This window comes from Spinacia oleracea, chromosome 6 (assembly GCF_020520425.1).
Source record: "Spinacia oleracea cultivar Varoflay chromosome 6, BTI_SOV_V1, whole genome shotgun sequence".
NCBI classification, from domain to species: domain Eukaryota; kingdom Viridiplantae; phylum Streptophyta; class Magnoliopsida; order Caryophyllales; family Amaranthaceae; genus Spinacia; species Spinacia oleracea.
In genome coordinates, this window is record NC_079492.1 from 19,505,085 (window position 1) to 19,577,173 (window position 72,089).

General features: G+C 35.2%; 4 protein-coding genes, 1 long non-coding RNA gene and 1 other non-coding gene across 6 annotated transcripts; 4 read left to right on the forward strand and 2 right to left on the reverse strand.

Annotated features, from left to right (window-relative positions):
• Positions 1–26,018: 26,018 nt before the first annotated feature.
• On the forward strand, positions 26,019–28,099 carry LOC130464255 (uncharacterized). Its single transcript, XM_056833727.1, has 3 exons — positions 26,019–26,415; positions 26,540–26,600; positions 27,629–28,099. The coding sequence occupies exons 1-3, from the start codon at positions 26,216–26,218 to the stop codon at positions 27,767–27,769; spliced, it is 402 nt and encodes a 133-aa protein (XP_056689705.1). The 5' UTR covers positions 26,019–26,215; the 3' UTR covers positions 27,770–28,099.
• A 1,335-nt stretch (positions 28,100–29,434) lies between these two features.
• Positions 29,435–31,490, reverse strand: LOC110802578 (uncharacterized). Its single transcript, XR_002537236.2, has 3 exons — positions 31,359–31,490; positions 30,035–30,324; positions 29,435–29,808 (listed from the first exon to the last, which is right to left on the reverse strand). It is a non-coding gene; the product is annotated as an uncharacterized lncRNA (long non-coding RNA).
• A 366-nt stretch (positions 31,491–31,856) lies between these two features.
• On the forward strand, positions 31,857–34,467 carry LOC130463964 (elongation factor 2-like). Its single transcript, XM_056833288.1, has 2 exons — positions 31,857–32,040; positions 33,087–34,467. Exons 1-2 carry the CDS (start codon positions 31,959–31,961, stop codon positions 33,401–33,403), a joined length of 399 nt encoding a protein of 132 aa, XP_056689266.1. The 5' UTR covers positions 31,857–31,958; the 3' UTR covers positions 33,404–34,467.
• Positions 34,468–42,912: 8,445 nt separating this feature from the next.
• On the reverse strand, positions 42,913–48,885 carry LOC110802569 (uncharacterized). Its single transcript, XM_056830663.1, has 2 exons — positions 48,164–48,885; positions 42,913–45,579 (listed from the first exon to the last, which is right to left on the reverse strand). Exon 2 carries the CDS (start codon positions 44,824–44,826, stop codon positions 42,913–42,915), a length of 1,914 nt encoding a protein of 637 aa, XP_056686641.1. The 5' UTR covers positions 44,827–45,579; positions 48,164–48,885.
• On the forward strand, positions 44,955–45,063 carry LOC130464677 (small nucleolar RNA R71). The gene has a single exon (XR_008925039.1). It is a non-coding gene; the product is annotated as a small nucleolar RNA R71 (small nucleolar RNA).
• Positions 48,886–65,179: 16,294 nt separating the features above from the next.
• LOC110802575 (uncharacterized) lies at positions 65,180–71,283 on the forward strand. The gene is made up of 9 exons (XM_056831284.1): positions 65,180–66,750; positions 66,831–66,999; positions 67,096–67,223; positions 67,867–67,952; positions 68,505–68,611; positions 69,883–69,971; positions 70,104–70,206; positions 70,416–70,596; positions 70,778–71,283. The coding sequence occupies exon 1, from the start codon at positions 65,332–65,334 to the stop codon at positions 66,238–66,240; it is 909 nt and encodes a 302-aa protein (XP_056687262.1). The 5' UTR covers positions 65,180–65,331; the 3' UTR covers positions 66,241–66,750; positions 66,831–66,999; positions 67,096–67,223; positions 67,867–67,952; positions 68,505–68,611; positions 69,883–69,971; positions 70,104–70,206; positions 70,416–70,596; positions 70,778–71,283.
• Positions 71,284–72,089: the final 806 nt, after the last annotated feature.

Here is a 72,089-nt window from a genome sequence, read left to right on the forward strand (position 1 = left end):
AAATCGAATCAATAATTTGATTGGATTTTTGATCGATTTGTTGCGAATTCATCAGCTTTTCATAGAAAAATTGTTGCGATTTGTTGCAAAGGTAGGATTTTCGATTTTCGATTTTTATATTTCTTCAGGTTTTCATAGAAAAATTAGTTTTATCTTAGAATTCTAGATAAAAACTACTTGATTAATTTATTTAACTTTCTATGATGCTGGAATATAATTAGGTTTCCGAGAGCAACTATGCGGATTTCTTCAACAACCAGAGATTTGAAAGGTATAATTAAGGTAAACTTCTAAATTTTGGGATTAATTGAATTTTAGGTGTCTAATTTGTCCATAAATCACATGAAATTGTTTGCTTGCATTACGTTAGCACAAATATTGTTGTTGTTCTTTTTGTTATGCATTGCGTTGTTGTTTGCTGCTACACTTTGGATCTTGATGTGGGCCTAATAGTTGCCACCTTAAGGCCCAAAAAGGTCATGATAACTAGCCGAACGAATCCATAGCTCAAGCCCAAGAAGCAGGCCTGGACCTTAGTGTTCAGATAAAATAAGGGCGCGACCTTATTTAAGGAAGCCCATGATCTCTGGCCCAACTTGTTAAAAGGTCGTTTGACAGAAGGACACATGTCCCTAATCCTACGGAGCACACCTACGGATGAGGGATCATTTCCCAAGAAACCCTAGCCCTATATAAGGCTCGAATCCCAAGGTAAGAGGGCAATCAATTCATTCCCACCAACCAAAAACTATCTTTGCTCTGCCTTCTCTTTAAAAATTACTTCTCTCTCTAGCCTATACTTACTTAAGCATCGGAGGGAATATTCCTACGAGAATATTCTTATTTTGCAGGTTGCCAGAGGTTCGTGCCAGCTCACACTTGATACCTCCGAGGAACGCGTGACACGTCATCACCGTAAAAGATCCCACAACAGATCTCACTGTTATTTTTGATCTGATTGCCTATTCTTATTATTTGATCTTTGCTTTCTCTGCTTGTGATGTTTGTAACGCCCCAACTTTTCGGCACCTTAATTATCGGTAATAAACCGTACATAACTGATCATTAGCAGCGGAATTAGGCTTAATTAATCCTAGGACCTGTGGGTATGGGCCCACAAATAAAATAATCCTCAATAACATTCCACAAATAATACAATATTCCCAAGATAAAATATAATTCAATATTCTCATAATCAAAAACTCAATAACAGGATTTCCATAATAAATAATTTCTCGTCTCGATATCTCCAAAATAAATTACCAACTCCAATAATAACTCTCATTTGAGCAACTTGAGCTCCTTAATCGAACCTGTGCATCATCATAAAAATAGAAAACAGGAAAAACACAGAAAAATCCAAAAATGAGTGGAAAACTCAGTAATATTACTCCAGCCCGTCAAAACGGTTTTATTTTGAAAATCATTTGGCACATATCAATCATTAGCATTTATTGTTCGGAAATAACTAACTCATTCTCGTTATCTTGAAAAATCTGTCGGCAAGGAATCATTTCCTTTACAGCTCATTGGCAAGTACAGGTTTTGGCGGGACTTTTCTTACATCTTTTCAGGGGGGAACTGTTTCCCAAACTTTAACTTTAACATGGCCTCTACCTGTAACTTGCCCATTTACTAGTTCAATTCACTTTTCCAAGCCGACAAAAGCAACATCGTATTTAATTCTTTAAAATAACTTTATAATTACATCATAATTATTCCCGAACAATTAACATCATCAAATAGTAACGTATTATCATAATCGTACTCATAAAGATTTAACTCATACGTCATAGCATCATCACATAAATCATGTAATATTCACATAGTGATCATATAATCACACATGTTACATATACGGGCATATAAAACTTAAATGCTAGACATAAAAATTACAATAACATAATATAATACTTTTATATACGGGCATGTAAACATAATTGCTGGACATAATAGTTACATAACATATACGGGCATATAAGATAAAATGCTAGACATAATAATTACCTCAATATGAACCCATTCGGCTAAGTCCTTTAATACCATCATGATATAAATCCCAAAATGCATCCTACCTTAGCTTCATTAACTTCTCCATAACAAATCATAACAACTCAAATTAGTCATACACTACTCTCAAACTTAAAACTAAGTTAATAAAATATGGAGTACTTACTTTGTCAATAGAAATTAGGGCCTCAAATAGAAAAACTCACGGTCAACCATTACAATTTATGCTCGCAAATTTTTGGCTATACCCGGGTACAGCCAAACCTGGCTGTACCCCCATCCAAAATGATGTCGTTTGTGTTGTTTAAAATGAACATTAATATACTGGTACAAAAATGAACATTTACTATTTCGGAAATGAACATTTATTTATTTATTTGGAATGAACATTTACTATTTTGGAAATGAACATTTATTTATTTATTTGGAAATAAACTACAAAAATGAACATTTACTATTTCGAAAATGAACATTTTTTTATTTATTTGGAAATAAACAATATAGGCTCTTGTAAAAACATAAAAGACCAATGAAGTGAACAATTTCATTATGAACATTAACCATATATTTATTGTGAACAAACAAATAAACAAGAAAGAACAAATAATTCAACAAAAAAGAACAAACAATATAAAAAAGAACATAAAATTCCAGAAAAAAGAACAACCAATACAACAATGATGAACAACTTTATGATGAATTTTAAAGCCAACATGAAAGAACAAACAATACAACAAGAAAGAACAAATACTGGTACAAAAATGAACATTTACTATTACGGAAATGAACATTTATTTATTTATTTGGAATGAACATTTACTATTTTGGAAATGAACATTTATTTATTTATTTGGAAATAAATTACAAAAATGAACATTTACTATTTCGGAAATGAACATTTATTTATTTATTTGGAATAAACATTTACTATTTTGGAAATGAACATTTATTTATTTATTTGGAATGAACATTTACTATTTTGAAAATGAACATTTATTTATTTATTTGGAAATAAACAATATAGGCGCTTGTAAAAACATAAAAGACCAATGAAGTGAACAATTTCATTATGAATTTTAAAGCCAACATGAAAGAACAAACAATACAACAAGAAAGAACAAACAATAAAGCATATAATTATTATGAACAAACAAATAAACAAGAAAGAACAAATAATTCAACAAAAAATAACAAACAATATAAAAAAGAACATAAAATTCCAGAAAAAAGAACAAACAATACAACAATTATGAACAATTTTATGATGAATTTTAAAGCCAACATGAAAGAACAAACAATACAACAATAAGTTTGATGAATACAAGAAAGAACAAACAGTACAACAAGAAAGAACAAACAATACAAAAAGAAAAAATAAAAGATTAATGAAGAGTTTAATTATGAACATTAACCATATGATTATTATAAACAAACAAATAAACAAGAAAGAACAAACAATATAAAAAAGAACATAAAATTCCAGAAGAAAGAACAAAAAATACAACAATTATGAAAATTTGATGATGAATTTAAAAAACAACAAGAAAGAACAAACAGTACAACAAGAATGAACAAACAGTACAACAAGAAAGAACAAACAATACAATAAGAATGAACAAACAGTACAATAAAAAAGAACAAACAGTCGACAAGTATGAACAAACAATATGAGCGCGTCGTTTTTGGGGGGTACAGCCGGAGCTGGCTGTACCCGGGTACAGCAGTTAGCGATATATTTATGCTAGTGCTCTTCAAAAAGGCCCACTCATATTGGCCCACTCATATTTAGGAAATTAAAACTCATCTTTTGGTCAACAAACAGGAAAAAATAAAGGAGTAGCAGTATCATTTCAGCAAGGAGTACGGGAAAGCAGAGCAGCAGCTTCGACAATCTGGACAGCGAGCGGTGCGGTAGGGAAAGCCGAGAAGGGTGGCTGGCTAGGCGGCTAGAGGTGGCGGCAGAAGCAAGATGCCGGAATTTGGTAGTGGTGCGATGGCCGGAAAGGATGTGCCGCGGTGGTCGAACAGATAATTAGCTATATCAATGGATAAAAATATCTCGTATTTGAGTTTGGTTTTGGTGTTGCAAACAACCCAACAGAAGAAGCTATTTATAGGGATTAATGGGAGCTGAATGACCTAAGTGATGAGCTCAATTGAAACTTAATTGGATGACAAATGTAAAGAAGAAATATGATGACTAAAGCATTGAAAATCAGATTAGTGTCAATAAATTGATGAGTCATTTTGAGATTGTAAATGGTGATGACAAATGGAAAAAGAAACGTGAAGAAGAAGAAGGCAGACAAAATAAAAATGGTCTTTGGGTCTATTAGTTTGACTAGCGTCAAACATGGAATTTCCAAATTCAAGAATCGGAATCAGGTTTATCAAAAGAAAAGATTAGGCTCAAATAATTGATGTTATGTCACAATAAAAATAATAAGGATAATAAGATAATTGAAATAGCTCGGAAAAATTTAGGAGGTAATTACGTTAACAATCGTAATTACAGAAAAATAAAAGAGGCTTAAAAATACGGGGTGTTACAATGTTCCTGTGTTGTTGTTCTAGTCTCTGGTTCCTTGCTTGAACCTATTTTGCTAGGTTTAAGCAAATGTTGACCTTGGTTGACTTTGGTGTTTATTTTAGTGGTTTTTTTTGGTGGAATATGGACCTAACTATGAACAGTGGTTAGTACATATGTTGATAATTAAGATGGAGTGGTGACACAAAATGATTGAAGTATTAAAACTGCGGAAAAGTAAACAAAAAATCTCTGGTAAAACCAAATATCTCTAAAAGTAAACCTGATACATGTGGCTACAGTAAGTCTGTGGTGTTTGCTGCTGGTTTTTTCCTGGTTGCTTGAAGCAGTCTATTGCTTACTGATGCACCTCAGATAAAAAGGAAACTTTAGATACTACTACATTGATTGTTACAGCGTCAACGAACAACTCACTTATGCATAAAATCAACCAGGTTGCGAAGCTATAACTTAAAGGAACGTAATCCCTCTAAAAGTAAATAAAATCTCGCAAAATGTAAACTAAAATTTATGCTTGTGAAGTAGGATAGTAGTTGCTACTGGGCAGTTGGTACTGCTTATATAATTTGCTTCGTTTGTGTTTCACCCATAGATCAGCTTGTATATGCTCAAAAGTAGATAACCTTCAAAATAAAAGAAACTCAAAAATAAATCAAAATAAGTAAAAAGTAGATAAATAACTTTAAAAAGTAAATCATAATAAATCAAAAGTAAATCAAAATATTTTTAAAAGTTGATTTTATTTTCTTCTCAACAGAGGCAGAAGTTATTATACAATACTAGCTAGTGTTCATCCTGAGTTCTGTTCAATTTAGTATCTAGGGTATAATACAACGTAAGGAGAAAATTACATCCACATACATTGTTACTTTGAGTTATTTCAGGTCATTTAGTGAACTTCAGTTTTAGTTGGTGGTTTATTGGCATACCATCCGGGCTTAGTGACTTTTCAAATTCTTCTTGTATGTTAGCTGTCGCTTGGAGAATTAGCTAGCAAAACTTGTACTGAGGAAAGTGAAGGAAATAATGCCCTTGGTCCAAGTATGCATTTAATGTTAAGTCTAATAAATGCGGTTCAGTATTAATTAACAAGTTAATAATTCAGTGAGATCAAGTGAGCTGAATGCCTAGCTAGAGGCCGCTTCAGTTAAAGTGGAACTAATGATATTAATCCACAGCTTACTCTTGACTGAACCCGTAGGGTCACACAAATAGTACGTAAACGGATCAAGTATTTAATGGAATTAAATACTCCATCTATGGATATTCGGAATCGACGGATCTTGGTTTCAGTGGGAGCTGAGATCGTCAAAGGCAAGAAATGAATACTCCGGAAACGATGATATTGCCGGAAACGGAAATATGGATCGTATCGGAAATATAAATATTATCCAAGTCGTAAATGTTGCCGGAAACGGAAACATGGTACGTATCGGAAAATATTATCGGAAATGGAAATATTGCCGGAATCGGAAATATTACCGGAAACGGAAATATTGTCAGAATCGGAAATATTATCGGAATCGAAAAATAATTCCGGAAACGGAAATATTAAATATTTGTTCGAAACGGAAATTAATTCCGGAATCGAAAATATTAAATATTGTTCGTATCGGAAATGAATTCCGGAATCGGGAATTTAATCGGAAGCGCGTCGTACGAATTAGCATCGGACGAGACTTGCTAGACGAAGGCCCAACGCGAAGCCAGGCCTACGCCCAGGAAGCCCAAGCGCCCAAACACACGCTGCCAAGCCACGCCAGGCCCAGCGCAAGGCCAGGCCCAGCAAATGGCCTTGGCGCACGCGGAGCTGCGACATGGGCTGCGACGAGTGTGCTGGCGTTGTGTGTGGGCCGTAAGGCCTGCTTGCGGTGCTAGCGTATCACTCGAAGTGTGTTACTCGAATCCTAAGGCTACCGGGATTCGTTATATGATTAAATCTAATCCTAAAAGATTTAGTTTATTTAATTAGAGTCCTAGTAGGATTATAATTAAATAAATTAGTATCCTAATAGGATTCTAAGTCCTTTTCCATAACTCTATAAATAGGTGTCTAGGGTCACAATTTATGAGACACAATTTCAAGTATTAAAACAATAAAAAGCTAAGATTTTTAAGTAGAAAAATCAGCCATATTCTTGCCCTATTAGCCGAAAATATATAGTACCTTAAGGGCGATTCTAGTTGGTCAATCTTAAGGCGGATCCGGACGTGTTGTGGACTATCTACGGAGGGACGACACTTGGAGTCCTAAAGACTTGTTCTTGTTCGGTTCGGGCGCAGCTAGGGAGGGCACGCTACAAAGTGTATGCATCTGAATTATGCTAAACGATTATGTGTAAATAATATGTTTCCTGGCTTTATGGTTTTTCCGCATGGTTTATGTTTATTCATATGTATCATAACCTAACAGTGGTATCACGAGCCTCTTATTATTTTCATCATCTAAATTGCATGAACATGGTTAAATTTTACAAATTTGCAAGGAATTAAAGGGGTGATTAGTTTTCGTAATTAATTGCAAATTGCGTTTATTTAATTATATGTACGCAGTTTTTCGGCAGAATATTCGTTACTCAACCAAATCGAGTGATTTCTGTGTCAATTTCGCATGTAAAAGGCATTCTAAAATTTTGACAAAAATCCTGTTTTTCGGCCGAACCCAGAATTCCTGAATTCGAAGCCTAACTATGACTTTTCGGAGGTTTAAGTTTTTCGGACGCAAAAGTTTGTAAATTTAAGATGTTAAATTGAATATTTGCGATTCTTGTTGATAAATCTTGAGTTTTTGATTGACCTACAGTATATGTTTAACAATTATGAATGCCTAGACTTGTTAATTATACAACCTAATTTGTAATTATGATTAATTTGTTGAAATTCGAATAATTTAGAATTGATTTATTTTTCATAATTAATTAATAATTTAATTAGGTATCCATGATTAAAAACCACCATAAAAAATTGTTAATTTATGTTAAATTTTAAATTTTTATGACCTAGATTTGAATCCATGTTAATCGGAAATTAATTAATTAATAAATTTTCGATTTTTCGCCCTAAAATTATGAAATTAATATGATTTATTAATTTGTCGTTAATTTTAAATTAAAAATTTTAAATTTTATGAAAACGCTCATAAATGTTGCACGCACAAAGCAAAGGAAGCTACGTGTTACCCTTAAGGGGTGTTGTATAGTGCGGGCATGCGACGACGAGCAAGGGAGCTCGTCACCCATGCGGTACAAATGCAACGAGCAACAAGCAAGAGGCGCGCGCGCGAAGCAAGGGAGCTGGGCGTGTGCGACTCAATGGGCGATGGGCGGAGGGCGTGGCGTGTGACAGGCGAGCAGTCGCGTGTGGGCAGCAAGCGAGCTGCGCCACAGCGCGCGCTGCCTCGCCCAGCGAGCAAAGCAGAAGCGTCGTGCTATGCGGGCTGCGCGCAGCGTGGCCTGGCATGGCTGCGATGCGTGTGGCCTGCTCGTGCGCGCCTAGCGATCAGTCGATGGGGCGCGGCTGCCTCATGACTCGACGGGGCTTGGGCGCAAGCCCAAGTGTCTCGTCGTGTTACGACTGACGCGTTTTGAATTTAATTTGAGGTTTTTAGTTCGGAAATAATTTTAATTAATTTTAAAATTAACAATTTAAATTGTTTTCTCGGATTTTAATTTTGAATATTATAATTATTATAAATTTTATTTATACTAATTATTTTACTAAAATTAAACCTTGAATTAATTTAAATTCATTTAATTCAACTGAAAAATAAATTAAATAAAAATGGATTCAATTATAAATTTATATGAGCTTTAAATTTTGATTAAATTTGTATGTTTCCGGTTAGACTAGAAATACATTTTTATGTTTAAAATTAGTAAAGCATATGAATTTATTGGTTTAAGTGGGAGCAATTTTAGTCATAAACTCTTGATTAGGTCTACAAATCCTTTAAAGTTAAACAACTTGATTAGAATTAATAAGGACTGAATAATTGGTAGATTATTGGTGCCCTTGATTAATTGCTGCAAATATTTATATGATGCATACAATGTGTTTTTACACTAACCAACTATGTGGGCCATTCATGATAATGAATGGGTGAATGGTATATAGTGTATATGTACTGTTTTGCAGGTTATGAAATGACTAGTATGGCCCAAATAGGATAGAAAATATGGTCTCGTACCATTAATTTGAATATAATTGGTCTAATGCACCAAATTTGCTTTTCAATTCAAATATGGTCTGCGTACCATCAAATAGTTGTAATTAGTTTAATTATAGCTGATCCTGTTTGAAGAAAATGGAGCCTGCCACGGTGAAATTCAAGACGAAGTTTCCATCCATTTTCAAGACGGACTTTGAAGTTGAAGCTTCAAGATGAAGTCGGGCCATACTAGATCACATTTATCATATGCATGCTTTAAGTTATTTATTGCTTTTAAATATGTCTTAAATATGCATGAGATCGAAGCTTGATTATGTTGCATGATTAAGGATTTTAGTTCACTTAAAATCTAACCAACATAGTAAGAGCCTTAAGTTCCAAACTTAAAAATTGAGTTAAAAGGTGCCATGCCAAAATAACACTTACTTGGATAACCTTTACATCAATCTAGTAATAGATTACGATCAGCGAGGTGTTACTTATTGATCCTAAAGGGGTAAGGTACACAAATAATTATGAGTACATGTTAGTTTTGGTGAAATTCAACGATATAAGTAAGGAGTCCTTTTATGTCGTGGCAAAATCGATAGGTTTACCTAATAAGTTCTTAGGTTTACCAAGAGTAGTTTCTAGACTATTAGCAAAAGGCTTTTGCTTACCTAAAAGATTTTAGAATTGAGTCTAAATACATAATGTGCTTAATTCTTCAATGGGTTTTAGGATCTTGGAATCATTTTATTCACACCTGCCGGATCACATAACTTGAATAAAATGCTTAATGAACATTAAATTATGCATGCATGCTAGAATTTAAGTTTATTAAGAGAAACTGTGAATGATTATTTATTTGTTAATTCTTTTCTATTGTAGTTAAACTATGGCAAACAACAATCAAAACATCATCATGGGTTCTGAGCTTATGGTCAAGCTGAACCTAGCAAATTTTCTTGAATGGGAAGCTAAGCTAGTTGAAATAGTCAGACTCAATGGACTTGAGTATGTACTGTTACATCCCATGCCAAGCTACTATGCCAGAGACATGACCCCTGAAAGATTTGCCGCCTGGGATGCGGATCTCAAAAAGGTTATGAGTCTCATGCTGAACAATATCCCTGATGAATGGGCTAGAAGGTTTGTAGCTTACGAACCTTTTACGCTCATCAAGAATCTGAGGGATATCTGTCGTGGAAGCATGGAGGACAGGGACCTGAACGTCCATGAGTTGATCGAATCAATGTCTGGTCTGAAGGTTAGTTCTCCCAACAGGTGTTATAGGATGGAGGTCCAAGAAACACATGTTCAGCTCCTTCGCACTAAACAAAGCGTAGGCGTCCCACTAAGGTACCATGTGGATCTTATGCTTTCATATTTTGATCGCCTAAGTCTGCAAGGAACACCAATAAGCGAAAGGATGGCAGTTTCTATCTTGCTCAATTCACTGCACAGTGGGTTTGGTCGCTTCAAGCAACTATACCTAAGTGAACCAAGAGAAGAAACAGTTGCAGAATTTGTTCACCTTGTCAGAAAGGCTGAGATAATAATGGACTGTGAAGCCAAAGATTTACTCAAGGCTAAAGTGAGACCGTTCAAGAAAGGTGGAAAGTCCAAGGGCAATGCTAAATCAAAGCAGGACAAGTCCACATCAAGCTGTCTTTATTGTGATGGAATAGGCCATTACAAAAGAGAATGTCCAAAGCTAAAGGAAGATTAGAAGAACGGAACAGTTGTTCCATCTTCAGGTATTTTCGTTATAGACTGTATACTTGCTAATTCAACTTCTTGGGTATTAGATACAGGTTGTGGCTCACACTTATGTTCCAATCCACAGGGACTAAGAAGAAGTAGAAGGTTAAGCAAGGGTGAAGTCGACCTACGAGTGGAAAATGGAGCACGGATTGCTGCATTAGCTGTAGGAACTTAGGGGCCGTTTGGTTGGAGAAGGGGAAAGGGAATGAGAATGAGAATGGGAATCACGGAGAATGGAATGAAAACCCTTTGTTTAATAATGTTGTTTGGTTTGTCCATTCTTCTCCCATCTCTCTCTCTCCTAAGTAAGATAATAAATAATAAATAATAAATAAATAAATAATATTTTTTATTTTTTATTTATTTTTTATTTTTTTATTATTTATTACTAATTATTTATTCTTCATTATTGATTATTAATTATTAATTATTATTTATTTATTATTTAATATTCATTTTTTATTATTAATTATTTATTATTAATTACTAATTATTTATTACTTATTATTCATTGTTTATATTTATTATTAATTAATAATTAGTAATTACTAATTACTAATTACTAATTACTAATCACTTAATACTAATTACTAATTACTAATTACTAATTACTAATTACTAATTATTAATTATTAATTATTAATTATTAATTATTATTAATTATTAATTATTAATTATTAATTATTAATTATTAATTATTAATTATTAATTATTAATTATTAATTATTAATTATTAATTATTAATTATTAATTATTAATTATTAATTATTAATTATTAATTATTAATTATTAATTATTAATTATTAATTATTAATTATTATTAATTATTAATTATTAATTATTAATTATTAATTATTAATTATTGATTATTAATTATTAATTATTAATTATTAATTATTAACTATTAACTATTAACTATTAACTATTAACTATTAACTATTAATTATTAATTATTAATTATGTTGTGAATAAACAGGAGAGAATAAGAGAGAGAATAGGGTTGTGTTCATTATTCCATATAATACTGGGTATATATAGGATACAATAGTTAGGGTTTGACTGAACCCTAGAATATTCCGGAAATACTAATGGGGGTATAATGGGCATCCATATTATATTTCATAATACTCCCCCTTGGATGTCCATTATACAAAAATAAAATTTCTCTCTTAAAATAAAATATTTCCTAATGCGCGAACGATGCTGCCTCATTAAAAATCTTACCAGGAAAACCCAGTGGGAAAAAACCATGGTTAAGGGAAAAAGAGTGCAGCGCGCATCTACTCCCCCTCATGATTACATAACTTGAGATCTTTGATACGAGACAATCCAATCTGGCAAACTAATTTCTTGAAAGTAGCAGTTGGAAGCGCCTTGGTAAATAGGTTTGTCAAATTTTCACTTGAACGAATCTGCAGAACCTGTACATCACCATTCTTCTGCAGATCATGGGTGAAGAAGAATTTTGGTAAAATGTGCTTTGTTCTATCACCTTTGATGTATCCATCCTTGAGTTGTGCAATGCATGTTGCATTATCTTCATACATAACTTTTTGAGCTTCTTTCCCTGTGGATATGCCACAATCTTCTCGTATATGTTGAATTACAGAACTTAACCATACACATTCACGACTAGCTTCGTGGATAGCTAAAATTTCTGCATGATTAGAAGAAGTATCTGCAATAGTTTGCTTCATGGAACGCCAAGAAATGGCAGTACCACCACATGTAAAAACATATCCTGTATTTTGAAACGTTCACTTGTATGCACTAGGTGAGTATTTATATCACCAGACTTTTGACAATAATACCTGAAATAAATATATTTTCTTGTACATAATATTACAAATGTATCCTTAAATATTGGACATATATAAACCTTCTTCTGGAGGTTATAAGTAGTAGTAATCATCAATGTTGATCAAAATTTCTCTAGTCATACTTTCATGATTATACATGATAAATAATTATATCACTGTCCAACTAAGGGTATAATGTAATTTATGGTTCTTCTGGACCATAAAATAAACTCAATGTAAGGACATTACATACTCTTATCTTAAAATTTTGAATCAACTCATATTTGTACAAGAATTCTTCCGTAAATAAATATGTATATTTCATAATTCTCAAGTACTCAAACTACTGGTTGAGACGACAGTTCAAAAACACTCTTCAAGAGTTTAGATAATATTTGATCAATGTTATGACATTCATATGTAAAACTTAAAGGGCTAGATGTGTAAGAACATCATGTATAAGTTCTTCAGGAACTCTTCTTATTGCATGATTCATAACATGCTATTAAATCAATATTATATATATACTTCTTTCGCAACTATTCGCCCATTGGAGTAAGAAACTCCTCTTATAATATTCATAAAGTTGCAAATCCGTCTTACCATTCTTTGGGTGCATATTAATATATGACATCATAATAATTTTGAAACATATATAACTTGATAAATGAAATCAATCGTGATAAAACACAAAACAAACTAAATGTATGATGAATGATGCATTTACATATTAACTACAGATGTATATGAATGTAAGACTCAAAATGCAAAACACTGTACAGTGTGGATATTCGAATCCATATCTTGTTGGACTTCAGGTCCATGAGCTCATTTAATCATTATAGTTATGACTACGTCGAAATAGACATAGATTTACGATCCCCTGTTCAAAACCCATTATTTCTCGCATATGCATTATATTCGGTTCCATCATCTACCGGTATCATCAAAATTCTTCAACATATACTTCGCATGCTATTCATCAATGATATCTGAATACTTATTCAATAGGTACCATTCATCTTTTCTCATGGGCCATCTATTATAGTTCAGATATCTATACCACTTCAAGGGTATTTCATACACTATATATTAGTGTTTTCTTTCTTTTCAATAACATCATCAACTGCATTATCTTGCCATCATTTTCATATAATCACTATGTTGGAACCATATATATAATCTACACTTCAGGTGTAGAGATTTAAATAAATATTGGCAAGATATATATTTCTCAACACTTACTATATGTAACATCGAGCACTATGACTATCATACACCTTTATGCCTTTGAACATGTAACAATTTAACACAATCAAGTCATAGATATTTATGTCCAAACATACTTCGAGAACATAAAGCTGACATGTACACTTACTCATATGGGGATCAATTTATTATCTTTCAATTTTGCCAACTTATTCTTGCTCGTCTCCCCCTAAGTTGGGAAAATATTTTCAATATGTTATGGGGCATAAAAAATTTCACCAACTAAATAATACACTTTTCAACGTGTATTTTGATAAATATTACATACTTTTGTTCTCTTCTGGAGATCAACATTGATTATGGGGAGTAGATATAATATGCAGTTGTTTTTTCTTCATATTTTCTCTTTTCGTACTGACGTATGATTGCCCCGATCAAGAGATTTATGATGTTTGTTTATGATACTTAAATCAATCACAAAATACTTGTAAACTTATTAGTGATCTTCAAGTCACCTACTACCATTCTGGTGAACTTCAGGCCACTTACTATCACGGTAAACTTCAAATCACCTATCATTATACAATTTTTCAAAATCATTAATATCTCTTGTATTTATTTTCTCAATCGATTCATTATAATTCGATTCAAATACAACTCAACCTCATCATTTTGTCATGCCTTTGAATATATACAACATATGAGGGAGTGTCAGCACATAAAATTTTATTTGATAAGAATTTTCAAATTCTCATAACGGGTGTTCTTAAACCCGGATGGCCTGGATTATCACATCATGCCTATATAATATCATATAAAATATTTCATTCGATAACTGCTGGTTATCTTCTCAAAGTGATCACTGTAATTATAGAATACTATAATTTGAACATATTATGATGTGATATAACGACACAAACTGGTGTCTCAATTATAACGGCAAGACAATCTAAACAAAACTTTTGGAAGATAGCTTGTACTCTTCAAGAGTATCCATTACAACTTTGGTACATATCGCAAAAGTATACATCTACATAATGTAATCTTGTACTCATGCTTATAAAGCGAGTCCATAAGATATGAACACATATTTGTACCAAATTCATTATCGTTGTATTATAATCTTGATCATATACTACTAATTTTGTTATGTTGAGAGCTATCTCCCCCTAATACGTGCATGTATTTATTTATAAATTTGGTTCGGAGAGCACGCTACAATGTCTACTAGACATATGTTTTGATTATCTTCATACACCATTATGTGTATTTCGAAATTACATTCATACTCATTTATTCCTCCATGAGTATAATTTATTCTACTTTCACATTCTCGATCATGACTATTGACATTATCTTTATTATTTCTAGTCATACAATTTCTCATTCACTTCTGGGAATGATTTACCTAGTTGAACATGATCATAGTATTCAGGATTTCTTTATTTTGTTCATTCACCCAAAAGACAATATATGAACTAATTAAAAACTCTATTGAATATTTCTCACAATTATCGTGTCTGCAGGACCACACTAGTTTCATGAAAGATATAAAGGGTATCTTGACAACAAGATTAAGAAACTATTATAGTATTCTAGGTCATATTTTCTTGTACATCTCCAAAAGGATTTACAGGCTTCTAATAGTCAAATGTCCAGACTTAAGCCGTGAACTAAAATGAAGGCTATATATTTGCATCTCAATTTATAATAGCTTTGATTATAATTATCTTCAAAGAAGAGCAAGACCCACTAATTTATGTTTTCAACATTATATAGTAAATTATTATTAATTTTTCCCTTGTTTCCATAGACCAATGTCCTTTTCCTCCACAGCGGTAACATACATTGGCCACATTCTCATTTTATCTTTCTTTTGTTTGTTATCATCTTTGTCCCACTTCTGGTAGGAATATGAGTTATTGAGAGGACCACCTTGACCATATTCATATCAACGCCTACGTCCTCGACCACTACTGTTGGCATGATATTTTTCTTTTCCATAATGGGATGTCGCATTCGCTTCAGGGAATAGAGTAGAACCAGTTGGGCGTGATTCATGATTTTTCATCAATAGCTCGTTATTTCGCTCACACAAGGGGACAAGATATAAGTTCAGAATATTTCTTAAATCTCTTTTCACGGTATTGTGTCTGCAGGACAACATTATTTGCGAGAAAGTTAGAATGTGTTTTCTCCAACATTTCTACACCAATGATTTTCTTTCCACATAATTTCAAGTGTGAATTAGTTCTGAACATAGCTGGGTTATATTCTTCACATACAAACTTAAAGTCTTGTAGTGTTAAATATAATCAATCATAACTAGTTTTGGGTAATATGACAATTTTCTGGTGGTCATGTCTTTCCTTTAGATTACTCAAAAGATTTGTGTATCTTTTACGGCCAAATACTCAATCTTAAGACCCTCATGGAGGTGATGGCGAAGAAATATTATATCCTTAGCCTTGTTTTGACTTGTTGCTTTATTTCCTTCTTTGATTGTTTCACCAAGGTCTTTTGCATCTAGATGAATTTCAGTATCTAATACCCAAGACAAATAATTCTTTCCAGTAATATCAAGGGCCCCAAATTCAAGTTTTGTAAGATTCGACATAGTTCACATTACAATTGAATATTGCAAATTAGGGCTTATTAGATAATAAACATATTCATAAAAAAAATGGAATTCAATGTCGTAGTTCAAATAATGTACACACATTACAATTCATGTAATAGGGAAGTATACTTGTTCATGAATTGACGCAATTCAAGCATGAACTCAATTAATCCATCATGAATCATGAATCATGATTAATGCCTCAAAAAATTCTAATCCACCGAAACTAATAATTTCGGCAAATACAAAAGAAAAATAAAATTACTTAATCCTTGGGTAATCATGATTTGACACGGAAGCCTAATAAATAAAGTATGCATATCACAATAAAAGTAATCATGAATAGAAAGGCTTAGGATTTGTAAGGTGCAGCAATTTACAGCTCGCCATATGCAATTGTAAATAAATGAATGGAAACTTAACAATTCACCGATACGCACTTGAATCAACTCATTGATAAATTAATTGCGGCATGAAACAACAGTATCGATACACGCACTGTATTATCAAATATGAAACAAAAATATCGAATAATAAATCTCTACGTCACAATACTTAACAAGTTTAATCTTGAAATACACAAACAATAAATCATGTGTCGATCTATTATATAAAGATCAAATTTAATTAATGTGATTGATAAATTGTACTTACCTCAATGACGGTTATTTTCTCTGTTTCCTTCTCGTTCGCTCAGTCGGCTAGGGTTTGGTGCTGATAACGTGTTGTGAATAAACAGGAGAGAATAAGAGAGAGAATAGGGTTGTGTTCATTATTCCATATAATACTGGGTATATATAGGATACAATAGTTAGGGTTTGACTGAACCCTAGAATATTCCGGAAATACTAATGGGGGTATAATGGGCATCCATATTATATTTCATAACAAATTATTAATTTTTAATTATTAATTTTTATTATTAATTATTAATTTTATTTATTAATTATTAAGTATCAAATTATTAATTATTAAGTATTAATTAGTAATTAGTAATTAGTAATTATTAATTATTAATTATTAATTATTAATTATTAATTATTAATTTTTAATTATTAATTTTTATTATTAATTATTAATTTTATTTATTAATTATTAATTATTAATTATTAATTATTAATTATTAATTATTAATTAGTAATTAGTAATTATTAATTACTACTTACTAATTACTAATTACTAATTATTAATTATTAATTATTAATTATTAATTATTAATTATTAATTATTAATTATTAATTATTAATTATTAATTATTAATTATTAATTATTAATTATTAATTATTAATTATTAATTATTAATTATTAATTATTAATTATTAATTATTAATTATTAATTATTAATTATTAATTATTAATTATTAATTATTAATTATTAATTATTAATTATTAATTATTAATTATTAATTATTAATTATTAATTATTAATTATTAATTATTAATTATTAATTATTAATTATTAATTATTAATTATTAATTATTAATTATTAATTATTAATTATTAATTATTATTATTAATTATTAATTATTAATTATTAATTATTAATTATTAATTATTAATTATTAATTATTAATTATTAATTATTAATTATTAATTATTAATTATTAATTATTAATTATTAATTATTAATTATTAATTATTAATTATTAATTATTAATTATTAATTATTAATTATTAATTATTAATTATTAATTATTAATTATTAATTATTAATTATTAATTATTAATTATTAATTATTAATTATTAATTATTAATTATTAATTATTAATTATTAATTATTAATTATTAATTATAATTATTAATTATTAATTATTAATTATTAATTATTAATTATTAATTATTAATTATTAATTATTAATTATAATTATTAATTATTAATTATTAATTATTAATTATTAATTATTAATTATTAATTATTAATTATTAATTATTAATTATTAATTATAGAGAGTGGTCAAGGGAAAGGGAATGACAAACCTTGGGGGGTGGTAGGGTATCAATGTAGAGGGATGTGGGGGTAAGTGAAAAAGAAAATAGGGTAAAGGGAATGACAAAAACCACCAAACAAACAACAACAAATGGAATGAAACCCCATCATTCCCTTTCCCTTTCCTGAAAACCCCCAACCAAACGCCCCCTTATAATTTGTCGTTGCCCTCTGGGCTAGTTTTGGAACTGGAAGAGTGTTTCCATGTTGCAAGTCTAACTAAAAACATCATTTCTGTTTCTTGCTTAGATGCTAAGGGATTTTCCTTTTTAATAAAAGACAATAGTTGTTCGTTTTACTTTAAAGAGATGTTTTATGGATCTGCTAGATTAGTCAATGGACTTTATTTATTAGATCACGACAAACAAGTTTATAAACACCAAAAGGGCCAAAAAGGATGATTCAGATCTCACCTATCTTTGGCATTGTCGATTAGGCCATATTAACTTGAAACGCATAGAAAGACTTCAAAAGGAAGGAATTCTAGAACCATTTAACTTAGAGGATTATGGTAAGTGCGAATCATGTTTACTTGGAAAAATGACAAAGCAACCTTTCTCTAAAGTTGGAGAAAGAGCAACTGAACTATTGGGTTTAATCAATACAGATGTATGTGGACCAATGAGTACAAATGCTAGGGGTGGTTTCAGCTACTTTATCACTTTCACTGATGACTTCAGTAGATATGGTTATGTCTACCTAATGAAGCATAAGTCTGAATCCTTTGACAAATTCAAGGAATTTCAGAGTGAAGTAGAGAATCAATTAGGCAAGAAGATTAAGGCACCGCGCTCTGATAGAGGCGGTGAATATCTGAGCTATGAATTTGATGACCATCTGAAAGAGTGTGGAATTCTATCAGAATTGACTCCTCCTGGAACACCTCAATGGAATGGTGTGTCGGAACGGAGGAACAGAACCTTGCTAGACATGGTTAGATCAATGATGGGTCAGGCCGAACTTCCAATAGAATTTTGGGGACATGCACTAAATACAACTGCACTCACTATAAATAGAGCTCCGTCTAAAGCTGTTGAAAAGACTCCATATGAGTTATGGTTTGGAAAGCCTCCAAATGTGTCTTTTCTTAAGATTTGGGGATGTGAAGTATACGTCAAACGATTAATTTCAGACAAACTTCATCCAAAATCTGACAATTGTATCCTTGTGGGCTATCCAAAGGAAACAAAGGGGTATTACTTCTACAATACATCTGAGAATAAGGTGTTTGTTGCTCGAGATGGTATCTTTTTGGAAAAGAATCACATTTCCAAAATGACAAGTGGGAGAAAAGTAGACCTCGAAGAAATTCCAGTCGAACAACAAACTCTAGAGAAGCTCAAGATGACATTCAGGATGAAACTCAGAGATCTTTAGAATCATCTTGTGAGAATCATGGTCAATCTAGAAATGTAACCCCGCGTAGATCGTAGAGATATAGATCTCAACCGGAAAGGTACTTAGGTATTTTGACGAACGAGAGCTATGACGTTCTATTACTTGAAAGTGATGAACCTGCGACTTACAAACAAGCTATGACGAGCCCTAGCTCCAAGCAATGGCATGAAGCCATGCAATCTGATAAGACTCCATGTCGATTTGCCAGATGGCTACCAAGCCATTGGAAGCAAATGGGTTTTCAAACTGAAAAAGGACAAGGATGGGAAACTTGAAGTTTTCAAAGCTAGATTGGTTGCAAAAGGTTACAGGCAAGTCCACGGTGTGGATTACGATGAAACCTTTTCACCGGTTGCAATGCTAAAGTCTATTTGGATAATGTTAGCAATCGCTGCATATTACGATTACGAAATATGGCAGATGGATGTCAAAACCGCTTTCTTAAACGGCGTTTTAACAGAAACTGTGTTTATGACACAGCCTGAGGGTTTTGAGGATCCAAAGAATGCTAAAAAGGTATGCAAGCTAAAGAAATCAATCTACGGATTGAAGCAGGCATCCAGGAGCTGGAATATACGTTTTGATGAAGCAGTCAGTGACTTTGGTTTCATCAAGAACGCAGACGAATCTTGTGTATACAAGAAGGTCAGTGGGAGCAAAATTGCTTTTCTAGTACTATATGTCGACGACATATTACTTATCGGAAATGACATTCCTATGTTGAACTCTGTCAAGATTTGGCTTGGGAAATGTTTTTCGATGAAGGATCTAGGAGAAGCACAGTACATATTGGGCATCAAGATTTACAGAGATAGATCTAAAAAGATGATTGGACTTAGTCAGAGCACTTATATCAATAAGGTGCTTGAAAGGTTCAAGATGGCAGACTCCAAGCGAGGCTAACTACCCATGTCTCATGGAATGACTCTAAGCAAGACTCAGTGCCCAAAAACACTTGATGAGCGTAGACGAATGAGTGGGATTCCATATGCATCATTGATTGGTTCAATAATGTATGCTATGATATGTACACGCCCGGATGTTGCGTACGCACTCAGTGCTACGAGCAGATACTAGTCAGACCCAGGAGAGGCACATTGGACTGCTGCCAAGAATATTCAGAAGTACCTGAAAAGGCACAAAGATGACTTCCTGGTCTATGGTGGAGATGATGAATTAATTGTTAAAGGCTATACGAACGCAAGTTTCCAAACCGACAAAGATGATTTTAGATCACAGTCTGGGTTTGTCTTCTGCCTCAACGGAGGTGCAGTAAGCTAGAAAAGTGCTAAGCAAAGCACCATTGCGGATTCTACAACTGAAGCGGAGTACATTGCTGCACATGAAGCAGCAAAGGAAGCTATATGGCTAAGGAAGTTCATAGGTGAACTTGGTGTAGTCCCCTCCATTAAAGGACCAATAGCCCTATATTGTGATAATAACGGAGCTATTGCACAGGCAAAGGAGCCTAGACACCACCAAAGAGGCAAGCATGTCTTCGTAGATTTCACCTTCTACGAGAGTTCGTTGAAAGAAAAGAAGACGAGATAAGCAAGATTGGAACTGATGACAACATATCAGATCCATTGACTAAACCTATGCCGCGGGCGAAGCACAACTCGCACACTGCAGCTATGGGAATCAAGCATATTGGAGAATGGCTTTGATGTTCTTGTTTAATGTTTTAAAGTCTTAGAGTTTAATACTTTGTAAAACATTATTGGTTAATCATTCACAATAAATGAATAGAATTCATTTTTCCATTTAATTTGTGGTTTATTAAATGATGAGTCACTTCAATTTGACGATATATTCAAGATACACTGACTAAGAAATGTCTATCAAGTGAACTTGAATGTCAAAAGTTGAAAATGGTCCCTGGTCGGAGTTTTCTATAAAGATGGACGCATAGAAAACGTTAGACGACTAGAATGCAAGATGACTAGTAGTTCTGTTTATTGAACTATGTGGACATGGCAATGTCATAATCATTTGCATAGATACTTTACTTTGGGAAGACTAGTATCAGACAGACCTATGAAACTTTACTGTAAGAGATGAAAATCTGTCATAAGTAAATTTCATTAAAATTATTAGACACTAAATCCTCAATACCTGAGTGATTTGAGATTACTTGTTTGAGAACTGCTTACTGTGACGTTGACCAACCGTCGCACCGTGAAAGGAGGCTATAAAGGCAACGCTCAGGTAATCACCTATGAAACGAAGTCTAATCTCAAGATCGCAAGATTGGGATTGTCCTCCCATAAATCAGGATGAGATGCTTAAAAGTTGTACAAGGCCACTCGGAGAGCTAGAAACTGTAAAATGCATGGCCGTGCTTGGATGAATCAAAGGTTATGATTATCTGTTTATTTGATCAGTTGAACTTTGAAACCGAGAAACACCTCTAGACATAATAAGGATGACAACTCTTACCTTATGTTCAAGAGCAAGCATCGAGCGACAAAGGAATTAGGAAATGCACACTTGTCCCTAAGGACAAGTGGGAGACTGAAGGAAATAATGCCCTTGGTCCAAGTATGCATTTAATGTTAAGTCTAATAAATGCGGTTCAGTATTAATTAACAAGTAAATAATTCAGTGAGATCAAGTGAGCTAAATGCCTAGCTAGAGGCCTCTTCAGTTCAAGTGGAATTAATGATATTAATCCACAACTTACTCTTGACTGAACCCGTAGGGTCACACAAATAGTACGTAAACGGATCAAGTATTTAATGGAATTAAATACTCCATCTATGGATATTCGGAATCGACGGATCTTGGTTTCAGTGGGAGCTGAGATCGTCAAAGGCAAGAAATGAATACTCCGGAAACGATGATATTGCCGGAAACGGAAATATGGATCGTATCGGAAATATAAATATTATCCAAGTCGTAAATGTTGCCGGAAACGGAAACATGGTACGTATCGGAAAATATTATCGGAAATGGAAATATTGCCGGAATTAGAAATATTACCGGAAACGGAAATATTGTCAGAATCGGAAATATTATCGGAATCGAAAAATAATTCCGGAAACGGAAATATTAAATATTTGTTCGAAACGGAAATTAATTCCGGAATCAAAAATATTAAATATTGTTCGTATCGGAAATGAATTCCGGAATCGGGAATTTAATCGGAAGCGCGTCGTACAAATTAGCATCGGAGGAGACTTGCTAGACGAAGGCCCAGGGCGAAGCCAGGCCTACGCCCAGCAAGCCCAAGCGCCCAAACACACGCTGCCAAGCCACGCCAGGCCCAGCGCAAGGCCAGGCCCAGCAAATGGCCTTGGCGCGCGCGGAGCTGCGACATGGGCTGCGACGAGTGGGCTGGCGCTGTGTGTGGGCCGTAAGGCCTGCGTGCGGTGCTAGCGTATCACTCGAAGTGTGTTACTCGAATCCTAAGGCTACCGGGATTCGTCATATGATTAAATCTAATCCTAAAAGATTTAGTTTATTTAATTAGAGTCCTAGTAGGATTATAATTAAATAAATTAGTATCCTAATAGGATTCTAAGTCCTTTTCCATAACTCTATAAATAGGTGCCTAGGGTCACAATTTATGAGACACAATTTCAAGTATTGAAACAATAAAAAGCTAAGATTTTTAAGTAGAAAAATCAGCCATATTCTTGCCCTATTAGCCGAAAATATATAGTACCTTAAGGGCGATTATAGTTGGTCAATCTTAAGGCGGATCCAGACGTGCTGTGGACTATCTACGGAGGGACGACACTTGGAGTCCTAAAGACTTGTTCTTGTTCGGTTCGGGCGCAGCTAGGGAGGGCACGCTATAAAGTGTATGCATCTGAATTATGCTAAATGATTATGTGTAAATAATATGTTTCCTGGCTTTATGGTTTTTCCGCATGATTTATGTTTATTCATATGTATCATAACCTAACAGAAAGCGAGGAAGAATAGCATATAAACCTCACAAACAGTCTGCTAATCATTCGCTCAAACATCCTGCAGTTTGATATTTTCCTCTCTGTAAGGTTTTGTGTAAGGTTTTGTGCTTATCGTCTGCAACTCTATGGTCCTAGGAACTAGAAAGAAATATGGGAAATTGATATCATCTATGATTTAAATTGACTTTTCAATTAGTTCCATTTACTTTTGTGACTTATTTATCTACTTTTGAAAATGTGATGCAACTTGAGATTTACTTTTAAATTAGTTCCATTTACTTTTCTTAGTTATTTATCTACTTTTGAAAATGTGGTGCAACTTGAGATGTTTTGGAAAAACTTATTAGCTCAACTGGTAGAGCACTATGCAGTTGCATAGGGGATGTAGGTTCGATTCCTACATAGGTTGTCTCTAATACTAAACCTTTTTTAAAAAAAAAAAAAACTCAAAAGTAAATACAAGAAACTAAACAGTAAATCATAATAACTAAAAAGTAAATCAAAATAACTAAAGAGTACATCAAAATGTTTCGATGCGGCAATTGCTAATGATCGAGCAAAGAAACTCCAAGTCATTAACTTTCATCAATCTACAAGCTGATCAAAATTATAAGAAACAAGTATATGCTCGGAGGTCAAAGTAAAGGTTTTTGAATTAAAAGTAAGTAAAACAATACAAAAATTAAATAATAATGGTAGAAAGCTAATTAGCCAACACATAATAATTAAAATGTAAAAAGTACACCAAACATGGTTAACCATTTCAAGAACTTCACTACTAATATAAACACACTGTAAGGTAATGTCGAGCGCATGTAGGATATGTATTCCTCATCATAATGAGATGAACCTACGTGGGATTCGAACCCACATCGTTTGTGCATTCGCACAAATGCTCTACCTTTTGAGCTAGTAGGATATGTTCTCTCGGAGTAGGAACACTTAGAATGGAATCATACATTTTACCTTTTAAAAGTAAATATTTTCAAATTAAAAGTAAGCAAAAGAATATATAAAGTAAACCAAACATCGTTAACCATTTCAACACCTTCATTATCAATATAAACAGACTATTGTTCGTTAGAATAGAAGCAACATCAGCGGCAGGAGTATCATCAGTGGCTTGCGGCCATGCTAAATTATGCATCCCGGAAAGTTCAAATGCAGATATTATCAATTTCTAGAAAATCAGTAAAGTTAATCATTGGTGTTCTACTAGAACGAGGAGACCAAAGGCAAAACAAGGAGCAACTATATAAATCCCAACACACTTTCTACTTACATTAACTCGTTCCACTCTCCGCATGTCATCTTCAAGCAAAGATAGTTGTGCAGCAGAAGACCAATGGATACATTCAACTGGGCTGTAAATCAGCAACCTTAATCGATGAACCAACTGTAAACAACATTTCAACCCCACTTTTCAGCTCATAAAACCAACTGCAATCAGAAACCGAGAGCTCGCTGAAGTTGGCACTGCAAGATCATCCTGAACCAAGTCAAGCAACTACTAACTAGAATTTACCAAGGGGTGTGGTATCTATGCATCATCATCATGATCATAGGATTTTGCCTGATTCCTCCCCCATCCAAATTAAGATTCAAGAGAACTCCTCCTTATAGGAATACATCAAGAAACCAAGAAATAAAGCAGTAAAGAGCCAACCATTGACATCAGCATTACACCAAGACAATGAACTACCTACACTATCAACTGGAAGAATAATGATCAGCAGGTCCTAATCATCATTTTCAATTCAAATTTTGTTTACTAAAATATTAAAATCCTTAAATTAAGTAATCAAATCGCTGATTAAGACACTGAAACACAGAATTCCTAAAACTCTAACTTCAACAATTAAAGTCGCAAATAATTGAATAAATCAGACAAATTGAAACAAAATCAAAAAATGGAATACGTACCTAGCGAATTGAAAGAAGAAAATTGCAAAGGTACAGGAATTGGAGAAATCGGAGAAGAACAAACCCCAATTTTAGCAAACAAAATTGCAACAACTTAAAAAGAAAGAGCAAACAAATCGGAAATACTAGAAAATAAAACATTTATAAACCCTAATTTACTTACTTTCACGAAAAAATGATGAATGAGAGAAGATGCGAATGTAAGAAGTACAAAGCGATGAACTGGATGAACGTGAATCGCAGAGGAGAGGGGATTTGCAGGAGGAGAGAGAAAACGGGGGAAGAGAGAGAAACGAAAACTGAAAATCGGGTTGTGGGGGAGGAGGTCATTCAACAATGCAATATTACCAGATTACCCTTAGTTTTTGATTTGTTCGGGTGAGATGTGGACCGTAGGAATAAATTGATCGAGGGCTGAGATTGGTTCTCAGTTCTCATCTTAAGGGTTGGTTCTCACCGTATATATATATATATATATATATATATATATATATATATATATATATATATATATATATATATATCTTAAGGTGAGAACTACTTTTATAATGAGAACCTTTAACTACCGTAAGATTTAGATGGAATGGACGGATGCGATTTAATCTTAGAAAATCTGATTTTTTGATGGTTCGCTCCTTCAGAATTCAGAAGACAGAGATATCTTTCTCTCTCTACTCCCAAAACAGAAAGTTTGATGTTTTCTCTCTCCTCACAACTCTATACTCTTCCATTTTCTTCGAGGTTCCGACTTCTCTACCCAAAATTAGGAATAGTTTTCAATATCAAGCTGCAATTACACTTGAATATTTCCCCAAATTGAATTACTAATGATTTGTAGTCATTTATAAATGCAATTTTGGAGTTTGCCAAAGATTTCAAGCATATGCGATGGTACTTATGCGATGCTCAAATTCTACACGATTCTGCAAAATCGATATGGAATTCAGATATGGAATTCTGCAAAATCCTACATTTTCTTTTTCCAAAAGTTTAGCTGAAATTAGGTACAAATCAACCAAAAGAGAAAATGGAATGAATAATTTGATTGGATTTTTAATCGATTTGTTGCGAATTTCTCATACGAAAAGGTAGGATTTTCGATTTAAGGTTTTTAAATTTCTTCAGCTTTTGATAGAAAAATTAGTTTTATCTTTGAATTCTAGAATAAACTACTTGATTAATTGATTTGACTTTCTATGATGCTCGAAATAGGTTATCGAGAGCAACTATGCGGATTTCTTCAACAACCAGAGATTTGAAAGGTATAATTAAGGTAAACTTCAAAATTTTGGGATTAATTGAATTTTAGGTGTCTAATTTGTCCATAAATCACACGAAATTGTTTGCTTGCATTACGTTAGCACAAATATTGTTGCTGCTGCTCTTTCTGTTATGCATTGCGTTGTTGTTTGGTGCACTGTTTGGATCTGACTGTTATTTCTGATCTGCTTGCCTATTCTGTTTTATTTGATATGTGATTTATCTGCTTGTGATGTTCATGTGGTGCTGTTATGTTGTTCTTGTGTTGTTGTTCTAGTCTCTGGTTCCATGCTTGAAGCTATTTTGCTAGGTTTAAGCCAATGTTGACCTTGGTTGACTTTGGTGTTTATTTTGTTGGTTTTTTGGTGGAATATGGACCTAACTATGAATAGTGGTTAGTACATATGTGGATAATTAGGATCGATTGGTGACACAAAATGATTTAAGTATTAAAACTGTGGAAAAGTAAACAAAAAATCTCTAAAAGTAAACCAAATATCTTTAAAAGTAAACCTGATATATGTGGCCACAGTAAATATGTGGTGTTTGCTGCTGGTTTTTTCCTGGTTGCTTCAAGCAGTCTATTGCTTACTGATGCACCTCATATAAAATGGAAACTTTGGATACTACTAGATTGATTATTTCAGCGTCAACTAACAACTCACATATGCATAAAATCAACCAGGTTGTGGAGCTATAACTTAAAATCTATGTTATAATAATTGTTCTTTCTAATTTCTTAATGGAAAATTTTTAGTTTTGGCTATTGTACTTAAATAAATTTCCATATACAACATGTTGTCAGTTGGACACAGTAAGTCTTCTTTGAGGGTGGATCCTAACACTCGGGTCTTGGATTGTTGTGTTGTGCTGGTGGTTCGGTTTTTCTGCAAGTGTTGTCCATAAGTCTACTTTGGTACCTTGGCCAAAGTTGACTTGTTTTCTGTTTTTTTTTTTCAAAAGTAAACTAAATTTATCTAAAAGTTAATTAAATATCTCTAAAAGTAAACTTAGTTTTGTTGATGCAATCTGGCCTTAAAGAACCAATGTACAGGAAAACTGTTTATTGCTGGAAGACGATATTATAGGACAACAACCAGCAAAAACAGCAACAAGCCAACAACAACCAGAAAACAACAACAGCAACAACCGCAGCAGTGGCAACAACAGCTAATGCAGTGACAACAAGATTATCTACACAAGCACATAAACAGAGATGGGCAGAACATGGTGAAGATATCTTGAGTTAAGCTACTTTGGCCAATGAAACTTTGGCTTTGGGTCATTAGCACTCCAGGTTGTGAGTTTCTCCTTACCTTTTATGTCAGATATATCGGTGTATAGGAAATCAAATATTCTTTTCTCTTATTTTGGAAAGTAGATCAAAATCTGATAAAAGTAAAAAGATTAAGCCGAGAAGTAAATACGTGAAGCTAGTTGTGAATTCTTATGAGCCGTTGCCATAAATGTCATATTTGTCAAATTTGAGCTATTAAGGATAGACGCATATGCTTTGAGTTGGAATAGTAGTTCATAATAAAGATTGATGTGTTGACTCAACAACTAAAGTAATTATATTGTGCATAAGTAAGCTAAATCTCTCCAATAGTAAACAAAATCTCTCTAAAAGTAAATTAATAACAATGAAACATCAATTATAATTTTCTCTTAAATGTTTTGTGAAAACCTATTAGCTCAAATGGTAGAGCACTATGCAGATGCATAGGGGATGTAGGTTCGATTCCTACATAGGTTGTCTGTCGAAGTATTTTTGGAAAAAAACTCAGTAAATACAAGGATTCCCAAAGTAAATAAAAGAAACTCAAAAGTAAATCATAATAAATCAAAAGTAAATCAAAATATGTTCAAAGCATATGTACAATAAGTATATGAACTTGTAGCAGCCAAGATCTACGTGATGAGATAAATTTTACAAAACTCTCGGTAATTGACTTTCATCTCTTTACAAGATGAGATAAATTATAAAATAGAAGTACACGTGCGTATGTCAAAGTAAATGATTTCATATTAAAAGTAAATAAAACAATACAAAAGTAAATGAAAAAGTAAAAAAACTAATTAAACGCAGAAGTAGACAGAAAAACTAAAAAGTAAATTAGAAAAATTTTGAAAGTATTTTTATAACATAGAAACTCCAATTATTGGAGTATATGGGGGCAAAAGTAAAGGTTTTCAAAGGAAAAGTAAATAAAAGAATGCAAAAAGTAAAGATGAACCTACGTGGGATTCGAACCCACATCTGTGCATTTGCACAATGCTCTACCAATTGAGCTAGTAGGCTAGTGGTATCTTGGTATCTTACCATACAATAGGAATAGTTAGAATACTATCATACACTTTTCATTTTGTTCAATTGAAAATGTAGATATATAACTTGTTAAAGTAAATAGAATTAGTTCGAAAGTAAGTAATCATCGAATAGAAGACTGAATAAACCAGAACAACTAACTGCAGAATATAAAAAAATATACAGAACCAAAACAAGTGGACTGCAGACCTGCAACAACGAGCAATTTCAGCAAGGGCTGTAGTTTTTTAATTTGACAACTTTTGGCTTCGGAAAAATTTGGCCTGATGGTTTATTTCATGATCGTGTGTCGCTAATAACGGTGATTCGTTAACTCTATTAACTTAAATCTAGTCATGTGACTACGTATCAATTACTATAGCTGCAATAAATCACCAAATGGATAATGAAAATGAATGTGTAAATGGCTTGTCCACACATGCTTGCTGAACAAATAATGTTATGCCAGCCCTATCTAATCACATAAACAAAGCTAATATAATCAGAAAGACAGTGAAGCTAATTAATTATTTAGGAAACCAAACTAATAGGAAATGATCTGTTGAATCTTCAAATTGTTTGATATTGCAATGCAAGTTTTCGTGCATACACGACTGGTCGACTGTCGATTGTTTCAGTACAATAATAAATTAAAGCCAATTAAACTCATACTACCCTAGTTTCATTCTGGATAACATTATAAACATAACATATAGTCAGACACTATGTTGTACGGAAATTGGACTCACATCAATGAAGGCATACGCTTACAATTTGCCCCTTGCACATTTTGCCTTCATTCTTCGGTTAGCCTAACCGTTGCTTTTAACTAACCATGCATGTTAAACACCAATCTTCAGTCATACCAAAACTTTGCTCCAAGTGGTGAGTTGAGAAGGTGGTGGTCACAAATCTGTACAACAATCAATGGTAAATCTCATCAACGCACAAAATTTATCCTTCTCTCAATCATAAAAAATTAGGGTAACAGAGGCATTGTAACTACAAATACTAAACCGCTCAAAGAACATATGAGTTACAAAAATTTTAAATTAAAAATAACATACTGGCGAAATGCTAAAATCATCACAAGAGAAAATGAGATATAAAAAATTATTAGAGAGCATAGAAAATGGGACCTGATTCACTGACTTTTATTTGGAGTAAAATGAACTCCGTCTAGCCAGATTTGGAGATGTGTCCTATTAGAGAGTAGTCTTCTTCTGCTGGTACAGTGCATCTTTTTGACAGGTGCAGGCAACCCTTAATGTAGAGTTCTTGCAGAGTGCTCATAGTCGCTGGATGCCCTGATTTCACATCAACCTCTTTTACACTTCCAAATCTCAAGATTTCCATGCATCATGCATCAACTAACCAATAATGGCTCATACTTCTGAGGTTGATCGAATCTCCTCACTAACGACCAAACCTGACATGCAAACACTACGTTATAAGAGACTATCATAGAAAAATCAACCGAATTTACACGAGAAGGGCATTAATTCCATTGGGAAATAAGTTATTAGCATATTCAACATACCCAGATAGTCAGATTACCCACGTACAAACAAGTGCCATAATTTCTACATAGGGATTTTTTTTATCACTTTAGCTATCCTGCAGAACCAAATAGATCAAGCTAAGGAGAACAAGACTCTTACCTAAACCATAAGAAGCTCAAGAAAACACCAGCCAAGAAAAGCTATAAAGCTCTCATTTTTATATCAAAATCTTTCTCATTTTCCATAGTTGCCACACAACAACCAAAAACACTATTTTCAAGGGAGAATCATGGCTCAAATTAAAAGCAAACTAATCATCCCAAACTAAACACGCAAAGGAGGAAGAATTGAAAAAAATTGGGCAACTCAGCCCATCTTAGCCTCGCTACAACGAACACCAGTAAATGAATTACAAATTATCCTCCCAATAGAATTTCAAATGAATTCAATCCCTTTCCTTACTAACTAACTGAAAATACTATGAACTGCAGTCCCATACATTATATTCCCTTCTCCATATAATCTACAATTTCAGATCTTCCCCCGACCAAATTAAGATTCAAGAGAGAGATCAACTTGAAAGTACTTTAGGTCGGCCAAAGTGAGCTCCTCCTTACAGGAATACATCAAGAAACCAAGAACCAAAGTAGTAAAGCAGAGCCAACCATTGACATTATCGTTACACCAAGGCAATGAACTACCTACACTATCAACTGGAAGAATAACGGATCAGCTGGGCCTAATCATCATTTTCAATCCAAATTTTGATTACTAAGATTTGAAAAACCCTAATTTTAGTAATCAAATGGAAAATCAAACCACTGAAACAAAGAAATCTTGAAACCCTAACTTCACCATTAAAATTGCAAAAATAGTTGAACAAATCAAACAAATTTCCTGCCCTTCTTTTAGGAATCAAAATAGCGAAAATTGATACAAAATCAAGAAATCGAATACATACCTGACGAATTGAAAGAGGGAAAACTGCAAAGGTGAAGGAATTGGAAGAATCGAAGTTGATGAAGAAGAAGACGATCAATTTTAGAGAGGATTAGCAGGAGGAGAGAGAATGCTGAAGGAAGAGAGAGAAAAGATTATGAAAACCGATCTTAGAAGGAGGTCATTCAACGCGACTGAAATGACCATTTTACCCTTACTTTTTGATTTGGTCGGGCAAGATGAGGGTCGTTGATTGTATTGATCTGAAGGCTGAGACTAGTTCTCAGTTCTCATCTTAAGGGGTGGTTCTCACCAGATCCCGATTATATATATATATATATATATATATAGAGTTACACTCAAATGAGAAAGGAGCTTAAAATAAGAAGAATGAGAAGCGATCTCGTGCGTTCGCTAATATCAGATCTAACCGCTCTAAGGCTCTAACTTTCGCGTTATACTAATGGCAAAATCGTAAATATCGCAAAAAATAAAAAGCAAATATTTTCATTCTACTGCTCCATTTTCTCTCTCCTCGTGCTTCCCTCTCAGCGGCAAGAGCTCCGTGTTCTCTCTCCTCCATTGTCGCTCTCCTTCGCGATTCTCTCTCCTCACCTCCATCATGTCCTCACCTGCTTCAACCACCGCGCTGTCATCATCTCTACGATACCATCATCTATGCGTTGTCTCCTCTGTTGCAAGTGGTGAGTGATTCTTTGCTGATTTATGTAAATTGTAGGGTTATATTTTCAGTTTTTATTGCAATTTTGTTGAGATTTAATGTTCATTTCATGATTTATTGTTGTTCGTTTAGTTGTTCTTTCTCTCTCTAATTGTTTCTTCAAATTGTAGACAATAAGTTAACTTAGGTCGAATTGTATTGGATTTTCTGTCGAATTTTGGTGCAATTAAATAGGTTTTGTGATTGAGTGAACTTGGGTCGAATTGTAATGAATTTCCCGTCGAATTTTGGTGCAATTAAGTAGGTTTTGTGATTGATTTTGGTCGAATTGATTTTTGTTTTGTGCAAATGAGCAAATTTAAGTGTTTATTATTTCGATTCAATTTTGCTCATTTCTCAATCAACTACTATGATTGGCTGATTATCTTAAAAGTATTTTGTGCTTCAATATGTGTAGTTCCTGTCAAATTTTGCTGCAATTGAGTAGGTTGGTTATAGTTCTTTCCTTTGACTTGTGTTGATAATTACAATGTTGTTTAGCCATTAATGTCAACAGGTGTAGAAAGAATAGCAGGACTTAGTTTGGGGCGTGTAGTCAGTCAAGATATCCAACTCTATGTGTAGGAGAGAGTCTTAGGATTGCTAGAGCTGCTAGATGTGATGTCTGTTGGTGTGGATGGTTCTGGCCTTGCAAACATCCACATGTAAGAGTATTCATATGAATTTAGCTGCCTTGATGACCGGTTTAGCCACAGTTAGTTTAGGTAGTGCATATTGAGATCATAAGTCCCTGACTGACAGCCACTTAATTAAGCTAGCCTTAGTTTACTATCTTGGATCTAGTGCGAATTGCCATATGGCGGTATTAATCGCAGGAACATACTTCCTCTCTCTCACAGCACCACCTCCGCTTCCCTTTTCAATCTTAACCCATTTTTGAGATTGGTTAAGATTGGTTAACCCATTTTTTGGATGGTTTTTTAAACTGTTAATTTGTTGGGTAATGTTGTTGTTTTTGTTGTTTTCTGCTGACTGTTCTCGTAACTCTTGCTGTATTTTATCTCGCAGGAAAGTCCACCCTGATTGATTCTTTGGTGGCTGCTGCCGGGATCATAGCCCAGGAAACTGTCGGTGATGTTCGGATGACTGATATCCGTGCAGATGAGGCTGAACGTGGTATCACTATCAAGTCCACTGGAATTTCTCTGTACTATGAGATGACAGATGACGCTTTGGCTGCATTCAAGGGAGAGCGTGCCGGCAATGACTATCTTATCAACCTCATCGGTTCTCCTGGACATGTGGACTTCTCATCAGAGGTTACTGCTGCCCTCCGTATCACTGACGGGGCTGACTTTGTTTCGGTTTGGTATGTGATTAGCTGACCTACTCTTTTAAAGTAGAAGGACTAATGTGAAAAGTTATGTACACTGCATGACAAATTGACAAGATAATGGCATGGTGTTTGAGGCAATGCAGATCCAGGTAATTTTTTATCCAGAAATGTGACTATGTCTATGCTCCATTCTAGTTGTGATGTCTTCTAAGTTGATGTGAACCTCATGGAATGTAATTTTGCTCATTTGACAAATGAGTAAATTCAGTTTGCTCATTTGCATAAATGAGTAAATCCAGTTTGCTCATTTGTATAAATGAGTAAATTCAGTTTGCTCATTTGTATAAATTCAGTTTGCTCATTTGTATAAATTCAGTTTATATGAAAAGTTCTGATATGAATGTGTTCTCTTTTGGGAAATAGGAAATTAGCTGTAATTAAATTCAGGTAGCCAAAAACCAAAGCTCCATACCTTCTGAAACATGCTGGAACATGCTGGAACAGGTTATGTTTGATGTTCTCCATTCAAGCTTACATCAGTCTGCTATTCAAGCTCAACATGCTGGAACAGGTTATGTTTGATGTTCTCCATTCAAGCTTACGGTGAATGTTATGAATCATACATTATCAAATGTTTCATGCCTATGACTCCCTAAAAACCTAATGTTTCTGCAATATGAATTCCTAAAACAACTTTCATCCTATGAATCCTGGCTTTTCTGCATTCTCAAGCTGCTGTTATAACTTATAAGTGTCACCACCTATAGTTTACCTTCTGCCTTGTTGCCTACACTGTCGGTTTAGGACTAAATAATATGTTTATCCAGATACTCCTTGGTGTACGAAGGTAACCCCTTATTGGAAGGTGCAGTTGTTGTGACGGATTACTAAACTTGTGCATACTTATACAAAATACGGAGTAAATTATTTTGCATGCATGGCCTGTAAGTTAACCGGCTATAAGAACTCTTTTAAACGTGTTTTCTTCTTGTTGAAGCTGGAGTGCCCCATTTGAAATGGTTTGGAGTTGAAGGTGAACCAAGTCTGGAAGACCTATTTAACTACTGCAGTAGGGAGTCGTCGCTGAAAACAGTACTAATGCTTGCCGACCAGATATTAAGTACTAAGTACCATCAATATCTTGTTGCTAAGTCTTATCTTTATTTTGCTCATTTGATTCTATTTAAAAGCAATAGCCTACTAGCTCAATAGGTAGAGCATTGTGCAAATGCACAAAAGATGTGGGTTCGAATCCCACGTAGGTCAATCTTTACTTTTTGTTCTCATCATTTTGAGCCGGGTCTTTAGTCTTACTTTTAATAGTTTTCTTTTACTATTTCTTTAGTTGCAAAATATAATTTCCTAGGTTAATATTATTGTTTTCTAAATTGAAACAAGCTCTAAATTAACATGATGAAAGAGAACAAAATTAGAAGGTGATGAAATTGGAAACAAAAAACAGATTCTCACCAAATTCTTCATTTGTTGCTCAACATATATCTATAGAGAATAGTTTGAAAGTTGAAACTCAAACCTAGTGCTCAATTGAGAAGGCAAGATATATAAATCACAATTATTCCTCATCAAAGGATAAATAACCTAACGTAAACAGACCTGATTTGGACAATGAAATACGGAAGATTTGCCTTTTAGGCTTCCAAAATAGAGAATCTGAAGCAAGAGAATGCGATATTAGCTGAAGAAAAGGTTGGACTTGAAATTTACAGCCAAAAGCTGGCAAAAGAGGCTGCAAAAGATGAATTTTCCGAGTTTGTTGAACCACTCAAAGCAACGAAAAGGGAATTCAGATAGAGAATGAGTCTGCAAAAGATTACATGAACGAGACCTTGTATGGGGATAGCTTAAGGCTTCAGCAAGTGCTGGTTGATTTCCTGTTAATTTTAGTGAATTTTACACCTGGTGGAGGTCATATTGGAATTATAGTTCACTTAAAGAAGGATAAGATAGGAGAATCCGTTCAACTTGCAAATTTGGAATTCAGGTAACGCATCACCCTCCCTTTTATTTAGGTTGAACATGAGTACTTAATTACAGGTTCAAGGAACTGTTGTAGTTCTGTTTTTGGAAAATTAATTGATAGATGAAACCTTTACTAAAACACGCCAGGAAAAGAAAAAAACTTAATAGATCTTGTGTATCATTCAACCTTTTATGGGTATACAACTTGACCTTCTAAAGACTGCATTTCAGCTGGAGTTTAGAGGTGATCAAATTGGCTAAAACCCGTGTTTTTCTGGGTTTAGGAAACATTCAGGGTGTGGACATTATCTTAGGCCAAAATGGCTTTTTGCCTCAGCTTGGCCCATGTTTAGCTTTAGCTGGAGCTCTGTCAACTAGAAAAAAAATCTTACGAAGATGAATATGGAAGCGGGAGCGGTATCGTATCTTTGTCCGAAAAGCAAGATATTGTTCCCTGCCGTCTTGTTATTTGGTCAGATATAACTGCAGTCTGCAGACGTGGGAAAATGTCTTGAAATCAGAATTAACAAGAAATGTAAGCTACAACCAACAGGGTTATCTGAAAAGAGTGATGGACAAGGAATTAAGTTCTGATACAGTGAAGTATACAAATGACACAACAATTAAAAGGGAAAATTACTAATTGGTTTATGTTAAAACTTAAAAGTAGAACATGGAATTTCCTAGGTTGTGCAAATCTACTGGCCAGCTGTAGAATAATATACCTATTTCCAAATTCATTGGAATTTTAGAAATGATCAGTTTATCAGGTTTTGCCCGACTGAACATGTAAATCAACTTGAACTCGAGTAGCTCAAGGACAAATAACTACTCTGGTTAACTTAGAACTGAATTATTTACTGGCTAGTCTGGTTAACTTAGAACTGAATTATTTACACAAATGAGCAAATATTTTTGCTCATCTTTAAAATTTTAAAGTTCGGGTTTGTTAATATTCAAAACTTTTGCTCATTTTGTTTAAATGAGCAAATATTTTAAAATCTCATATTACTTAACATTCAAAAAATTTGCTCATTTTAAAAATGATCAAATATTTTTGCTCATCTTTAAAATTTTAAAGTCCGGGTTTGTTAATATTCAAAACTTTTGCTCATTGTGTCTAAATGAGCAAATATTATAAAATCTCATATTACTTAATATTTGATACGTGTCGTTTACCGTATTAAATTAAAACCTATCTTAGACCTTCAAAAATATTAACAAGTAGTAAAAAGGGTAAGAAAGAGTCGATCCCACGAGGAGACTCATTAACTACTAAACCTCAAAGCTTAGCCAATGGAACTAAATTGAACATTACTTACCTAAACTATATACATCTATTTACCTATTTACATAAAAAAGGGGGATTTTGAGATCATACTAACCAAGACTTACATTGGATAAACATTTAATACTACTAGTACTACTATTATATACAAGACTGACAACACAAATCGACCCATCCAATTTTCATGACTTTCACCAGATTGAGTTCTATAATAACTAATATAACCAATCATGAGAAATTAACCAACATAATCCATTAGACTAATTGTAGAGACTTAAGTAACAAAGACTCCCTGTACTCCCTTAAATCGTAATCAATTATGAACTAAGCCAAATTGACACTAAACCACTCTAACTTACACAAATATGATCGCAACTTGTATAATTTAGAAAATGGCAGCATTATAAACTAGGAGCCTAATTAGTCCTAATTAATCTAATCACATAAATGCTTAGACTAATTAGATTGAGTTTACTCATAATCTATACTATAACCATAATCGCAGGCTCCAATATAAATTAAGTGCTACTCATTATACGATCTAAACTAACCCAAATCATATAATTAGCAATTAAAAACAATCGTACATAATGAAAGATAACAACCAAAACATACGAATGTAATCTTGACAATGAATAAATAAGAAAACCCAAATAATAATTAAAATCGAATAAAACTCAAACAGATTATAAAATCCCAATCAATATTTCATACTGAAAACTCAACCAAAGCAATCTAATAAATAAGCAAGTATACAAAAAAGGTATGAAATTGGAGTAATTGAGTAAGAAAAGAACTCATGAATTTGTGCTCAAGAACACCCGAACGAACTTGGCTTCCACCCCGCGACTCGTTGTTGCTCTTGTTCGACCTTAGATTTGAGACTAAGCTTTCTTCTAATGGCTGTCTTCTCTCCTTAATTACCCAATTCAAAACCCAATTGCAACCCCTCAACTCACGAATTTATGGTTCGATCTCCTTTGTGTCGTCTGCTTCTGTATATTTGTGTGTGTTTGAGGGGTTGATATGCAGATTTATATATGATAAACCCTAATTTGACCGGAGATATCGGAACCAAAAAATACGCCATATAATCTCCCCACTAATTGAATAACTGATAACCCATACTCCGTTTTTGTAGCAGATCCGTTGAACTGATCTTTTGGGAAGGTTATACCGCCATTTTCTTGTAAATGTCGAACAATCTGTTCAACTATCTTTTGATGCTTCCCGAAGAAAGAGGAAGAAATGGGTTGTGATTGATGATGCGGCGATCCAAATATTTGAAACAAGTTGATGGTGGAATTGTTGCTCACGTGACTTTTTGTTTGGTTGATTTCCCACTTGATAATGGGCTTTTCTTGTTTGCCCACTTAATTGACCACCTCTACATGACAATGTAATACCATAATTAAGTAGCATTAATATTAAAAATGTTAAACTAACACAAACAATCTAACTTATTTTAAAACTAGTAAAATCCAAAAATATATGATAAAAGTCAACTATATATCTAGTATTAGAGAATAAACATATAGTAAATTATGCACTTATCAAATTCCCCCACACTTAGCTTTTGGTCGTCCTCGATCAAAATAAAAAAAACTAAGATGTACTATGCGAATAAATAAATAAAATCCAGTTATTTTGGACAAACCAAACCAATGAGAAAAGTGAATATTTTCATGAATCCAAAATACATTTTATATCACTACCAACAAGCATGGATCATTGAACAATACGAATCAAGAGTTTAGCACCCTAGTTGACCAACCAATCTTACCGCTTCCTTTCCTCTAAGTTTGATTCTTCCCTCATAGATGCGCAACCGTATTAGCTCATGCCTCACTTAATTTGATGACCCTCGTCAGGACTTGCACAAAATCTTACCCTCCGCCGTTTAGGGACCAAAGGTGTACTTAGGAGATCAAATAGGACTTTTGTATGGTTGTAACGGAGCTAGGGTTAAGGGTAGGGGACTCATTTAGAAATGTGGTGGTATAAATAGTCAAGCTAAGTGGAGCAAAAATACATGACATATAACATTCGGGTCACAAGAAACTCCAATTATACAAGTAATACTATACCCCAACTACTTTGTTTAACCGTATCCTCCACCTTTTTCCATATGAACCTTATTCAATGCAATAATAAGATTTCCTTGAATCTTAGTACTTCATAATATTGCTGCCTTGTTTTGATTTTTTGTACTTTTTCTCTTTTTTTTTTTCTTCTTTTTTTTTCCTTTATATATATATATATATATATATATATAACCCTCTTCTGTAACACAATACTTGCAATTCTAACAATAATAATGACTCCACTTAGCAAGACTTAAGGTAAAATCTGTTGGAGGTCGCAGGCTTGTAACGTACGGTTTTCCAAAAGAAAGGTTATTAAAGCTCAAAAGGGCTAAATAAATGGAATTTTTGTGAATATGTAAATGACAGAAGGCCTAAATACTCTGGAAGCTCTAATTATGAAAAAAAATAATGCCTTAATCATTTCTCCTTTACACTTTGGTCATCGATCTCGGGAAGCTAAAATGCAAGTCCCAAATTGAGCAATCAATAAGAAGGAAAGAAGTAATGAAGTGAGTCTTACGAGGTTCGTGGCCCTCCATTTCGGGCCTCATCGCACAAAGGGAAAGCGAAACCATGCAGCACAAACCATGTCAAAGAGGGGTTTATGCAATCTTTAATATCATTCATGATGATCCAATGCAAGCTAGTTTGTGACAAAACCATAAAAACTGTTTTTTTTTTTTTTTTTGTTTATTCACTTGTCAGTGATTTGGTTTGCATGTCAAAAGAACTAACTTTTATTTCCCTACGTCACAAGCACAACTGAGTTTGCTTAAATATGAGAGAGATACTTCCACAAAAATTTTGACAACATTTCGTTTAAAAATGACCATTTCTAACTCCCCCCCCCCCCCCCCCCACACTGAAACTGTTCATTGTCCCCAATGGAGAAAAGAATAAAAATTGTAGAGAGGGAAGAGGGGACTTAGCTGGTTAAATTCACTGATGATGATGATTAGTTGATCAAATGTTGCTGCTGATGGTTTCCAGTCACTGATGTAATAGGTGGTGGAAGCTCATTTACTTCAACTCATTGGAACAGTATGGGCGGTGAGCAGTCTGGCATCCCTTAATATGATTGTGAATGCTGACACCTCAAATGATTGGGTCAGAAGGGGAGCAATTGTATGTGTTTTTGCCTGGCTTGTTTCTGGTTGAGTTAGAATAATGCACTTGTTTATCTACTTGATAGCTAGCTCTGCCACAAAACAAAGTTTCCACTCCTGCACATAAACTAAATATATCAACAATGAATGACCAACCCTCTGGTAACAAAACTGCTGAACTACAATTCTAAGACTTTAAAGTTATCCATGCTTCCCTTGGTATATATTTAGTTGCCTTTATTATATGTAGGGAAGGGGAACACAACATGTGAATTCAAATAAAATGAACTGGCATAAAATTAAAGCAGGAAAGAGTACTAAATTTAAAAAAAGAAAACAAAAGAAGAAAACAATTGTGGGTTGCCTCCCAGCAGCGCCTTTAGTTTAAGTCGTTGGCTCGACGTTCTCAATTCTTTGTCAGATTCCCTTAAATGTAACATCTTCGATCATCTGCACATAAGCTTGATCGTAGAATGGCTTCAATCTTTGACCATTAACTTTGAAAGTTTTGTTAGAACCAAAGTCCTTTATTTCCACTGCACCATGAGGAAACACATTAGTAACAACAAATGGGCCAAGCCACCTAGTTTGCAACTTTCCAGGAAATAATTTCAGTCTAGCATTAAATAACATAACTTTCTGGCCAACTTGAAAAGACTTCCTAGCTATCATCTTATCATGGAATGCTTTAGTTTTCTCTTTGTAGTTTTTAGCATTTTCATAAGATTCAAGCCTTAATTCCTCTAACTCAAGGAGCTGTAACTTTCTCTCTTTTCCAGCAGAATCATAGTCTAAGTTACATTGCTTCACTGCCCAGAAAAATTTATGCTCAATTTCTACAGGTAGGTGACAAGATTTTCCAAAAACAATTCTGAAAGGTGACATTCTAAGGGGTGTTTTATATGCAGTCCTATATGCCCATAGAGCATCACCTAAACGGAGACTCCAATCTTTCCTATTCGGATTGACCATTTTTTCTAGAATAGACTTTATTTCTCTATTAGACACTTCAACCTGACCACTAGTTTGTGGGTGGTACGCAGTTGCTACACGATGAGTCACATGGTACTTTTCAAGAAGGGAACCAAAGGTTTTGTTGCAAAAGTGTGTTCCTCTATCACTAATAATAGCCTTAGGCATGCCAAATCTATTAAACATATGACTCTTAACGAATTTTACCACTGTTTTGGCATCATCAGTGATCACAGCTTTTGCCTCTACCCATTTAGAAACATAGTCAACAGCAAGAATAATGTAGACATTACCAAAAGAAGACGGGAAAGGACCCATAAAATATATACCCCACACATCAAATATCTCACAAATTAGAATACCAGATTGAGGCATCTGATTTCTTTTGGACAGATTACCTATCTTTTGGAAACGTTCACATGATTTGCAAAATAAATAAGCATCTTTATAAATTGTAGGCCAATACAAACCACATTCAAGGACCTTATGAGCAGTCCTTTGAGGACCAAAATGTCCTCCACTTTCAAGATTATGACAGAAATTAAGAATAGAAGCATATTCAGGTTTATCTATACATCTCCTAATTACTAAGTCAGAACAAGATTTCCATAAATATGGATCATTCCAGAAGTAGTATTTAGACTCAGATTTGATCTTTTCCTTTTGAGCTCTAGACAATGTAGGAGGACATGTTCTAGTGACTAAGTAATTCACCATATCAGCATACCAAGGAGTATCAATACGACATAAAGAAAGCAATTGTTCATCAGGAAAGAACTCGGTCATTAAAGGCCAATCATCTCTAGGAACAATCCTACTTAAGTGGTCAGCAACCAGGTTCTCTACACCCTTTTTATCCCTAATTTCAAGGTCAAATTCTTGCAACAAAAGCATCCACCTAAGTAATCTAGGTTTTGACTCTTTCTTTTTCAACAAATATTTAAGTGTTGCATGATCAGAATATATAATCACATGAGTGCCAAGCAAATAAGTTCTAAACTTTTCCAAAGCAAAAACAACAACATACATTTCTTTTTCAGTCACGGTGTAATTGCATTGGGCAGGATCAAGTGATTTAGAAGCATAATGGATCACGTAAGACTCTTTATCTTTCTTTTGACCTAAAACAGCACCTATTGTCTTATCACTAGCATCACACATGATTTCGAAGGGCAAAGACCAATCAGGTGGTCTAATAATAGGAGCAGAGGTCAGTTTATCTTTCAGATCATCAAAAGCTTTCTTGCGTTTATCATTAAAGTCAAAAACTGCATCCTTACCAAGTAAAACACATAAAGGAGATGCAATTTTAGAGAATTTTTTTAATAAAACGTCTGTAAAAGCCAGCATGCCCTAAAAACGACCTAATTTCACGAACACATGTAGGATAAGGTAATGAACTAATGACATCAATTTTAGCTTTGTCAACCTCTAGACCTTTAGCACTTACAATATGTCCAAGAACTACACCTTGTTCAACCATGAAATGACACTTTTCAAAATTCAACACAAGGTTAGTTTCAACACATCTTTTCAGAACTTGAGACAGACTATGAAGGCATCTATCAAATGAATCACCAAATACAGTAAAATCATCCATAAACACTTCCATATCTTTTTCAATTAAATCAGAAAAAATACTCATCATGCATCTTTGAAAAGTTCCAGGGGCATTGCACAATCCAAAAGGCATTCTCCTGAAGGCAAATGTACCAAAAGGACAAGTAAATGTGGTTTTATCTTGATCTTCAGAAGCTATTGGAACTTGAGTGTAACCAGAATAACCATCTAGAAAACAAAAATAAGATTGTCCAGCAAGCTTTTCTAGCATTTGGTCAATAAAAGGCAAAGGGAAATGGTCTTTCCTAGTAGCTTGATTAAGCTTCCTATAGTCTATGCATACTCTCCATCCATTAGGAACTCTAGTGGGGACAAGCTCTCCTTTATTATTCTCAACTACTGTTATTCCACTTTTCTTAGGGATCACATGAATAGGACTTACCTATTGAGAATCAGAAATAGGATAGATCACATCCGCATTTATCCATTTAATAATTTCCTTTTGAACAACTTCCCTCATTGAAGGGTTTAACCTTCGTTGAGTTTCTCTAGTGGGTTTAGCATTCTATTCAAGAAATATTCTATGCATGCATAAGGTGGGACTAATGCCTTTTATGTCTGCTAAAGTCCATCCTATTGCCTCTTTATAATTTTTAAGCACATTCAACAACTTTGCTTCTTGAAATTCATTTAATGAGCTTGAAATAATCACAGGCAATGTCTCATTAGCCCCCAAATAAACATATTTCAGATTAGAAGGCAAGGGTTTTATCTCTAAAATAGGTGCTTGAACAATAGAAGGAATCAATTTAGGCACATATAAAGGGAAAGAAAAATCAGACTTTTCATTCACATCAACCACATCAGACGCGGCTACAACAGAAGAATAAGAAATTTCACGCATATAATCAGGAACATCATTTTCAAACAGTTTGTCACACCACTTATCAAATACATCCTGAGCCATCCAATCAAAAGCATCAAAAGTATCTATGAAACTAACATTATTGATATCACTTGGGTATCTCATAGCATCAAAAATATTAAACTTAATAATTTCTCCATCAAATTCCATAGTTAGATTACCCTCATGAACATCAATTTTAGTCTTAGAAGTTTTCAGGAATGGTCTACCTAACAACAGTGGAACACTATCGCTTCTATCACCCATATCAAGAACATAAAAATCAGCAGGAAATACCAATTCATTCACTTGCACAAGTACATCTTCTAAGACTCCTATTGGAAATGTGTTTGATCTATCAGCTAACTGAATAACAATATCAGTTTTAGACAAAGAACCCACATTTAAAGTATCATAAACAGATTTTGGCATAACATTAATGGAGGCTCCTAAATCTAGCATACACCTTTCAAACTTAGAATCACCAATTTTGCAAGGAATACAAAACATGCCAGGATCCTTACACTTAGGGGGAAGCTTCTTTTGGATAATAGCTGAAATATTTTCCCCCATACTTACCTTTTTAGAAGGACGAAAATGCCTTTTGTTAGTACAAAGTTCCTTAAGAAAATTTGCATAACGAGGTACCTGTTTAATAGCATCAAGAAGGGGAATATTGACTTCAATTTTCCTAAAAGTTTCTAGAATTTCATTGTCAAGACTCTCTTTCTTAGCTTTAGCAAATCGAGAAGGGAAAGGAGGCCAATCTTTAAAACGAGAAACAACAGAATCAGATTCAGTTTTACTCTCCCCTTCATTTTCTTTTTCACTCTCCTTCACAGTACCCTCACTTTCCACTCTTTCCCTTGATCCAACTTTAGAATTGACTTCTATCTCTTTTTCAACTTCACGGCTTTTCATTTTAGGTTCAGTTAGCACTTTACCACTCCTAAGTGTGACGGCTTTAACATGACCATTGGGATTAGGGATTGTTTGTGATGGAAGTTTACCTGAAAGTTGAGTTTCAAGATTACTTAGAGAAGTGCAAATCTGACCTATTTGAGTGTCTATATGATGAAGGCGCGTGTCAATTTTCTTTTGATACTCAACACCCTGGTTATGGACTTGTCCTATTTGATTTGTTAGTTGTTTAACTAAATCTTCTAGTGAAGGACCAGATTGGGGTGGTGGATTTGGTTGACCGTATTGCCTTGGTTGATTAGATTGTGGAAGTTGTGGTCTATTTCCATACCTTAGATTAGGGTGGTCTTTCCAACCTTCATTATAAGTCTGTGAGTAAGGATCATATTTTCTTTGACCAGAATAACCACCTATAGCATTCACATCTTCAGTTTGCAATTCAGGACATTTATCAGTAGAATGAGACTCATTACAACAAATTCCACAAACTCTAGCTTTAGACTCGTTACTAGCAACAATTTTAGACACAAGAGTCGTTAAAGTAGCAATTTGTTGAGCATTTTCTTGTAGTTGATTCTGAATTCCACTTAAATCAACACCATTTACTCTTTTAACATCATTTCTTGTGTCATGTTGTTGGGTGTTTTGAGCCATATTAGAAATTAAAGCCCTAGCTTGGGTTGGTGTTTTGTCCACTAATGCCCCCCACTCGAAGCATCTATCATACCCCTATCAGTAGGTAATAGGCCTTCATAAAAGTATTGAATTAATAGTTGGTCACTAATCTGATGTTGGGGACAGGATGAACATAATCTCTTAAAATGTTCCCAATATTCATACAAGGACTCATTATCATTCTGCCTAATACCACATATCTCCTTCCTGATGGATCCAATTAGACTTGCTGGAAAGTACTTTCCTAGAAAAGCTGATGCCATAACATTCCAAGTCGTAATTGATCCAGCAAGAAGATCATACAACCAATCTTTAGCCACATCTTGCAAAGAAAAAGGAAAAGCATGCAATCTAATATGATCATGTTCGACTCCTTCAAGATTCATAGAAGAACAAACAACCTTAAACTCTTTTAAATGTCGATGAGGATTCTCACCTGACTTCCCATAGTATTTGGGAAGAAGATTAAGGAAACCTGAATTCAGTTTGAGGGGTTTGTCCAGCTCTGGAAACACAATGCAGAGAGGATCATCGCCCGTATTTGGGGCTGCCATCTCCTTCAAGGTTCTTTCACCCATTTTTGCTCCTTCTAGATTATCTTCTGTTGGTTTAACTTCCTCTGGTTTCTCTTCTTCTGGTTGATCTATTTGAAACGCGTAGATTAATCTCTCTTGATCTATATACTTCCTGATTCGTTTGAGTTTAGAATTAGGTGTGTTGCCGTTCATGCGCCTGAAAAGTGAAAACTTAAAGAGTTAGTTATGTTATGCAGATTTAAACGAATGCATACAAACTAATCTGAACATTCTAAAGCTTTGTTTGTTGTTACACTTTTATCTTTTAGGATATGGGCTACAGAACATAATTAAATATACAACGGATTTAGAACAAACATCTTAACAGATTAAACTTTCACAATCTTAATTATGGGGTAATTTGTTTTAGACCTGCAGTATACTTCAGTATATAAACATAAACGAGTTCAAAAGTTCAGGACCTTAGGTCATAGAATTAACTCAATAAGAACATAACACTTAATAATACTTAGAATTCAAGGTGGCCTTGCATTGATTATCCTTTTATACTTTCTGAAATCCCAAATTATTTGAAAAAAGGGATACAGAACGTTCAAAGAATTGAAATAAGACTCCTATTATGCAGTTAAGTTAATAAAAGGCAGTAATGAAAGCAGATAGAAGGTTGCTATTTAGTTAAAGCCAGTGCTTTATGTTTTAGGTGTCTTTTTGAAAATAAGAAAATAAACAAGAGCTAGTTTAAGATTCATACTAAAAGATAAGAAAAGAATTGTTAATATTTAGAACAATCATCCTAAACATATCAGAGTTTTCACTTCGTACACAAAGTTAAAACAAGATAATATCATGCAAAAAGAAAATTATGCAAACATGACATTAACATGTTACTGTTATGCACTAGAAAATGTCAATTTTATTAAAACAAAGTTGCTTACAAAAATTAGCCAACGTGAAAAAAACGTAGAGTATATACATGTACTCACAAAAGAGAAAAAAAAATCGGCTAAACCATAGACATTACAAACTTGGCCCCTAGCACAAGAAAAATGCCTACCTTCCATTTTTTTCTTTTACCTACTTTTATTACAATAAAAACAAAGACCAGATATTAAGATATACAGAGACATACTAATTATCAAACTTGGTATAGATTATCTACGGCTAACCTGATATGATTTCACCAATACAGATCATAGCAAATACTGAAAATACGGTGTCAAGTAGAGCAAGCAGACAATTTCAGATGATATAAGTTCTCGTTATTAAATTCCAAAGGTTTCCTAGATAAATCAACCCTTATAGCCATCTACCAGTGAGTAACCCACAGTACAAGACACTTGAAAACTAGATGGTAAAATAAAAACTAAAAGCACCAGTCACTCACAAAGTTAAAATTAACCGATTTAACTACTTAAGAGCCAATAAGGGGGAATGTAAATGGAACTTATAAGTCAAAGTTAAACATAATAAGCCCATTAAGAAATACCTACTTATATAAAGCATCCAGACCCTTTTTTTTCGTGCTACGCAAATGTAAAATAATTATGTCATTAGGAAAAAATTTAAGAACACTCGATTTCTTAATAATATATATACTAAGCTATAGAACCTGATACTAAAGACATAATATAAACTAAACTAGCAGACATAAAACAACCAAGATAAAAAGGATTCAAGTAACTTACACACATTATTTAACTAGTTACTAATGGAAATTTGTATACGTAGTGCATGATTGACCTTGGGTATAGCTATGAAGAAAGTTATCTACTGACTATACAAGTATATTTATAAGAGATTAACAAGACTTTGACAATTAAATTAAAAATAGTCTCCCCGGCAACGGCGCCAAAATTTGATACGTGTCGTTTACCGTATTAAATTAAGAACCTATCTTAGACCTTCAAAAATATTAACAAGTAGTAAAAAGGATAAGAAAGAGTCGATCCCACGAGGAGACTCATTAACTACTAAGCCTCAAAGCTTAGCCAATGGAACTAAATTGAACATTACTTACCTAAACTATATACATCTATTTACCTATTTACATAAAAAAGGGGGATTTTGAGATCATACTAACCAAGACATACATTGGATAAACATTTAATACTACTAGTACTACTATTATATACAAGACTGACAACACAATTCGACCCATCCAATTTTCATGACTTTCACCAGATTGAGTTCTATAATAACTAATATAACCAATCATGAGAAATTAACCAAAATAATCCATTAGACTAATTGTAGAGACTTAAGTAACAAAGACTCCTTGTACTCCCTTAAATCGTAATCAATTATGAACTAAGCCAAATTGACACTAAACCACTCTAACTTACCCAAATATGATCGCAACTTGTATAATTTAGAAAATGACAGCATTATAAACTAGGAGCCTAATTAGTCCTAATTAATCTAATCACATAAAAGCTTAGACTAATTATATTGAGTTTACTCATAATCTATACTATAACCATAATCGCAGGCTCCAATATAAATTAAGTGCTACTCATTATACGATCTAAACTAACCCAAATCATATAATTAGCAATAAAAAACAATCGTACATAATGAAAGATAACAACCAAAACATACGAATGTAATCTTGACAATGAATAAATAAGAAAACCCAAATAATAATTAAAATCGAATAAAACTCAAACAGATTATAAAATCCCAATCAATATTTCATACTGAAAACTCAACCAAAGCAATCTAATAAATAAGCAAGTATACAAAAAAGGTATGAAATTGGAGTAATTGAGTAAGAAAAGAACTCATGAATTTGTGCTCAAGAACACCCGAACGAACTTGGCTTCCACCCCGCGACTCGTTGTTGCTCTTGTTCGACCTTAGATTTGAGACTAAGCTTTCTTCTAATGGATGTCTTCTCTCCTTAATTACCCAATTCAAAACCCAATTGCAACCCCTCTACTCACGAATTTATGGTTCGATCTCCTTTGTGTCGTCTGCTTCTGTATATTTGTGTGTGTTTGAGGGGTTGATATGCAGATTTATATATGATAAACCCTAATTTGACCGGAGATATCGGAACCAAAAAATACGCCATATAATCTCCCCACTAATTGAATAACTGATAACCCCCATACTCCGTTTTTGTAGCAGATACGTTGAACTGATCTTTTGGGAAGGTTATACCGCCATTTTCTTGTAAATGTCGAACAATCTGTTCAACTATCTTTTGATGCTTCCCGAAGAAAGAGGAAGAAATGGGTTGTGATTGATGATGTGGCGATCCAAATATTTGAAACAAGTTGATGGTGGAATTGTTGCTCAAGTGACTTTTTGTTTGGTTGATTTTCCACTTGATAATGGGCTTTTCTTGTTTGCCCACTTAATTGACCACCTCTACATGACAATGTAATACCATAATTAAGTAGCATTAATATTAAAAATGTTAAACTAACACAAACAATCTAACTTATTTTAAAACTAGTAAAATCCAAAAATATATGATAAAAGTCAACTATATATCTAGTATTAGAGAATAAATATATAGTAAATTATGCACTTATCAATATTCAAAAAAATTGCTCATTTTTTATAATTTACACAAATGAGCAAATATTTTTGCTCATTTTTTATCGTTTACACAAATGAGCAAATATTTTTGCTCATTTTTTATAGTTTACACAATTGAGCAAATATTTTAAAAATCTCATATTACTTAATATTCAAAAAATTTGCTCATTTTTTATCGTTTACACAAATGAGCAAATATTCTTGCTCATTTTTTATAGTTTACACAAATGAGCAAATATTTTAAAATCTTAGATTGCTTAACATTCAAAAAATTTGCTCATATTTTATCGTTTACACAAATGAGCAAATATTTTTGCTCATTTTTTATCGTTTACACAAATGAGCAAATATTTTTGCTCATTTTTTATAGTTTACACAAATGAGCAAATATTTTTGCTCATTTCTTATGGTTTACACAAATGAACAAATATTTTTGCTCATTTCATATAGTTTACACAAATGAGCAAATATTTTTGCTCATTTCTTATAGTTTACACAAATGAGCAAATATTTTTGCTCATTTATAAAATTTTAATGTTCGGAATTGTTAATATTGAAAACTTTTGCTCACCGTGTCTAAATGAGCAAATAAATTTGCTCATTTTTTATAGTTTACACAAATGAGCAAATTCTTTTGCTCAGTTTTAAATATTTAAAGTTCGGATTTGTTAATTTTGAAAACTTTTGCTCATCGTGTCTAAATTAGCAAATAAATTTGCTCATTTTTTATAGTTTACACAAATGAGCAAATACTTTTGCTCATATTTAAAATTTAAAGTTCGGATTTGTTATTCAAAACTTTTGCTCATCGTTTCTAAATGAGCAAATAAATTTGCTCATTTTTTTAGTTTACATAATTAAATGATCAAATATTTTTCCTCATTTTTATATTTTACAGAAATGAGCAAATATTTTTTGCTCATTTTTAAAATTTTAAAGTTCGTGTTTGTTAATATTCAAAACTTTTGCTCATTTAGACACAATGAGCAAAAATTTAAAATCGAAACTATAATATTTGCTCATTTAGGCACAATGAGCAAATGTGTAAAGTTCGGATTTTAATATTTGTTCATTTAGAAACAATGAGAAAAACTTTAAAATCCGAACTTTAATATTTGCTCATTTAGAAACAACGAGTAAAACTTTAAAATCCGAACTTTAATAGTTGCTCATTTTTTATATTTTACACAAATGAGCAAAAATTAATCCGAACTTTAATATTTGCTCATTTTTTATATTTTACACAAATGAGCAAATATTTTTGCTCATTTTTGTAACTTACATAAATGAGCAATTATTTTTTGCTCATTTTTAAAATTTTAAAGTTCGGGTTTGTTAATATTCAAAAGTTTTGCTCATTGTTTCTAAATGAGCAAATATTTTTATATATCAGATTACTATTCAAATAAGATTCCCATTTTTTATTGTTCATGCAAATGAGCAAATATTTTTGATCATTTTTTAAAGTTTACGCAAATAAGCAAATATTTTTGCTCATTTTTTTAATTTTAAAGTTCAGATTTGTTAGCATTCAAAGCTTTTGCTCATTGTGTCTAAATGAGCAAATATTTTAAAATCTCAAATTACTTAATAATTATTTGCTCATTTTTTATAGTTTGTTTTCAAATTTTAATGTTCGGATTTGTTAACAGTCAAAACTTTTGTTCATTGTGATAGTTTACACAAATGAGCAAATATTTTTAAAATTATAATTGGTTAACTTACAAGAATTTGGCTCATTTTAATATTTTACACAAATGAGCAAATATTTTTGAAATTTGATTGCCGATCTGAGTGAGAAGGAATCTGGAGCCTCCACATGTATGGTCAAGATTAGATTTGCTCATTAAAAATAAATACAGCAACAACCTTGTTGCCTTTTGATGTGGGCTTGAATAAATCTCCCACAAAGCCCAAAGAGGCAGCCTACGACTCATACTGATCAGATGGGCCCAGGCCTGGAAAAAGGCCCAAAGTCCTGCTACTACACTAGAATAAAGACAGAGCCCCATTTGGCGAAGCCCATTCCCTTTAAAAGCCGGTCCAAATATGGAAGGTCCATCATTGCAGGCCGAAGGCCACGTGTCCTAAATCCCCAAGGGGCACGTGTCCCATAGCTAGGGTTGAGGGTGCAGTCCCCAAGGAACCCTAACACTATAAATAGCTCAGATCCCAAGGTAAAAAGGCATTCAATTCTTGCCCAACAACAACAAACTTATCTTTGCTCTGCCTTCTCTCTACAAATTACTTATCTCTCTAGCTTATACTTACTTAAGCATCGGAGGGAATATTCCTACGGGAATATTCTTGTTTTGCAGGTTACCAGAAGTTCGTGCCAAGTCATACTTGATACCTGCGAGGAGCGCGTGCCACATCAGCACCGTAAAAGTTCCCACAACATTTGGCGCCGTCTGTGGGGAGGTACAGTGTCATGGCTGAACTTCAAACTGACTACGGAAAAACCAAGGGTAAATCAGAACTCCCAGCCAGAAAAGGAGTGTTTAAGGACGGGTCCAACACTCAATGTGACACGGCAGCTAGCCAGCCTGCTGTCGTCATTCCTATTCGACCTTTGCTGGATGGTACTCACGGAATCAATCCTAAGCATGATAATGGTAGGATGACAGAGTTTCTGTCAGAAGATTCTGACTCGCCTATGAGGAGACGCAACCTGGAGGAAGCTAGTCGGCATGTCAAGGAGGTTCGTCCAGGAAGAAGGACGAGACGAATCTTGCAGAAGAAAAATGCAAACCGTTACTCTCTAGAGGCTCCTATAAGACAGCATGAGAGCGTCGCTCGAAGGAAGAATGGTTGTGGCTCCGAAGAAAAAAGGGGGCGAAGGAGGACGTCCTCTAGAGGTCCCTTTAAGTTCAATACGGCTCTTGGCGAGATCCTCCTTGCGGAAGGACCAAGTCTGGGAATAGAACCATCCCCCCGACGATCGTCCACCTCCTGCCCACAAGTACCTTTCTGTGCTTTTCACAACGACGAAGGGCATGACACCCAAAGTTGTCGGATGTTGAGGAACATATTAACTGATCGCGTGGCTGAAGGGCACCTTCGCCAGTATGTCCATCTAGAGGACGCACATAAAGAAGCGAGCCCCACCTCTAAGTATTCAAATGAAAGAGTTATGGTAATATCAGGAGGAATAGCGGCAGGAGAACCATGTAAGGAGGGACGACAAAAAGGTCCACCTCATCTTCGCCCAGCGCAGAAGAACCTACCCTCTGTAGAAATTTCCGAAGACGACTATAGAAGGGCGGCCGCGCCATATGATGATGATCCTCTGGTTATAGAGGCTAAGGTGGCTAATCTTAAGGTAAAGAGAGTACTGGTGGATACGGGAAGCTCGTCTGACATAATCAGTCTGCAATGCCTGCGGAAATTAAGGCACAATCCAGAAGACATAGAAAAAGTTTACGGGCCCTTGGTAGTATTCGGGGGGAGCATCGTTCGTCCAATTGGCTCCATTTTGCGGCCGGTTTCTTTTGGAATTCCCCCAGTAATCAAAGAAGTTGTCATCAGGTTTATAATAGTGGCAAATCTCACCACATTCAACATCATACTTGGTCGTCCAACACTCAACGACCTAAAAGATGTGATCGTCCCTCATTTACTGTTGGTAAAATTTGTTGGAAGCAACGGACGCGTTGGATCTCTCTATGGAAATCAACAGTTGGCCAGGGATTGTTACTTGTCGACATTAGAGCCAACGGCCTGGGGAGCTTCTCCAAAGGAAAAGGAACGGACTAAACCTCCAGCAAGTCGCCGTAAAACCCGGGAAATACCGACAGAGCACAATGCAGAAAGACGACTTGAGCCAGTGGGAGCACTTTATGATATAATTCTGGACTTAGCGGATCCGTCTCGAACAGTCCCCATTGGGGTCCACCCTGACGACCCCATGTCAGCAGCATTAGTGCAACTACTCCAAGAATATAAGGAGATATTTGCCTTCACGGTAGAGGAGATGCCCGATATAGACCCGGCGGTGGCCGTGCATAAGTTGAATGTGGACAGTACTGTGAAGCCAGTACGACAAAAGAAGAGGAATCATGGAGAAGCAAGAAATTTGGCCGCCGCTGCCGAGGTTAAGAAACTAATAGATGCAGGCTTCATACTCCCATGCCAGTACCCAGACTGGGTAGCCAACGTAGTCCTGGTACCCAAGCCCAATGGGACGTGGAGAATGTGTGTTGATTACACTGATCTCAATAAAGCATGCCCTAAAGACAGCTTCCCACTGCCGAAGATAGACCGACTCGTCGACTCCACCGCTGGACATGCCATGATGAGCTTCATGGACGCCTACTCCGGATTCCACCAAATTCCATTATGGCCCGAAGATCAGGAGAAGACGTCTTTCGTCACGAAACAAGGATTGTACTGCTACAAAGTAATGCCGTTCGTTTAAAAAATGCCCCTGCTACCTTTCAACGGTTGGTAAACACAGTTTTCGTAAAACAGCTGGGGAGGAATATAGAAGCCTATATTGACGACATGATTGTAAAAAGCAAGCAGAAGAAGGATCACCTTGACGACTTGAGAGAAACCTTTGAAACCCTCAGGACATACCAGATGAGACTCAATCCCAAGAAGTGCATATTTGGGGTATCTTCTGGCAAGTTCCTTGGCTTCCTGATTGACGAAAGGGGCATTGAAGCAAATCCGGACAAAGTGCAAGCGGTCATTGATATGACGTCGCCAAGGACGGTTAAAGACGTGCAACACCTCACTGGGTGTCTCGCCGCCTTGGGACGGTTCTTATCTAGAGCTGGAGACGAGTGTCACTAATTTTTCAGTACCATCAAAAAGGGCACCCAGTTTGAGTGGACGACACAAGCTGAGGCTGCCTTCCTCCGCCTAAAAGAACATCTGCACACCTTGCCACGGCTGGTCAGCCCTCTCTTGGGGGAAGTTTTGTACCTGTACCTTGCCATCTCAGAATACGCGCTAAGCGCCATCTTGCTTACAGAGAGGGATGGAACACAACTACCTGTGTACTTTGTCAGTCACATGTTGCAGAATGCTGAACTAAAATATCCAACAGTAAAAAAATTTGGTTTTACTCTGTTCTTGGCTAGTAAGAAGCTTCGTCCATATTTCCTGGCCCATCGATTGGTAGTATACACGGATCAACCGCTTAAGCGACCTTTCACCAACCTTGAAGCGTCAGGAAGAATGCTCAATTGGGCAATTGAGCTTCACACGTTTGATATCTCGTATGAACCGAGGAAGGCAATAAAGGGACAGGCATTTGCTGACTTCATCGCGGAACTGACCAAGCCACCCTATTTGAAGAATGAAAAAACTCAGTGGATAGTGCATGTGGACGGCTCTGCCACTCAGAACGGGTCAGGAGCCGGCATTATTTGTGAGTCACCAGAAGGAGATATCTATGAATATGCAATGCGATTTAACTTTCAGGCGTCAAACAACGAAGCTGAATACGAAGCCCTGATATGTGGAATTCAGATGAGCAGAGCCGCAGGGGCAGAAGACGTCCTGGTTTTGTCTGACTCGCAATTAATTGTCAGTCAGGTCAAAGGAGAGTATGAGGCCAAGGACGAGGCCATGATAAGATATTTGGAAAAAGTCCGCCAAGAAGCTCAACAGCTGTCTAACTTTGAAGTAAAACACATCCCCCGGTCTGAAAACAACAAGGCAGACGCTTTATCTAAACTAGCAAGCTCAGCATCCTGCGACACGCCACGTCATGTATTCTGGGAGGTAAAACCGTCCAAAAGCATTGACGCCTCGAGAATAGACATCTTGGACCGAACAGCCACCTGGATGGATGACATTGTCAACTTCAAAATGAATGGAGTACTCCCTGATGACCCCAAGCAGGCAGAAAGATTACAAAAGAAATGTACATGGTTTGAGATATGGAATGGAACACTATACAAAAAAGCCTTCTCACGGCCACTTCTCCGCTGCGTAACCCCGAGAAGGGGCAAGAGGTACTGGAAGATCTTCATCAGGGATTATGCAGCTCCCACATAGGAGGGAGGGCCCTGGCCGAAAAAACTTTAAGAACTGGATACTATTGGCCCACTCTCAAAGAAGACGCCCTCAATATGGTTAAGCGTTGTGATAAATGCCAACGATTTGCTCACCTAATTCGACGATCAGCACAGAAACTGACGCCAATCACCAGCCCTATACCTTTTGCCAAATGGGGGATGGACTTATTAGGCCCCTATACGACGGCACCAGGAGGACTGCGTTATGTAATAGTAGCCGTCGATTACTTCACTAAATGGGTAGAAGCTGAGGCTTTAAAGAACACTAAAGCACATGATGTGAGAGCATTCATCTGGAAAAACATAATCACAAGATTTGGCGTGCCTCAGTCTATCGTCTTCGACAATGGGCCACAATTCAAGACGCCCAAATTAGAAGATTGGTTGGCCGACCATGGTATCACAACATGTTTTGCATCAGTAGGACGCCCCCAAGCTAACGGACAAGTAGAGGCATTCAACAAGATTATCTCTGAAGGGATGAAGAAGAAGCTTGCTGAGGCAAAGGGTTTATGGGCCGACGAGTTACCCAATGTTTTATGGTCTATACGGACCACGGCAAAAAATTCCACAGGAGAAACACCATTCTTGTTAGCCTATGGGGCTGAAGCCGTCCTACCCATTGAAATGTGCGAACCCACCCTGCGCGTCATGTTGTTTAATGAAGATGCCAATTGGGAAATGATGAAGGCGGCCTTGGATTTCTTACCAGAAACCAGAGGGAATGCGGCTCTACGACATCAGCTATACAAACTCCGAATGACAAGGGAATACAACAAAAGGGTTTCTAGAAGAATACTTAAAGTTGGAGATTTTGTGCTTAGGAAAATGGAAGCCGTCGGACGCGCCAATGAACAAGGGAACCTCACCCCTACTTGGGAAGGTCCGTATGAGATTTACGAGGAGGTTCGAGACGGAACATACCGGATCCAAGACATGCAGGGACGTCCGATTTTGCGTACTTGGAATGCGGATAACCTCAAGAAGTACTTTTTCTAGATTGACACTTGTCTAGATTATATGCATTGTAAAGACGTCTAGAGCCTAGACGCACCGTTTAGCATGTTTTGAACATTAAATGAAAAATTCACTGCAAGCCGGTCTTGCTGGGAAATCCTTGTGAAAAGAATGTCATCAAATCTCTCGGAGAAATGCAAACTAATGCTCTCCCAAAAGACTAGTCGTTTAAAGGCCTAAGAAGTGGCCCAGACTAGCACCCTCACTAGGCTGATCACCTAGAACACAGGGGTTACACATTCCTAACACAGCTATATAAAGTAGCAAAAGACCTTGGCAAAAAGACCAAGGCAGACATCTGACGTCTCAAATTGGGGGCGTCAGACGTAATAAAAAAATGTGATGAAAGCTAAAAAGCAATAAGACGTTCACAAGGGCATCATGTCATTCCCAAAAAGTTAGTCATAATTACAGTAATTATGCACAAAAGCCACCAAACATGGTGTCAAAAGAACATGTGCAAAAAAAAAACACATTAATAAAAACAAAGACGCGTAGGGACTCATTCCTTACCTCGCTGGGCACGAACTCAGGAGGGGTGCGTCCTTCCTTTTGAGCCTTCTCCACCTCAATCTGATAGGTGAGAAACTTCTCAAACCAGCTGAAGGGACGTTCGCTTGCAAATTTAGCATTCCATGCAAGCTCCATACCCCTTCGGATCGATTTCTCACCCAGCATGGCCGACTGGTCGAGGACGCTTTGTGACGAAGCGACTTCCTTGCTAGCCGCCTCCAGTTGAACCTCCAACTCTTTAAACTGAGTCTCCAGACGAGAAAACTCAACCTCTTTCTCCTTGATCTTCTTAGAAAGATCCTCCATTTCAGAAAAATTCTGATCAATATGCAGGAGACGAGCTGTGTTCTCAGCATTTTGAGAGGCCAGGGCGGTAGTCACAGCGTCAATCTGTTCCCGCCTGTCGAAGCGAAGCTTCTCCAGTGCAGCAAAATGCTGGTCACCACACTGACTGGCCAGAAGACGGTGACGAACTTCTTCATGCACCAAAGCAGTGCGCCACTTTTTCAGCGAGTCCAGCAGAATGAACATCTGCGCAAAAATAGTAAGTCAAAACAAAAAGAAACGAGTGTGTAAAAATAAAGGTATAACGAAACTCACGTCCAGCGCCGAGGACTGCATGGCGGCTAGCATATTCTCGGCCGCCTCAAGAAGAGTTTCAGCATATTGGGGAGGAATGGCATTGCGCATCAGCGTCATTATCTTCCTACGGTCATGAGAATTGAACCCGCCTGAAGAAGGGATCTGATCCAATTCAGCATCTATGTCTTTCTGAGGATAGGGAATTTCTATGGGAAAAACAACGGCCTTAGAATCCATGGGGGAAACTATAGAACTGCTAGACGAGGAACGGCAGGTGGTTACGATGTTCGAGTAAAACTTACCCCCAGAATTCCTAGCTCTCTCTGCCGCCCTCAGAGGGATGTTGCGGCGGACGACTTCAGGAATCCCCGCAAGAGGATCAGCTGTCCCTCCAGTTTTCTCCAAGCTAGGAGAAGCAGATGCAGCCTTGGGGACGGAAAACCCCTTAGAAGCCTTCGACGTCACTGACTTGAAGACGGGTTTTCCTGTGCCGCCAGCCCTGCGTTTGGAAGTATGAGCCGCGTCCGTGGTCGCCTTCCTCGTCTTCTAAAAAGAAAAAAAAAATGATGAATAAAAACAAGTTGTAAACAACAAAGGAAATCACGTCTGAAGATTTAGTCAATACCTTCTCCTCAGCAGGAGGGGGAGCCATTTGCTCAGAAATGGCTTGCTCGGCTGCCTGCTGACGCTTCCAAGCTCTGAAGGTACTGGCGTCGAGTACCTTCGCCAACCAAGACGGCCTATCCACTTGGCCTTTGGAGGCATCGTCCAGCTTACCCATGGCCTCGTCTGAAAAAACGAAATAAAGACATTAGTGCGGTTTTGATTAAACAGAAGAATTGGAAGTATAGATACATTACCTCCCGGCATATACGGACACAGGCCTACAGCCGAGAGGAAAATGGGATTGCTCAGTTGATTCAGATGAGGCAACCACCCCTCGGGTATGTAGGCCGTCTTGTCCTTGATGACGAGCGGCTTGACCAGGAACAGCGACGAGATCCGCTCCCAGAGCTCGGCGGAGACGGGAGGTAAAGAAGCACCTTTCCCAACGAAGTTGGGCTTGACGTTCCAGCGTCTCATCCTCTCACACATCTCCAGATTGGTGGTTTTGATAACCACCCACTTCTTCCTCCAGTGATGCCACTTAGACGCCTTCCCCATCACCGTCCGATAGGCCCCTTTGTATGTAAGAATCAGCCAGCCCGCGGCGGCTCTCGAAACTTGGGACATAGAGGCGATTCTTAGGAACGCCGGAAGAGAAGGGGTGATGCCTGCAAGCTCGCAGCGAGCAATATAGCCAAACACACCCGCCCAGGAGTTCGGGGACATTTGGCACATGCCAATATTAAAGCCGTCCAGCAACTCCACCACAAAGGGGTGAGGGGGAAATCTCATACCCAGCTTCAAAAACGAGCCGTAAACGGCGAACTCTCCTTTCACCAGTCCAAAGCTGGTGCAGTCCATGCCAGCCGGCATGCGGAATTTATACTCCGAACCTAGATTCAGAGAAGCCCTATAGGCCTTCCCCTCTAGGGTGAGAAAGTTCAGCCACGTCTGAAGTGGGAAGATGGCGCTGGGATGAAGGTGACCTTCCTCCCCACCTGACGTGCTAGCCGGCGCGGCATCGGTGCTCTCTGGGACATCCTCTATAGGAGAAGAGGATTCTCCTTCGAACTGCTCCTCGTCTTCTATTCGCGCCATTAAATCCTGCAACAAGCCAAGACTTGCCTCAAAACAGGGACAAACTTGAAAACAGAAGACGTCAAAGGGACAAGATGACGCCTTCAGTTTGACGAGACCCATGCAAGACTAAGAAGAAAATTAGGAAGAATCAAAATCAACAAACACATTTTTCCAAAGAAAACCTTTACCTGATAAATCAAAAGAGAGTTTGTGAAAGAACTTGGATGAAGAACTGCAAGAACACGACTTTGAAGATCGTGGCGGTGCTACGGTGGATATCGGTGGATATAAGACGCCGGAAATCGCCTTCTCCTATTTCTCTCAAATGATCACTGGAAACGAGGGGGAAAATCACTCAAATTAGCCACTTATTTATAGAGGGGTAAGAAATGATTACCCCTGCCACGCGTCATCACCTTGTTGGACACTCCAAGAGCAGTGAAAACTAACGTATGTTTTCACTCCTCATGAGGGGCAAATGATGTGGGCTTGAATAAATCTCCCACAAAGCCCAAAGAGGCAGCCTACGACTCATACTGATCAGATGGGCCCAGGCCTGGAAAAAGGCCCAAAGTCTTGCTACTACACCAGAATAAAGACAGAGCCCCATTTGGCGAAGCCCATTCTCTTTAAAAGCCGGTCCAAATATGGAAGGTCCATCATTGCAGGCCGAAGGCCACGTGTCCTAAATCCCCAAGGGGCACGTGTCCCATAGCTAGGGTTGAGGGTGCAGTCCCCAAGGAACCCTAGCACTATAAATAGCTCAGATCCCAAGGTAAAAAGGCATTCAATTCTTGCCCAACAACAACAAACTTATCTTTGCTCTGCCTTCTCTCTACAAATTACTTATCTCTCTAACTTATACTTACTTAAGCATCGGAGGGAATATTCCTACGGGAATATTCTTGTTTTGCAGGTTACCAGAAGTTCGTGCCAAGTCATACTTGATACCTCTGAGGAGCGCGTGCCACATCAGCACCGTAAATGTTCCCACAACACCTTTCAAGTGTTAAAAATCGAATAACGTAATTAGGAAAAGGTCTTGATTTTGTCTCACTTTGATCATGAGATCTCCATTTTTAAGAATATGTTTGCTTGCTGTTGATTACTAAGGAGTAAGGAGCATGAATAGCGAGACATTGAAGATGGAGGAGAGAGAAAGGAGGTGGGGGTATGGGTTTGATTGTTTTTCGGTGTAGAGTAATACGGAGTACAGAGTAATGTTTTGCATCTTCTGCACGCGCGAAATATGGATCGTGGGATCAATTTAATTGCACGGTTGAGATCGCTTCTCATTCTTCTCATTATAAGGATCTTCTCATTGGAGGGGGACCCTATATATATATATATATATAGGTTTAGGCTTACGTGAGAAGTACAAGTTATGTGAGAATCGTGAGAAGCATTTCAAACAATTGGATCAACTTAATCCAACGGAGGAAAACAACTCGTGTCATTAATATCAATACGTGGCAATGTACGGTAAATGTCAATTAGTCAAAAAGCATTAGTTTTCTCCCTCTTCTCTTTTTTTCCTCCTCTGTTCTCTATGAGCTTCCTGTTGCTACTGCTATATGGCAATGTGATGGAATAGCTCCTTAAATAGAAAAAAACAATCACTCGAAGACGAAGAAGCTACATAACAACAAATAATGTTGTGACTTGTGGTTCATTAGTTTCTTATGATTATAAATTTAAACAAAAAGTTTTGAATTGAGGTATGACCTTCCGTTGCTATTGCTTGTTAGTTATTTCTCTCTCCTATCCAATATACTTGTTAGAGAGTAGAGATACATATAATTTTCTTTAGAGATACATTCAGGTGCCAATAGAGATACATTAAGAAGTCATTACAGATACATTAAGTTGCTAGGTACATATACATCAATGGTGTACGGTAGATATTTCCTCTAAATAGAAGCCATGGATGAGTGCTTGAGCAGGAGAGAGAAAATGGAGAGAAAGATTAATGGAGCTCACAACTAAATTATCATTGGGATTTAAATTACACGAGCCAACTGATTTCAATTTTTCAATCAAATTGCAAATTGCGGAGCTCGAACATTGCGATGAACACAAAGACCACAGCTAATAAATTTCAATATGGAATTGATTTTGGTTTTAATTTACAGGTTTGTCTTCATTAATATTATAATTTAATGGTGTTGTTGATTTTTGTGGCCCAAAACTAGTAATTTCTTGGTTAAATTAAGCGTGTTGTATGGAAGGTCACTAATGAACCTTCAATGCAATATTAATGTATCTATAGGATGGATATGATGTATCTGCTTCACACTTGCGAAGTATATGTTAATGGGGATTGGGTGAAGGGAGGATGAAAGAAAGGGGGAAATTAGAAGATGATGATTGAGAGCATCAACAGGCATCGCGGGAGGTGCAGAAGTAGTTAATTGTATACTTGATCTTGTCCGTCTGTTTCTTAATCCAACGGCCCAAACTTCTCACCCTTCTCACCATAAGTGCACTTTTCACCGGATCCCAACCCTATATGGTTTTTTTTTAAAAAAAAAATAAAATAGATTGAATTTCGTTTTAGATTTATTTTTTTTACTACAAGATTGTTTGATTTTAAATAAAGTTGTATCTGATTAATATTAGTAACTAGATTTAAACCCGTGCGATGCACGGTTGTTTATATTGAATTAACTCATATTATCATGTTATATTGAATTCTTTGACTCTGAACCTAAGTCTATATCTTTATTATCTCCTACTAATTTACCATCCAATTTCACATATCTTCGTGAACTTAGCACTAACTTAGCATTTAAAAAAAAAAACTTATTTTTGCTGAATTTATATTATCTGCACTTATTTGAACTTAACTGAATACATTTGTGTGTTAATTATATTAATTGATACTCTATTGAATAATCGTTTTGAAAATTTTATGTTTCCTAAACTCAACTTTGATCACTTAATACTCGTAGATTGAATTTAAAAATCGAGTACTCGGTAATACGGTTTACCTAAAGAATAAGTAAATATAAGCTATTGCAATCGTTTGTAAAGACTCCCTCAATACAGTTCAACAACAACAAATCAAACACTTAAAAAAGCACTAAGTCAATTAAATGCTTCAGGTAAACAACAAACAATCTTTTTTGGAATAACATATAATAACATCAAATTAAAGTAGAAAGTATCATAATAGATCAAAACTAAGTCTTACCAGTTGAATGACGCTGTATAAATTTAACCTGCATACCTAGCAAAAGAACTACAACAAAAAAAAGCTTATTAATTAAACGCAAATCATATTTACAGATACCAATGACTACAAAAAATAAAAAATTATTAACTAACACATAAATTAAGGAAAAAGTTCTAAATTACGTAGATAAAGCTATAAATGCACAATCTGTAGTATAATGATATGCTATGTATCTTCCCGTCAAACCAAAAAAAAAAATTCCAGTGCATCAAAATGATGATTCCACTAATTGCAGGTGTTAAATAATCCAAAGTAAAAGAATGATTTTGACCACAAAAAAAAGACAATAATACATCGTGAAAATTTTGAGATCACACCTAAATAAATTAGGATAAAAAAGCAAATAGCACATGCATATATGATTGTAACCGGTAATTCAAAAATTGTAATTCCAAAACAAAAACAATTTCCTGTGAGTATACACCCAATTGACTAGTAGTATAGGAGTCGCCATTCAGTTTTTAACGACAATGAGAAAAACTGACAAAACCCGGTTATCGTGACATAAAGGGAGTGCAATTATGTTTGACCACGACGGCCGTAGGTTCCCTTGTGATCCCTGGTGTGGGGATCTCTCAATATACACCCGCAAGGTAGAGATTGAGGGTTCGGGGGACTGTAACTACCGAGAGGAGTAATTCGCTCGTCGATAACTCCAGAGGCATCCTTACTAGCTCAGCATATTAGTGAACCAAACTTAAATTTCAAAAAGTATAATTATATTGAGTACTCCGTATGTTTCTAATTGTTAATTTTGCAAACGTATAATTAAATTGAATATGTTTTTACTTCATGTATGAGTATCTATCAAAACAGATTAATCAACAGATGTGAGTATGTGACATCATCATCTGCAACAGCTCTAACAATTGTATTATGAAAAAATTGTACCATTATCTTGTTGTCATGGACAACACGATATAAATCCTTATTAGGGATGACAGAAAAATGTCTTATTGTGTAGACTTTGCCTTCCGCCAATCTTTGACGGAATTGTTGCACAAATTTTCCCTTGATTGAAGCATGTACATAATCACCCTACAATCTTTTCTTTAAAAATATATGTATGCTAAATGATGGAAGGAACGACATTGCGGCTAGAATTCATTCTATTTCTGATTATATCAGCATAATTTCTGAAATGATAGAAATTTGAAATTATATCTATCTAATCATAATTTATCTTTATCTCATCATATTTTAATAACAATATATATCCCAAACTTTTAATCTCATTTTCAGTACTTTAAAATAAATTTAATAAATTATTGTATGACTGGACAATTCTACGTGGCGCTCTAAATGCTCTTGAAAAAACTCCCCTTTATATATATATATATTAGATTAATTAATAAAAATATATATGTGACATCTAATTATTTCAGCAAATATTAGATTTGGTTAGATTTTCTTGCTAGACCACTTTATCAATGCATGTGTATTTTTTATACAAATTTTTAATAAGGTAAATTTTAATTGCGAAAGGGAGTACTCCGGATGATATTCTAGAATTTGAGTATCTCAAATCAGATTTGGATTAGTACTATAGTCCCAAAACTTAGCTTAATAAATGTTTAGGATAAGCTAAGTGTTTAGGAACCTAGGCTTAGATTGCTTTATATGATCACATCAAATTCACTCTCTGTCTTCTCTCTCAAATTCACTTTCTCTCTCAAATAATAATTGGCGTAGTACATCTCTTCGTTCCTCCCGCAATCGCAACCTCCTCCTCCCTAAAGACAAAATCAGCATATTTAGTCGTAGTTGGATCTGTAGTCGGCGGCGCCTCTGCCAACCACCTCTCCTCTGCTGCTCTTTTCGGTAATTATCCACAAATATTTTGTATCGATTTTTCTGTTGATTTTTATTTGTATTTTTATTGATTTAAAGATTAGTTTTCTAAATTGTTAAAATATTCTGTTGGTTTTATTGTTTTGTTATGATTCGATTTTTCTGATAGGATGAGATTCAAATTGTTAAAAACATTCTGTTGGGTTTGTTTTGGTGTTTTTCATGAGAAATCTACCTGAAATTCGGTTAATCTTTTTTATATGATACAATTTTTCTGACAATCACCGTTCATCTGACAGGAATAGTATTGCCGATTGCATATTGATTTCCTAATCGCAAACTGCTTTCAATTTTATGATGTTTCTCAATCTCGTAGCATTAAATTTTTAGTTTTTACCTTCGTTTGCGTTGAGTTATGCTAATTCATCACCTATATCAAATTTATGATAAAATGATAAATTAACATGTCGATGAAGTTGTTCTTAATTGCATGTTATTTTTTTATTTTTAAAATGATTTAATTAATTGGTACACTGTATGATTTAATTAATTGGTACACTTTTATCCTGTTTAGTTCATCACCACACAGGGCAAGTCTTGTGATAGAGTTTCCTTTTTATTGCATTTTTCAACAAAGTTTGATTGAAGAAATGATTGCTTAAATTGGATAAATTTGCAAACAACTACCTTTTACTTTTCTTTTTTGTAAACAACTACCTTAAACTACTCCGTATGTTTTTGTGTTCAAGATACACTACCACTTTACGGTTTTCACATTTTAAAACCAACGTATCTCTTTCGTTTCTTAATCGTATTAAGAGTGAATCAAAGTTTATTCTCCCTTTTATGTGTAGCGATTAGATCGTGCTTTTGCAACTTTGTGAAGGATCAAAAAATATTTGTGAACTTTTAAATATTTGTGAAAGATCAAACGAGTTGTTTTGCAAATAAAGGACACCATGAAATCCTTACAGAAGCATGAATTTTGAATCACTTAAACTGGTTAACCGGTAGTGTTTCCGTGACACAAAAACATAGTTTAAGTAGTTGTTTACAACAAATACGGACAAGGTAAAAGGTAGTTATTCGCAAAACTTGTAAATCAAAAGGTAGTTGTTTGCAAATTTTCCTAGTTTTAATTAGTTTCTTGTTCAATTACAATTGCCAATGTTTTATATAAACATCTCTTTACATTTCAGCTACATTAGGCCGATATCAACACGCTTCATTGGAGAGATGATTTATTGCTTAACATGGATAAGTGATCTTTGGAAACATGTTTTCTGTGAATCTTTGGTTAGTAGTAGTGGGACTTCAATCTCAAGTCTCCCAGATGATATAATCACGGATATTCTCGCTCGACTCTCCACTAAGAATGTTTTAACATGTAAATTAGTTCATTCACAATGGCACCCCATATTTTGCTGAAATCCATCTTGCTAATGTTACTCCTATCATTTTAGTAGAAGACAGATGTAGGTGGACTACGGTGAAAACAACATTATTATTGGAAGGTTATGGGAAGAAATCAAAGTTAAAAAAAATATGCATGAAAAATTTGGAAATAATGAATAAACATCGGTTTGGACTTTATAATTCTTGCAATGGGTTTCTTCTCCACATGAAGTTAGATAAAGAATACATTACTCCAAAGTATCTGATTTACAATCCACTTACAAAAGAAAATTTTTACTTCTGCGAAGAAAGATGTAGGATTTGGGGATTCTTCTTTCATCAATTGGAAAGAGACTACAAGCTTCTAGTTTATCGTTTCGACAAAATTAATCAAACATGTCATTATTATATGTATGGTTTTAATACAAAGGATAAGAGAAAGTTAGGATCTTTTCCTTATTATCCTTTGTTGTTTAATAATCATGCTGTTCTAGTGTGTGGAGCTCTGTTTTGGTTGGTTGCGGGCCTTAAAACAAAGGAATGTTCCAAATCTATAATGATGTTTGATTTGAAGTCGGAAAATATTCATGTCATGCCTCATCTAGGACCTACTTGTACACATAGCTTTTATCTCGAAAACTGGAAGCTACATTACCAAATGGTACTTTTGGAGATAGATGGGAGATTATCTTTGTCCAATGTATGTAAGGAGACTGTTGAAGTATGGATTCTGGAAGACCTTGCTAATTGGATGTGGGTAAAAAAGTATGTAGTAAACCTTGATATACCTTTTGACCATGATGCATGTCGTCATTCCCATCCGGTTGTGCTCTTCCAAAGTGGAAACCTTTTGTTAAATTGGCCTGCTAGAGGGCCGTTCTGGTGTAACCTAAGCTTGAACTATCTTTGTAAAATTAAATTAGATCTTAATAAAGTGGACAGTGATTTTGTTTTTTATGCTACCAAATACACCAGCAACTTTGGCTCCCTGAGAGGCTCCAACATATTTTACGATTCCTTTAAAAGTTGTGACATATTTCCTAGTTGCTCTACTAGTCTGTGACATTGTCTCCCCCGCTTCTCTAGCCCTTTTAAAAGCTTTACTGTTTCCAGTGCTAGTTTTCTGAGTGTGTGCCTTATGAACATTACTTATGAACACTACTCTTCAAGTGCTGCTTTGTACCTTTTAAAAAAAAAATATTTTCTTCTGCTCTTTCCTCCTCACCACATCTCCTCTCTTTTTCTTTCTTTCATCCTCCGCAATCTTGATCTCAATCTTAATCTATACACCCTAGGTTTTTCTTTTTTCCTCTTAGATCCCATCTTAATCTACATTTTCCCTCACCCCCTTTTATCTCAATCCAAAAACCATCCGTTTTCAGGTATCCTAATCAATCTCAATCCACATACCATAGGTTTTCAGATTTCGTAAATCTCATTTTTTATTATCGGAGAAATGGTTACTAAGTTGAACGGGCAAAATTGGATGGCGCAAAGTTGAAGAAATTAGACTTTCAAGTGCTGCACGGGGGATGAGGTGTTTGCGAGTATCATCTTCGTCAACTTTTCCTTGGTGCGTAATTCTCTCACATCTCTGTATTTGCTCTTTTTTTTTTCCTTCTTTAACTATTGCTGATTATTTGTGATGTTTAGATTTTGAAGCTTGAATGTTGAGTGTGGGTTTAAATACACAACTCCCATCTATCACTCTTCTGAAGTTTAGGCAGGCGACATCAGGCGTATCAATTTGTATTTGGTACTTCACTGCTGCGAATCAAGTTAGAAAATGTCTGAATCGACACTTGAATCATCTCCGTTATTTGTAAATAGTTATCTCTCTCTTACTATGTCGCTGTATATCTCTTTTTTGCTAAGTTTTGATGGGTTTTAATATTGTATTTCGCCATTACTAGTGCAGGCATGTTCCTTGGCCAAATTATATCACCAGATAAAGGTATCAAATTGAAGACTGTGGTCTGTGGTTGGCCAGTGGGGAATTTAGCTTATGACTGTACTCTTAATATTTTGACTGGCCGGACTCACCAGGTACCGTTTATATCATTGTCTATGTTTATTACATTTTATTAATCTGCAAGTGATACATGTGTGAAATCTATGATAGAAGATGGAAGCTGCTATGTTACAGTAAGCACTTGTGAAGTTGACATCAAATTTAGTGTAGAAATTGTTTTTTGGTATTCATGATCATATCAAGTAAACTGAGCTCGATTTTTATTTTGGATCTGCCTCTGAACTTCATATGTTAACTCAAAGTTAAAATCTTATTTGTTATAACATAATCTTATAATGCTTATGCAGTCTTTTCTTTCTTATTTGAGTATTTTCTCATCTTATGTGAATAAGTTAAATAATCATAGATTATTCATCACGAGGCCCCCCAGTTAATCGAACCGATTAACAAGAGGGCGTTAATCGGGGGTAATCTTGGAAGAAACGCGATAAAATGGCAAAATAAAAAGAACAAAGCAAAATAAATAAAAACGGCTGTCAAAAGACGGAAATTATGCACGTTAACGGACGTTTAAAGGCGTGAACTTTGAAATTGAATGAATTCTCCCCAAATCCTTTCTCATCCTCCAATCTGGAGGTAATTGCGCGCTTCAAAAAAATTTGGAAGCAAAAACCTAAATTTCAAACCTAATATTTAGGGGAAACTGAAAATCTGCAGCCGCTATTGTTCAACTCAATTTCAACTTGTTACAAAGGCACCGGTCGCGCGGAATGAGTAATAGACGAACATCCGCGACTTTTGAGGTAAATGTAATGTTTTATTACATTAGATTCTTCAAACGTAAGTGTTTTGTAGCAGTTGGTGATGATTTGATGTTTTTTTTTTTACTATATTAATTATATTTTGACTGGAGTAGGGTGGTTGATGAATTGTGTTGGTTCTGGTTGTAAGTTTCATATGTTGTCCCATTGTAGAAGACAATGAACAGTATAAAGGAAAATTTCTTGGAAAAATCTAATAATGCAAGGTGTTTATTTTATATCAGTATGATGTGTAAAGTGACAATAATTAGTTTTTGAAAAAGGTATGCTTAGTAGTTCGAACTTCAAAGTAGTAAGCATAACATTATTATGACGCATTTGTACCATGAAATTTTTATAAATTTGATGATTTTGATGGATTATTATGACGACAAATTGTAGTTTTCAGAAAATCTTCTAATTTATTTGTAATAGATAATGCTTTAATTTTCATAAATTATAATGTTGGAAAATTAAAAGTTCTCATGGTAGATTGTATACATATTAATCAGACAGCAGGTTATTGATTATGATTGTTAATATGTTTATATGTAGGCCGTATACAAGGGGGATAAGGGAGTAGGCGATAATATGGACTCACTGATTGATGCTGGACTTGAATCTCCTAGTGGAATTGGTGTAGATCAATCTCCGAATGGAAGGTGTACTTCAAATTTCTGGTGTAACCTCATTGGAATCTCCTGTTGGAACTGTTGTGGTTCAAAAACTCAATAGCTTGTAGAACTGTTGTAGTTGATAGTTCTGATCTTCAATCACCTTTCGGAGCTGGTGTAGTCCAAAGTTTTGGTGGTACCTCACTTACGGGCAATTACTCCGATTTAATCTGTGTCACCCCTATCCAAAACTGATATCAACAATAATGCTAATTGCTTAATCAAACAGGCAACTGTGGTTCATCAAGCACACTTGTATCCACCAAATTTTGACCTTTCTTCCATTTTCTGTAAGCCACTGACCAGCAGATTGACCATCAGCATGAATCCTTCTCCTGGCAGCATCTGTTGGAGTGATGGCTGTCTGTTTGGGGTTAATCCAGTCTTCAGAATTAAGGGATTTTTCTTCTATACTAGAGTTCTTACATTTCTTTCTTCCCCTTCCAGAACTTTTCTCTAGAGTGACTTTTCTGCGAGTTTGCCGATTACCATCATCCCGACCGAATTGACTCCTCACTCAAACAACATTTTGATAACAAAACAAGCAGGTGTCAATTTGTTTTTACATTTTTTGCTTAAATCTCAATGCAGTGCGAAATTACAAGGAAAAAATAAGGCCAACTACATAGGTGAAGAGGAGAGCCAACTACATAGGTGGTTTAGGACATCACATGCTTGTGTGAATTAAAGTAAAATTGACGTCTTTGTGAAGCTTGTTTACTATTGATTCTCCTCCTGTGATATCAAGTATCTCTAGCTTCTTATTAGTTTCAAAGCTCAAGATGATTCTGAGCTTTTGATTCTTAAGAAGTCCTTTGGTGGTTCTGGTAATATGATTGCTGATTGTTGAAGGATCTTTTAGCTTTAAGCAAAGAGAATCTGACACATTGATCTCCGTCATTCCTGATTAATCCTTCAATTCCTCGCGGGAGGATTTGGACTTGGATTAAACCTACTGTTTCATCAAATTGCATCATACTTCCTGAAACTTATTTCTGCATAATCATCTGACTTGTTATCAGAAACCTTTCCAAAACTGTTGCCATCCAAATGCCTTAACCTTCATAACTACCTTTTCCTTGTTATGAGAAAAGGTTATTCAATGTCATTGAGGCCTTTGAATGTAAAATTTATTATATCTTACTGAATTTGGATTACAGTAGTACAAGTGGTGCAACATGTAAAATCTTATTACATTCCTGATCATCATTATTCTGGCAGAATTTTAATTTTACTTTGGTGTGTTTTGCTATGGGCAGATATTTGAAGACCGCACCACGTGCTACAGAGTTGCTTGATGTGCGTAGAGATCAAAAGCTCGAAATGGTCAAGGAATTTGAGTGAGAGAGTAAGCTTGTTAAAGAGGTTTCAAGTCATGTAGAAGTAGATTCATCTGGTATTTTTTATTTTGAAGTTAGAATGTTAGATACCATGTTAGAATCTTGCCCTTTTTAATTTTTTTTTTGGCTTACGAATTCAGATTTGAGAGGTTATGGATATCAGAACAAGACAATGCTTGCTTAACGCTCTTCCTGGAAAGGCTGGGAAAAGAATGGACACCCTTACGGTGGCAGAAAAGACAGGTGACATCCTCTGTTTCTCTCACGCTGTGTGTTGTGTCTCTATTTAACACATGTCTCTGCACTTTTCCAATGGCATGAATCTGAACGCAGTCACATATGTATACTTTCACGTAGAAAGGGCCCATCTCTAGTTTATTGTTGATACCTGGTGCTGGTTTCTAGATAAATGTTCTACAATTAATACCCATGCTGCTATGATTTTGTGTCAGTGTAATTAAACATGTTGGAGCAGGGGATTATTAACCATCCCATTGTAAGTTTTGGAGAATCTGGGCAGAAGTCCAATGAAGTGGGGATTCTTCTAGCTAAAATCGAGGAATTTGAGGTGTGTATTCTTTGACTTTGGCTGAAATAAGCAAGCTAGAAGGAATAATTTTCTGGAGAATGCTGGTGAGTTTGATTCTTATTAGCCTCATTGGTAAAATGTAGAAGTTTTTAAAACAAATGAAAAGAGGCGCAAACTTCTCCTAGAGTCCTAGGCTTAAGAATCTATTCTCAACATATTGATTCAGGTTACATGTACTGATGCTTACTGATCTGCATTGATGTTTACTGATCCGTACTGCTGCAGCATACTTCTCTACACTCTGATCTGAACTGCTGCTGCTGTTTACTGCTTTGCTTACTGCTGCTGCTGCATACTGCTCTGCACTCTGATTTGAACTGCTGCTGCTGTGTTGCATCACTTATGCGTCACCAACATGGCTTAATGTCTGATTGATAACCATATCATTTACCAGATTTTTGAAGATCTCTTTATTCAAGAACTCTTCTGGATTAACGTCTGATTGATAACCATATCATTTACCAGCTTATATGCTTGCTTGTGATGATGAGATCCATGTTCTTTTGCATCCGTGGATGATGTGGAAGGCTGTTTAGCAGCCAAACTACTGAATCTTGTAAACGATACATATTTCATTAGCTCTGTAAATTGCAATATGAGTAGTGTTTTACAGTTTTTAAGTATACAACAAGGGTGTTAATTTTGTATCCACATTAGGTGGTGGACATAAAATACTTTTTGTTCCGGAAATCAGGAAGAGTTTCAGGGAGGGGATATTCGTACCCGCTACAGGTCCAGGACTCCAGGGGATATTCTTGTGGTTTATTTTAGAATCCTCTGTTCGTTATTTTAAAACTACTCTTATATGCACATGATTCAAGCAGGAGTATATAAAAATTAAAAATTGTGTTGTTACAACTAAAAATAAAAAATAATTAGACAAGAAAAATTGTTCGCAAAGTTCATATAAAAAAATTGACATCTCATAAACTGATTAAATATCTGAATAGTGAAACAATGTAATACTTATGTCCTTACATAATGAAATATCATAATTGTAAAATAAAATAGTGTGTTTCACTTGTTTATTTTCCTGGCAATAAACTTATCTAATCATATACACTTTTCCGCCCAATTGGTTTGTATCACATACTAACATTATAGAATTTTTTGGATTAAAATATTCAATTGGCGTGGATAACACCCACGATTTTTTTTGGTTATGAAGGTTGAGAATACCTTTTTCATGATCGGATTATATACATTAGGTGTAAAAGAATTTCCTTTCAATTTTAAATACAACATGACCAAAATAAAATTGTAAAAGCATTTAGTTAAGTAGATTGAAACATGTCTAAGTACTAATTTATTTCAGTAACTAAGCAACCTAAAGTGATAAAGTATTGGTACTCTCAAATTACCACTTTTGTCAAATATAGTAAGTCGAAGCAATAACCTATAAAACTAAATCATATATTAATTTTTCCTTAAAAAAAACCTGGTATTTGTTTTGACTTTCGACCGAAATGGAGTATTAATTTATCCTTCTATTTCGACTTTCAATCTTGCATACCTTAATATTCGTATTATTCCATGT

Excerpts from the sequence above, each read along its gene's own strand:
- LOC130463964 (XM_056833288.1), top strand. The coding sequence starts at position 31,959 with ATGTCCTCACCTGCTTCAACCACCGCGCTGTCATCATCTCTACGATAC. Across the intron at positions 32,041-33,086 it reads TGTCTCCTCTGTTGCAAGTG|GAAAGTCCACCCTGATTGAT; the intron begins GTGAGTGATTCT and ends TTTATCTCGCAG.
- LOC110802569 (XM_056830663.1), bottom strand. The coding sequence starts at position 44,826 with ATGGCTCAAAACACCCAACAACATGACACAAGAAATGATGTTAAAAGA.
- LOC130464255 (XM_056833727.1), top strand. The coding sequence starts at position 26,216 with ATGGTACTTATGCGATGCTCAAATTCTACACGATTCTGCAAAATCGAT. Across the intron at positions 26,416-26,539 it reads CGAATTTCTCATACGAAAAG|GTTATCGAGAGCAACTATGC; the intron begins GTAGGATTTTCG and ends TGCTCGAAATAG. Across the intron at positions 26,601-27,628 it reads ATTTGAAAGGTATAATTAAG|AACCAATGTACAGGAAAACT; the intron begins GTAAACTTCAAA and ends CTGGCCTTAAAG.
- LOC110802575 (XM_056831284.1), top strand. The coding sequence starts at position 65,332 with ATGAAAAATTTGGAAATAATGAATAAACATCGGTTTGGACTTTATAAT.